This window comes from Rutidosis leptorrhynchoides, chromosome 3 (genome assembly GCF_046630445.1).
Source record: "Rutidosis leptorrhynchoides isolate AG116_Rl617_1_P2 chromosome 3, CSIRO_AGI_Rlap_v1, whole genome shotgun sequence".
Taxonomy (NCBI): domain Eukaryota; kingdom Viridiplantae; phylum Streptophyta; class Magnoliopsida; order Asterales; family Asteraceae; genus Rutidosis; species Rutidosis leptorrhynchoides.
The window spans coordinates 44,330,523-44,402,611 of record NC_092335.1 but is presented as its reverse complement, the minus strand read 5'-3'; the positions used below and the strand labels follow the sequence as shown (position 1 = coordinate 44,402,611).

The 72,089-nt window shown below is 32.3% G+C and overlaps 5 protein-coding genes across 6 annotated transcripts; 4 read left to right on the top strand and 1 right to left on the bottom strand.

The window, feature by feature from the left end:
- Window positions 1-38,453: 38,453 nt before the first annotated feature.
- LOC139899927 (uncharacterized) lies at window positions 38,454-39,080 on the top strand. The gene has a single exon (XM_071882752.1). The coding sequence runs from the start codon at window positions 38,454-38,456 to the stop codon at window positions 39,078-39,080; it is 627 nt and encodes a 208-aa protein (XP_071738853.1).
- Window positions 39,081-50,277: 11,197 nt separating this feature from the next.
- LOC139896038 (beta-hexosaminidase 3) lies at window positions 50,278-54,023 on the top strand. The gene is made up of 15 exons (XM_071878617.1): window positions 50,278-50,463; window positions 50,839-51,183; window positions 51,279-51,353; window positions 51,455-51,490; window positions 51,597-51,708; window positions 51,803-51,873; window positions 52,011-52,141; window positions 52,225-52,290; window positions 52,369-52,469; window positions 52,574-52,633; window positions 52,781-52,814; window positions 52,947-53,045; window positions 53,145-53,204; window positions 53,285-53,535; window positions 53,626-54,023. The coding sequence occupies exons 2-15, from the start codon at window positions 50,863-50,865 to the stop codon at window positions 53,790-53,792; spliced, it is 1,584 nt and encodes a 527-aa protein (XP_071734718.1). The 5' UTR covers window positions 50,278-50,463; window positions 50,839-50,862; the 3' UTR covers window positions 53,793-54,023.
- Window positions 54,024-57,532: 3,509 nt separating this feature from the next.
- Window positions 57,533-61,106, top strand: LOC139896037 (protease Do-like 10, mitochondrial). Its single transcript, XM_071878616.1, has 8 exons — window positions 57,533-57,961; window positions 58,237-58,482; window positions 58,576-58,771; window positions 58,845-59,104; window positions 59,180-59,307; window positions 59,427-59,630; window positions 59,927-59,977; window positions 60,706-61,106. Exons 1-8 carry the CDS (start codon window positions 57,550-57,552, stop codon window positions 60,922-60,924), a joined length of 1,716 nt encoding a protein of 571 aa, XP_071734717.1. The 5' UTR covers window positions 57,533-57,549; the 3' UTR covers window positions 60,925-61,106.
- Window positions 61,107-62,478: 1,372 nt separating this feature from the next.
- Window positions 62,479-64,615, top strand: LOC139896036 (uncharacterized). 2 transcript variants are annotated; one of them, XM_071878613.1, is made up of 6 exons: window positions 62,479-62,791; window positions 63,335-63,438; window positions 63,546-63,689; window positions 63,849-63,922; window positions 64,009-64,146; window positions 64,361-64,615. In XM_071878613.1, exons 2-5 carry the CDS (start codon window positions 63,361-63,363, stop codon window positions 64,142-64,144), a joined length of 432 nt encoding a protein of 143 aa, XP_071734714.1. In that variant the 5' UTR covers window positions 62,479-62,791; window positions 63,335-63,360; the 3' UTR covers window positions 64,145-64,146; window positions 64,361-64,615. The 2 variants fall into 2 exon arrangements, with proteins under 2 accessions (XP_071734714.1, XP_071734715.1); XM_071878614.1 differs by lacking the exon at window positions 62,479-62,791 and having other exon boundaries at window positions 62,853-63,438.
- Window positions 64,616-65,831: 1,216 nt separating this feature from the next.
- LOC139896035 (uncharacterized) lies at window positions 65,832-69,381 on the bottom strand. Its single transcript, XM_071878612.1, has 8 exons — window positions 69,214-69,381; window positions 68,852-68,875; window positions 67,675-67,780; window positions 67,472-67,540; window positions 66,878-67,371; window positions 66,507-66,768; window positions 66,169-66,377; window positions 65,832-66,055 (listed from the first exon to the last, which is right to left on the bottom strand). Exons 1-8 carry the CDS (start codon window positions 69,216-69,218, stop codon window positions 65,989-65,991), a joined length of 1,236 nt encoding a protein of 411 aa, XP_071734713.1. The 5' UTR covers window positions 69,219-69,381; the 3' UTR covers window positions 65,832-65,988.
- Window positions 69,382-72,089: the final 2,708 nt, after the last annotated feature.

Here is a 72,089-nt window from a genome sequence, read left to right as displayed (position 1 = left end):
GATGATGATATGATATGATGATATATCAGTTATTTCGTTATTCATAAAGAAGTTTGATTTTAATTTAGTGCCTAAAAAAGTATTCTGATTTAAAAATGGTTGAAATTGGGGTAAAAATCGACATGTGGTATTTTTATTTTACTATTTATTGTAATAACATATTTCCATGTCATTTTTAATATTTTATGTATCTTCATGTCATATTTTATTTAAAATATAATATAATATAATATAATTTAATATAATATAATATATATATATATATATATATATATATATATATATATATATATATATATATATATAGTGGTAGGATCAAGAGGGAAATAACCAATCGGGGGGAAGCAAAAACTTTTTTTTCTTTCGTTTTTTGAAAAAAACTATGTTCAAGAACATTATAGATGAGATGAAAAATATGAACATTTAATAATGACACTGTAACGACCCTACTTTTTTCGTTATCTTTTGCCGTTAATTATTTAACGACCGTTAATTGTTATTCGTGACACGTCATTTCTAAGACCTATATTATTATTTTTGTAATAATATATTAATTATTATGTGTTATATGAATATTTGTATTCATATTTCAAGTTATACGTTTCTACGTGTCGCAGATTTCTGTCCGGCGAATCTTTTCGGTTTTCAAACCAACGGTCAAGATTTTGGGATTTTTAAATCCAATTTATTTTAAATATGATATTTTGATGTCATATGATTATATATAGTGTTTATATATTTTATTCGTCGCGTGTTTGTTATCTCTCCGAAAAATTAATCGCGTAGTAGCGTTTTCGCGTTTCGGGCTTCGTTCGCGCGATCGGGCCACAAGTATTCTTCTTTTTGGCCAAAGTGGTCCATGAGGGGCCCACCCCTCTAAAAATTTCGGCCAAAACCCCCTTATACCCCATTTTTATTTTATTTTTCAATTTTTCATTTCCATTTTATTCATTTCTTTTCTAAACCTAAAACTAGCAAGTATCTTTTTCTCTCATCTTTCTTCCTCTCTCTTTTTCTTTTTGAGGCCGCCACATTCATCATCAATATCATCATCATTCTTCATCAATTATTGCTTGGATTTTAGGGCTTTTAACATCAACGCGTTCCTCTCGTTCTCCTCTACACGTTGCTATCTCTTGATTCTTGATTAGGGTATAAACCCTAACCCTAGCTTTTTGATTTTTCTTATATTTTACTGATTTTGTATGTTATATTGATAGTATGATAATTGTATGTTATTGTATGGTTGATTGGATGCGTAGAATTACTCGTTTGCATATGTTTTCGGTTTGATTTAATTGGGACAGCAGCTTTTTCGTGTGTTTCTGACTTTGTAACTGATATAAAAGTTAAAATAAAGTATATAAATGAGTTCCTCTCATCAAGACATTAATTTTAGACTCCGGATTCATGTCGTTTCGATTCCCGGAGCCCTAGATATGCTTAATTTGATTTTTGGTAAAGATTGAAAGGTGTTATGGGCAAGAACAAGGTATGGTCCGACTTTGTGATCATCCTTGATGTCTTTAGGGTGTTTCATTTGGTTAGGACTGATGGTGGGACGAATTTTCATGTTCGGGTCACCTAAATCCGAGCCACGGTTCACCCGTTGTGCCTAAATCACTGTTTTGAGTAAATTGAATTCCCAAGTGTTGTCATGGCTGATATCCACGACCTAGGGACTGTTCTTGGAGTGTTCTTGAGTACATAATTGTGTCGGGTGGTTTGAGTAGGCGGAGATGCATATGTGGCTCGCCCGAAACCGACACCCGGGGCTCAAGATACGACCCGATGAACTTTTAAACTTAAAACTTATGGTTAATGATTAAACTTATGTTAAAATGAATGGCTTTCATTATTAATAAATTACTTATGATAAAAGAAGTAATTATTATTATTTAAGACTTATGATATAAATATTTATTATATCATTTAATTATTAATTATGATTTAATTAACATTTTAATTAAACTTATGATTAATAATACTTTTATTATTAAAGGAAAATACTTATGATAAGTATTAAATTTATTTTTGAGAAATTATTACAAGACTTATAACAAAGATTAAATAATTATTTAATTATTATAAGACTTAATTATTATTTAATTATGATTTAATTATTAAATACTTATGATTTAATAATTTTAATTAGAAACTTATGATATAATTAATAATTCATTATTAATTTATAATACTTATGATATAAATTAAAATTCATTATTAATTAATAAAACTTATATTATGATTAATATTTAATTAATTAAATACTTATGTTATACTAATTATAACACTTCAACTTATATTAACTTTAATAATTCATTTTATTTAATTAAACTTATGTTATGACATAACTTTACACTTTTGACTTTAATAAACATTATAACCTATGTTATTATTATAACTTACACTTTTCAAATTAATGTTGACTATGTTGACCAAGTTTGACTTTTGAGTTGACTTTCGGTTGACTTTGACTTTCAGTTGACTTCTGTTGACTTTCTAAATAAGGAAACTTTCCTAACTTCAAAACTTTCTAAAAATAGAAGTTTCTAAATTTGGAAACTTTCCAAAGATAGAAACTTTCCAAAAATAGAAACTTTCCTAAAATAGAAACTTTCCTAAAATAGAAACTTTCCAAAAATAGAAACTTTCCTAAAATAGAAACTTTCCAAAAATAGAAACTTTCCTAAAATAGAAACTTTCCTAAAATAGAAACTTTCCAAAAATGGAAACCTGCTAAAAATAGAAACTTTCTAAAAATAGAAAGTGTGTGTCCTTATGCTGTTCCAATCAAACCGATGCTTGCTGAGTAATGTTCTATGTCTACTTGCAACATGTACAATAGCTATCATACTAAGACTTGACCTAAGTTAGTTATTTATTTCGACCTGCTTTATTTATAGGTCGGCGTTGTGATCTTTCTTGGTCACTTTACTTTACTTGCTGTTCGCTTATTTGTGAGATTTCTTCAGTTGCTATTTAAGGTGAGTTATAGTCCCATTTTTCTATTTAAATCTTTTGGGATGAGAATACATGCAATTTATTTTATATTTTGGACAAGTGGAAGTTGGTTTAAATTATTCATTGTGAGTTGAACAAAAATATTCCCTAGTCTGGTAACTGTAATCACTGGTTTCTACTGGTGAACGCGAATCCTATGGATAGATCTATCGGGTTTGACAACCCCATTTCGAGCTAGTCGCGCTAGCAATTTGTTATCGGAATGTTTAGTACTTCGTATTTAGTTGTAGATACACTTGTTCGGTGTATATTATTTATTGTGTTTGGCAAGGGTAAATAAAGGGTTAAGTGGTTACCAGGTGGCTCACGGAAAATGGAATAATGTTTTATTATATGTTTTCTAGCATATAATTTTGAGGTTCAAAAAGGAGTTTTTATGTTTTCAAACATAAATTTTTATTGTTTAAATTAAATATTGTTTGCAATATTAAACCTATAATTCACTCAACATTTTTGTTGACAGTTACTCGCATGTTTTATTCTCAGGTTCATGATTGAATGCTTCCGCTGTGCTTAGAGAGTCTGCATATTTACGATGGCAGCTTTTGTTAAACATTAACTTGCATTCTATTTTTGTTACATTAAATAGTGGTTGTTTGTTGACTTTGTTTTGGGTCAACTTTTGGTTAAAGTATTATTGTATGGTTTTTCTAAACTTATACATTTTAGTAGATCTCCTTTATAGGAAATCATTTTTAAATAAAGAATGCAAGGTTGTTTTATTAAATTCATATAGAGTTTCGATCAAGCTGTGGGACCAAGTGACGGAGCCGTTAAGTGTTTTGACGGAGTCGTCACAGTTGGTATCAGAGCTCTGGTTGTAGGGAATTAGGCTGCATTGATGTCGTTACCCAAGTCAATAGGGTGCATTAGTGAGTCTAGTCTACAGCCCGACCTATAAAATATTATTATATGTGATTATTTGTATCGTATTGGTATGTATATTGTTATCATTCATACATCTCTATTATGTTTTGAATCTGGGAGGAACTCCCATTCTGATTTAAACGTATTCTTCGACTCATGCGAACTTATCCTTATAAGAACACCTCGGGTAGTGAAACCGAGGGATGTCATTCTGGACTTCTTCCGACATTTCTGTGTCATCTATTATGGTTATGTATATGACGTTTGAGTTATATTACCCGAGATGTCATTCTTGACTTCTAAAGGCTCGACATTTCAATGTCAGCTATTATGTTTAGGTATATAACATTCTTGTTATATTACATGCCTTTGTGCCGTTGTGCCTATGTGCTTTGGTCTTTGAACCGGAAAAAGTCATTCTTGACTTTTAGAGATTCTTGGTACTTCGAAGACATTTCTATGTCATCGTTACTGCTATTCATTACCTTGGATGTTTTGTCTCTTGTGCTATCCTTAGCACATTGTTTAAGAAATCGTTTTAGAGAAATTGTGTGGAAATTCGAGGTTGATCGTGTGTCCTGACCTCATGTAGTGCTATTGGAATGGAACTATGAATTAGTAAAATATAATGGCGTCAGGCCAACGTGATTATATTATGTTAATTTATAAAGAAGTCCCAATATTGTGACACGAGGAATAGAAAGCGAGCCAAAGAAAATTTTTACACTACTCATTCAGAAATTCCGATGTATTACATGGGTAGGGAAGATACTCATTTTCTTAATTGTTGAGATACGGGAAACTCATTTTATCCCATGCCTTTATCATTCATAACTCGCTTGTTAGCAACAGCTTCGCTCGGGAACAGTTTTGGCCCAAGGACTTCTGTCCTGATAATAGTCAAAATAACATTTAACTCATTGGTTTTCATGACCTCGTAACATTTGTTGGTCAAATGTCGCACGACGATTCAATTCATTTACTCGATCTTTCACGATCTTACTTCAACTTGTAACCTCTGAAATACAGATACTCTATTTATCATCGGGAGTTGTACACATTTGTTTAATTGGGCGGTTCTCACGGATTTATGGGTGAATAGAAGTAATAAAATATTTTGTCATGTATACAATTTATAAAATCGTATATGTACGTATAGATTCAAATGAATAAGTTTACCTTAACTTATTTTGATTAGTACATACTAAATTATGCCTTCAAAATTATTTTAAAACCACACTTTTATTGAGTTGTTTAATTAAGTCAGATTATTTTATATAAAATGGTACACATTGTACATACTTCTAAATTACTAAGAATTTCATTCCGTTTATGTTGTCACATCAAACGTTTAAAGCTTTTTCAAAACCCCTTTTGATTGATCTTATCAAATTTTCACATTACTCTACAAGGTGTTTGGATCACGGTTCTTCTTATTCTCCGTTTAAGGATGAAACTTACCATTAAGTTCGTTGATAGAAACTCTTACACCACTTCGGATTCCAGTTTTATAAAAATTGTTGGAAAGTCCTTGCGCTCATAAAATTTTCCCTCTTATGGTTGGACATGGCCGAAACACGGACCGATAAATCAATTTTTTTGGGGTACACTCGGTGGTCACCCTATTGTAGAAAAGGCGCTATGTGGGTTTCTACCCCAACTGTTGTTATAGTGGGTATCATGGATATATATTTCACTAGACCGTTTGAGGAGTTTCTACTCTCAATATTCGCTGTCAACCACAACACCCTCGTAAACATCAATCCTAGGATTCAATACTTTGAGGTGCACGAAATTATTTTTGGAGATTCATCTCACCTGGAGGCGGCCATTATTTATAACCCATGATTCGCGTTCTTTTCATCCGCACATAAATTTAAGAATATGGATGAATCCTAGATTTCCTTGCTCATTGTACAAGGAAGTACACTCTCGTTGAAATATCACACCTTTCGTACGTCTTCCTTTCGGAAATGTAATGAAAATTTACTTTGAAATCCATGATCCTCGTTATCTCCTTTGAGAGAATTGCCTTAAATATCTATGCCACTTATGTGACTACTCCATATATTTCTTCCTTCATTGTTGCAACTATATTTCATTCATCCCAGTTCGTCCCCTTGGGGAGCTTCTGTTTTGTTTGTTAAGAAGAAGAGTGGATCGTTCCGATGGTGTATTGATTATCGTGAATTGAACAAGCTTACTGTTAAAACTGTTACCCTCTTCCGAGAATCGATGATCTATTCGATCAGCTTCAAGGTTCGTCTGTTTATTCTAAGATTGATCTTCGTTCCGGCTATCATCAGTTGCGTGTTAAAGAATCTGATGTTCTGAAAACTGCTTTTCGCACCCGTTATGGTCACTTTGAATTTCTTGTTATGCCGTTCAGATTGACAAATGCACCTGCTGTGTTCATGGACCTCATGAACCGTGTGTGTAGACCCTATCTGGATAAATTCGTTATTGTTTTCATCGACAACATCCTTATTTATTCTAAGAATGATGAAGAGCACGAAGAACATTTGAAGTTAGTGCTTGATTTATTGAGAAAAGAAGAGTTGTACGCTAAGTTCTCTAAGTGTGCTTTCTAGTTAAGAGAAGTTCAATTCCTTGGACATATTGTTAGTGAACAGGGAATACAAGTTGATCCTGCTAAAATTAAGGTGATTGAAAGGTGGGAAATTTCGAAAACTCCTACTCAGATTCGTCAGTTTCTAGGGTTGGCAGGTTACTATAGAAGGTTCATTCAAGATTTCTCTCGTATAGCGAAACCTCTGACTGCTTTAACGCACAAGGGGAAGAAGTATCAGTGGAAGGATGAACAAGAGACTGCTTTTCAGATTTATAAGAAGAATTTGACTACTGCTCCGATATTGTCACTACCTGATGATAATGATGATTTTGTTGTTTATTATGATGCTTCGCGTCAAGGCTTTGGTTGTGTTTTGATGCAACGAAAGAAAGTCATCGCTTATGCGTCACGTCAGTTGAAGATCCATGAACAGAATTATACAACCCATGATTTAGAATTTGGAGCTGTTGTGTTTGCGCTTAAGAATTGGATACATTACTTATATAGAGGCAAATGTACTGTGTACACTAATCACAAAAGTCTTCAACATATCCTTGATCAGAAACAGTCGAATATGAAGCAACGAAGATGGATTGAGACGTTGAACGATTATGATTGTGAACTTTTATATCATCCGAGGAAGGCTAATGTTGTGGCCGATACATTAAGTCGTAAAGAGAGGACTGAACCTCATAGGTTTAGGGCCTTAAATATGACCATTCGAACAAACCTTGCAAGGCAGATTCTTGCAGCTCAATAAGAAGCCTTGAAGGAGGAGAATTTTGTAACGGGAAGGTTCGAGGCTTGAGTAAACAGTTAGAGGTACGAACCGATGGTACTCGGTATTTTACGGGACGCCTTTGGGTTTCGAAGTTTGGTGATCTGCGACAACTTGTTCTAGAGGAGGCTCATAAGTCTAGGTACTCTATTCATCCTGATTCAGGAAAGATGTATCATGATCTTAAGGAGCTGTATTGGTGGCCTCATTTGAAGGCTGATGTGGCTACGTATGTGGCTAAGTGTTTGACCTGTGCTAAGGTTAAAGCTGAACATCATAACAGTCAGGACTTTTGGTGCAACCTGAAATTCCCGAGTGGAAGTGGGAAGGTATTACTACGGATTTTATTACGAAACTACCGAGAGCTGTGGGTGGTTATGATACCATTTGGGTTATTGTTGACCGACTCATAAAGTTAGCTTATCTCTTTCCGATTAAGGAAACAGATTCGATGGAGAAGCTTACTCGTTTGTATTTGAAGGGAATTGTTTCAAGACAGGGTATTTCTGTATATACTATTCCAGACCGAGACAGTCGATTTACATAGAGGTTTTGGCAATCCTTACAGGAATCTTTGATAACAAAGTTTGGATATGAGCACCGCTTATCATCCACAGTCGGATGGTTAGAGTGAAAGGACCATTCAAACGTTAGAAGACATGTTACGAGCGTGTCTTATTGATTTTAGTAATGGGTGGGATAGATATTTGCCGCTAGCTGAATTTTTTTTTATAACAACAGTTATCATGCAAGTATTAAGGCCGCACCATTTGAAGCTCTGTACGGTAGAAAATGTAGGTCTCCTATTTGTTGGAATGAGGTTAGGGATGCTCAACTCACAGGTCCAGAAATTATTCACGAACCTACTGAGAAGATTGTACAGATTAAAGAAAGATTGAGAACCGCCAGAAGTAGGAAAAAGAGTTACGCTGATAAGAGAAGGAACGATATCGAATTTCAGGTCGGTAATCGTGTTAGGTTGAAGGTATCACCTTGGAAAGGAGTGGTGCGTTTTGGTAAAAGGGGAAAGTTAAATCCTCGTTTTGTTGGACCGTTTGAGATTATTGAGAGAGTTGGACCCGTGGCTTATCGTTTGAAATTGCCACAAGAACTCAGTGCTGTTCATGACGTTTATCATGTATCGAATTTGAAGAAGTGTTTGGCCGACGCCGATAAGACTATTCCTCTGGAGGAACTTCGTGTTGATAAGCAACTACATTTTATTGAGGAACCTGTCGAAATTATGAACCGAGAGGTTAAGACTCTCAAGCAGAGCAAAATTCCTATTGTTCGAGTTCGATGGAACGCCAGACGCGGTCTCGAGTTCACTTGGGAGCATGAAGACTAGATGAGGCAGAAGTACCCGCATTTGTTCTCAGATGCTGAGTCAACCCCTGCACCTGCTTAAATTTCGGGACGAAATTTCCGTAACGGGAAGGTACTGTAACGACCCTACTTTTTCCGTTATCTTTTGCCGTTAATTATTTAACGACCGTTAATTGTTATTCGTGACACGTCATTTCTAAGACATATATTATTATTTTTGTAATAATATATTAATTATTATGTGTTATATGAATATTTGTATTCATATTTCAAGTTATACGTTTCTACGTGTCGCAGATTTCTGTCCGGCGAATCTTTTCGGTTTTCAAACCAACGGTCAAGATTTTGGGATTTTTAAATCCAATTTATTTTAAATATGATATTTTGATGTCATATGATTATATATAGTGTTTATATATTTTATTCGTCGCGTGTTTGTTATCTCTCCGAAAAATTAATCGCGTAGTAGCGTTTTCGCGTTTCGGGCTTCGTTCGCGCGATCGGGCCACAAGTATTCTTCTTTTTGGCCAAAGTGGTCCATGAGGGGCCCACCCCTCTAAAAATTTCGGCCAAAACCCCCTTATACCCCATTTTTATTTTATTTTTCAATTTTTCATTTCCATTTTATTCCTCATTTCTTTTCTAAACCTAAAACTAGCAAGTATCTTTTTCTCTCATCTTTCTTCCTCTCTCTTTTTCTTTTTGAGGCCGCCACATTCATCATCAATATCATCATCATTCTTCATCAATTATTGCTTGGATTTTAGGGCTTTTAACATCAACGCGTTCCTCTCGTTCTCCTCTACACGTTGCTATCTCTTGATTCTTGATTAGGGTATAAACCCTAACCCTAGCTTTTTGATTTTTCTTATATTTTACTGATTTTGTATGTTATATTGATAGTATGATAATTGTATGTTATTGTATGGTTGATTGGATGCGTAGAATTACTCGTTTGCATATGTTTTCGGTTTGATTTAATTGGGACAGCAGCTTTTTCGTGTGTTTCTGACTTTGTAACTGATATAAAAGTTAAAATAAAGTATATAAATGAGTTCCTCTCATCAAGACATTAATTTTAGACTCCGGATTCATGTCGTTTCGATTCCCGGAGCCCTAGATATGCTTAATTTGATTTTTGGTAAAGATTGAAAGGTGTTATGGGCAAGAACAAGGTATGGTCCGACTTTGTGATCATCCTTGGTGTCTTTAGGGTGTGTCATTTGGTTAGGACTGATGGTGGGACGAATTTTCATGTTCGGGTCACCTAAATCCGAGCCACGGTTCACCCGTTGTGCCTAAATCACTGTTTTGAGTAAATTGAATTCCCAAGTGTTGTCATGGCTGATATCCACGACCTAGGGACTGTTCTTGGAGTGTTCTTGAGTACATAATTGTGTCGGGTGGTTTGAGTAGGCGGAGATGCATATGTGGCTCGCCCGAAAACGACACCCGGGGCTCAAGATACGACCCGATGAACTTTTAAACTTAAAACTTATGGTTAATGATTAAACTTATGTTAAAATAAATGGCTTTCATTATTAATAAATTACTTATGATAAAAGAAGTAATTATTATTATTTAAGACTTATGATATAAATATTTATTATATCATTTAATTATTAATTATGATTTAATTAACATTTTAATTAAACTTATGATTAATAATACTTTTATTATTAAAGGAAAATACTTATGATAAGTATTAAATTTATTTTTGAGAAATTATTATAAGACTTATAACAAAGATTAAATAATTATTTAATTATTATAAGACTTAATTATTATTTAATTATGATTTAATTATTAAATACTTATGATTTAATAATTTTAATTAGAAACTTATGATATAATTAATAATTCATTATTAATTTATAATACTTATGATATGAATTAAAATTCATTATTAATTAATAAAACTTATATTATGATTAATATTTAATTAATTAAATATTTATGTTATACTAATTATAACACTTCAACTTATATTAACTTTAATAATTCATTTTATTTAATTAAACTTATGTAATGACATAACTTTACACTTTTGACTTTAATAAAACATTATAACCTATGTTATTATTATAACTTACACTTTTCAAATTAATGTTGACTATGTTGACCAAGTTTGACTTTTGAGTTGACTTTCGGTTGACTTTGACTTTCAGTTGACTTCTGTTGACTTTCTAAATAAGGAAACTTTCCTAACTTCAAAACTTTCTAAAAATAGAAGTTTCTAAATTTGGAAACTTTCCAAAGATAGAAACTTTCCAAAAATAGAAACTTTCCTAAAATAGAAACTTTCCTAAAATAGAAACTTTCCAAAAATAGAAACTTTCCTAAAATAGAAACTTTCCAAAAATAGAAACTTTCCTAAAATAGAAACTTTCCTAAAATAGAAACTTTCCAAAAATGGAAACCTGCTAAAAATAGAAACTTTCTAAAAATAGAAAGTGTGTGTCCTTATGCTGTTCCAATCAAACCGATGCTTGCTGAGTAATGTTCTATGTCTACTTGCAACATGTACAATAGCTATCATACTAAGACTTGACCTAAGTTAGTTATTTATTTCGACCTGCTTTATTTATAGGTCGGCGTTGTGATCTTTCTTGGTCACTTTACTTTACTTGCTGTTCGCTTGTTTGTGAGATTTCTTCAGTTGCTATTTAAGGTGAGTTATAGTCCCATTTTTCTATTTAAATCTTTTGGGATGAGAATACATGCAATTTATTTTATATTTTGGACAAGTGAAAGTTGGTTTAAATTATTCATTGTGAGTTGAACAAAAATATTCCCTAGTCTGGTAACTGTAATCACTGGTTTCTACTGGTGAACGCGAATCCTATGGATAGATCTATCGGGTTTGACAACCCCATTTCGAGCTAGTCGCGCTAGCAATTTGTTATCAGAATGTTTAGTACTTCGTATTTAGTTGTAGATACACTTGTTCGGTGTATATTATTTATTGTGTTTGGCAAGGGTAAATAAAGGGTTAAGTGGTTACCAGGTGGCTCACGGAAAATGGAATAATGTTTTATTATATGTTTTCTAGCATATAATTTTGAGGTTCAAAAAGGAGTTTTTATGTTTTCAAACATAAATTTTTATTGTTTAAATTAAATATTGTTTGCAATATTAAACCTATAATTCACTCAACATTTTTGTTGACAGTTACTCGCATGTTTTATTCTCAGGTTCATGATTAAATGCTTCCGCTGTGCTTAGAGAGTCTGCATATTTACGATGGCAGCTTTTGTTAAACATTAACTTGCATTCTATTTTTGTTACATTAAATAGTGGTTGTTTGTTGACTTTGTTTTGGGTCAACTTTTGGTTAAAGTATTATTGTATGGTTTTTCTAAACTTATACATTTTAGTAGATCTCCTTTATAGGAAATCATTTTTAAATAAAGAATGCAAGGTTGTTTTATTAAATTCATATAGAGTTTCGATCAAGCTGTGGGACCAAGTGACGGAGCCGTTAAGTGTTTTGACGGAGTCGTCACAGACACTTTGTGATAAATGTTTTTATTTTGGCGGGAAAACGCTCGAAGAAGTAATATATAACAATTATCATGTTTTTCGAGCGTATGCTGAGGTTTAGATATTAGGGTTTAGATATTAGGGTTCATAGGGTTTAGATATTAGGGTTTAGAAATTTAGGGTTTAGGGTTTAGATTTAGGGTTTAGATTTAAGATTTAGATTGAGTTTTTAACACGAACGGTTTAGAGTTAGGGTTTAAGGTTTAGGGTTTGGTGTTTTGGGTTTATAGAATAAACCCAAAATACCAAGCCCTAAACCCTAAATCGTGCTAAATTTTACTTCACAAAACATGAAAAAAAAAAAAAAACTTTCATATTCTTCACGAACAATATTATCTTGAATGTTATTTTTGTCGATCGTTTTCCCGCCTAAATAATAACATTCATCACGAAGTGTCTTTTCTAAATGTTCATATTTTCGTGTGATCTTGATGCCGGAAAAAAAAATCCAAAAAAAATGGAAAAAAAAAATTTGCTTCCCCTGATTGGTTACTTCCCCATTGATCATGCCCTTATATATATATATATATATATATATATATATATATATATATATATATATATATATATATATATATATATATATATATATATATATATATATATATATATATATCTTCTAGTAATTATAGATTAAATTTGTATTTGTATTATTTTCAAACATGAATCGAATCGCTAGTGAACTTTCATCACGGTCCATTGACTTTAACAACCACCGCCATCATTTAATTTGTAATATGCAGTATATAATTTTTATGAGTACTCCATTTGAGGCACGCATGGATTTGGTATCAGAGTTGGTTCGATCAATTCATATTCCATTTTTTCATCATGAGCAGAATGCAACCATCGAACCCTAACACCCAATTTATTGTTACTTGCAGAATTGGAATAACCACCAGATCTGTAAATGAAACCCATCAGACTTGTAAACGAATAACCATCGAACCCTACAGTGTTCATCGCAATTTCGTTCGATCTAAATGTCAGATCTGTAAACGAAACCCATCACTTGTTGAACGGAAATCAAGACCGACCATTGGAGATGTTGCAGGTCCGATGAAGTTTGAAGATGACGATGATTTAAGATGATGATGATTTAAGATGATGATGATGATGATAATGATGATGATGAAGATTGGTTTAAGATGTCGATGATGATGCTTTAAGATAATGAGGATGACTAATTTAAGATGAGTATTTAAGATGGCGATGATGACTTAAAATGATGATGACGACGATCTAACCATAAAAAAGCTCAATTTAGATTTATCGTTAAGTTATTATTATTTTGATTGAATGGAATTGATGAATGATGACGACGAATTCACGATGGAACCAGTTAAGATGAGTATACATTATTATTTTATTATTATTTTATTTTACTGGGAAGATGTTAAAATTAGATTAAAAATAATTAATGATGTGGTAATGAAAGTTTCACACTTCTAATATACAAGTCATCAAAAAAAATAAAATAAAAATGCCACATGTCATCTTTTATCCCGATTGCAACCATTTTTAAATCCGATTACCTTTTTACGCACTAAATTGAAATCAAACTACTTTTTGGGCAATGAAAAACCGATATACCCTTTATTGTAAAAAAAACTGACCTTTATATTACCTTTCTAGGCAATTTGTCATAGTTTCTATTAAAATCCTATAATGACATTATTAGAGTAATTTTTTTGTTGAAAAAATTCAAAAAATAAAAGAAAAAAATCTAAACATGATGGGTGATGTCATTAATCTAAATAATTTTGAATTAAAATTAAATCTTATTAATTAATTATTTTGAATTGAGTACGAGAATGTATAAAAGCTAGGCAGAAGGAAACCAATTCTAAATTTATATATTAATTTACACTTTTAAAATAAAATGACAACCAATATTATCTCTTATGATTGAATTGAGATTGTTTAATATGCATTTTAGGTGTTTAATGAAATGTACGATTTTCTTAGTCGAACTCTATGGTTCCACGGGTCATTAAATTAAATGACTTTAGCATTTACGTTCACTTAATACCTAAAACATATCATTAAACTATTTCATTTAAACAAACTCGTGGTTCTACGGGTCATTTCAATAGTTATTTTTATTTTCCTTACTGTGGAGTAGAGAATATTTTATTATTATTATTATTATTATTATTATTATTATTATTATTATTATTATTATTATTATTATTATTATTACTTTTATATTATTATTACTTTTATATTATTATTATTATTAATTATTATTTTTAATATTAATTATTAATTTTAATATCATTAACTATTGTAAATTCTTTTTATTATGACTACAAATTTTTACTTTAAAAATTAAATATTTATAAATGTTCAATCTTATTTACATTATATGTCTAATAATGAAGTTGATTGTCATCTTTCTATATTTGAATGATTGACATATATGATTGTTAGGTAATATAAATTTAGAAAAAATTACGCCGTTGGTACTTGTAGTTTGTTTACATTTTCATCATAAATTATTAACTTTGTTTTTTGCGTCGTTGGTACCTCTACTTTGCTTAAGTTTCGTGGTTGACACCCCATAGTAACGTCCGTCAATTGCTAATGGTTAACCCCTCACATGTGCCACGCATGTGAGGGCAATTGAGTCCTTTTATCTATTTGGTTCATATAAAAACACAAAACTTACACTCCACAAGATCAGTTCATTAAAAACCATATTCCCCCAATTGAGGTAACATTATTTCTAATATATAGTTTCTATTATATTACTAAAATGATGATGTCACTATTAGGCTAATTCCTTTGTTAAGAAAAAATCAAAAAGAAAAAGAAAAAAAATCTAAGCATAGTGGATGATGTCATTAATCTAAATAATTGTAAATTAAAATTAAATTTTATTAATTAATTATTATTATTAAATGTTATTAATAATTATTTTAATTAATAACATTAAATAATTTTAAATTATTTTAATTAATTATTTTGAATTAAGTACGAGAAGGTATAAAAGTTAGTCAAAATGAAACCAATTCTACATTTATATTTTAATTTACACTTTTAAAAAATGACAACCAATATTATCTCTTATGATTGAATGTGGATTGTTAAATATGCATTTTAGGTGTTTGATGAAATGTTCAGCTAACGAGTTTCTTAGTCGGACTATGTGGTTCCACGGGTCATTAAACTAAATAACTTTAGCATTTACGTTCACTTAATATCTATCATTAAACTGTTTCGTTTAGACAACCCGTGGTTCCACGGGTCATTTCACTAGTTTTTAATTAAATTAAATCACTTTACTTTATAAATTAAAAAAAAAAAAAAAACAACAACATACTTCTTTTATCATATGTTGTCGTTAGTTCTTTTATCATATGTTCTTCATCAGATATGGTCTCATCACCATGGCGTATCATCATCATCATCATCTGATTACTACTCTGATGAGATCAAACATCGATTCATATTTGTGTATTGTTCATCTGTTCACTATCATTCGCCGGAATTCAACCACCATCACCATCATTCGCCGGAATTCAAACACCATCACCGCCACTCGCCGGAGTTTAAACAACATCACCACCACTCGCCGGATTCGATCTGGAATCAATAACGGTAAGTATCAATTTGTTCAAATCTAAACACCAACACCAAGAAACGATCGATGGTGGTGGTGGTGGTGGTTACTTGGATGAAATCAACAGCGGTTATAAATGACGGTGGCGGTGGTTACTCCGATAAAATCAACAACGGTAGTAAAGCAGGAGTTGAATGTTGATGATGATGTATGTTGTTAAGTGACGATGATGACTATCAAAAATAGTGGTTCTAACGTTCTGATATCCAAGAGGTTAATTAGGAACCTCCCCTGTTTTATTGATAGTGTTTAACTTTATGTTCTTCAGGCTATAGACCAGAAGTACTGAATTTTAATATGGACATTTGTTTTTAGAAAGTTTTTAAAGTAGAATGCTTTATAAGATACTGCAAGTGATGCTTTAATATTAAGATACAAGACTTCTATAAACGTTTATAAAAGTAGAGCATGACTTTTAGAAGATTAATTTAGTTGATTGGTTCTTGTTATTATTAGTCTCAAAACATAAATAAAAATTCTGCCAATTTGAATATGGGGTATTTTCTTGTGATAAAAGTTCTGGACTTTGTGGTGTAGAAACTGGTTTTGAAAATACATACACGCCATAATGAGTCATACTTTGGCTTAAAGAGCGGTAGCTATATGGTTTATAAATTGAAAAAATTATAAATTATTGAAAGGACAATATTACCCTCACATGCGTGGCACATGTGAGATGTTAACCTTAAAAACTTAACAGACGTTACCATGGGGTACCCATCACGAAACTGAAGCAAAACATAGGTACCAACGCTGCAAAAAAAAAGAGTTAAGGTTTTGTGATGAAAATGTAAACAAACCATAGGTACCAACGGCGTAATTTTTTCATAAATTTATACTCCTTTGTTTCCAATAGTTAGACATTTTAACATGACAATTGAAAGAACCCGTCCTAATCCATCCGGACAAAGTCCATATCGATTACAAACGATTCACAATAGTTGGTTACATCGCGTGGTACTTGACCTCTATATGATACATTTTACAAACATTGCATTCGTTTTTAAAAGACAACTTGCTTTATATCGAAAATTGATGACATGCAATTCATTTCATAATATATTCAACTATAATTGTCTAAATAATAATCTTGATGAACCCGACGACTCGAATGCAACAACTTTTGAAATATGTCATGAATGACTCCAAGTAATATCTTTTAAATGAGCAATTGCACAGCGGAAGACTTCTTTTATACCTGAGAATAAACATGCTTTCAAGTGTCAACCAAAAGGTTGGTGAGTTCATTAGTTTATCATAAATAATCAATTCATAAATTTAATAGACCACAAGATTTCATATTTCCATTTCTCATAAACATACGTCCCATGCATAGAGACAAAATATCATTCTTATGGATTGAACACCTGGTAATCGACATTCACAATATGCATATAAGAATATCCCCATCATTCCGGGATCCTCCTTCGGACATGATATAAATTTCGAAGTACTAAAGCATCCGGTACTTTGGATGGGGCTTGTTGGGCCCGATAGATCTATCTTTAGAGTTCGCGTCAATTAGGGTGTCTGTTCCCTAATTCTTAGATTACCAGACTTAATAAAAAGGGGCATATTCGATTTTGATAATTCAACCATAGAATGTAGTTTCACGTACTTGTGTCTATTTTGTAAATCAGTTATAAAAGCAGCGCATGTATTCTCAGTCCCAAAATATATATTGCAAAAGCATTTAAAAAGGGAGTAAATGAAACTCACGCATATAAATATTGTAAAACAGTTAATAAAGCATTTGCATGTATTCTCAGCCCAAAAATGTAATGAATAAAAAGGGATTAAATGAACTCACCATAATGTATTTTGTAGTAAAAATACATATGACGTCATTTAACAAGAGTAGGGTTGACCTCGGATTCATGAACCTATATCATTCATATATGTATTAAAATATATATTTGTAATCGGATAAATCTATATATTATTATTAGTGTCTTAATTGTTATTTTAATTAGGTTTTTCATTGATAATCTTATTAATTATATTTATTAATATTTATTATAAAGTATTAATATAGTTATGTTATGTGTAGTTGATAAGGCTAAAAAGGAACATATATTTCATAGCAATATCCCTCCTAAATAATAGGTTTTCATATGTAATTGTATTATATTTTCATTGTAATTGTTTAAATAAATAAGTGCGAAGACAAAAGGCGAAAACGAAGATTTGAAGACACAAACGTCCAAAAAGCTCAAATGTTCAAGATACAATTCAAAAGGTTCAATTTATTGATGAAAAACGTCTAAAAATGACAAGAGTACAAGTTACAAAACGCAAAGTACAAGATATTAAATTGTACGCAAGGACGTTCGAAAATCCGGAACCGGGACATGAGTCAACTATCAACGCCCGACGCAACGGACCAAAAATTACAAGTCAACTATGCACAAGAATATAATATAATATTTAAATAATTATATAAATTATTTATATATTATATATATTTAAAAATTATGTCGACAAGCTATGAGACAAATGATCCTGAGCTGGATTTTCAAACTCCGCGACTCGCGGAGTTTGAAGGCTAAAAACTCCACGACTCGCGGAGCTGTCAGAAATCAAAACTCCTATAAAAGGTCACGAATTCTGCGAGTAAAAAATATATAATAATAATAATACTCCATAGTATAATATAAATAAATATATATATGTATATATAGTATAGATTAGTGTTATATTAGATTAGTTTGGGTTATGTAAAAGTTATTTTTACGGGTTTTTAAAGTCGGAGCTCTGTCCGTGTAACACTACGCGATAAATAATCAATGTAAGCTATGTTCTCCTTTTTAAATTAATGTCTCGTACTTAAGTTATTATTATGCTTATTTGAGCCAAAGTAATCATGATGTTGGACTAAATATTAAAGACGGGGTAATTGGGTTTTGTACCATAATTGGGGTTTGGACAAAAGAACGACACTTGTGGAAATTAGACTATGGGCTATTAATGGGCTTTATATTAAATTAACGATACCTCGTTAATTTAATATAAAGGTTATGATTTGAAGTATCTATATATAACCACATACGCTTAATCGGACACGATGGGCGGGATATTTATAAGTACGAATTATTGTTCATTTGACCGGACACGGGGATGGATTAATAGTCAATGGACTCATTAAAACAGGGGTGGATTACATTCAAGGGTAATTGGTGTAATTGTTAACAAAGTATTAAAACCTTGGTTTACACACAGTCGATAACCTGGTGTATTCATTAAGCAAAGTATTAAGACCTTGTTACAGTTCGAATCCCCGGTTAGTTGGAATATTTGACTTCGGGTATAAGGTTAAATTTGCCGAGCAGTTTATAATTATGACCGATGAACTATTATGGACAAAAACCAGATAGGTTTCAAATACATCCAGGACAAAGGACAATTAACCCAGGACAATAAATTAAAATCAAAACGTCAAACATCATGGTTACGGAAGTTTAAATAAGCATAATATATTTTATTTCATTTTTCCTCGTACTTTTATTTATTGTCATTTTAATTATTGTTATTTATTTTATATTGTTATTTAAATATCGTCATTTACTATACGCTTCGCTTAAAATATAAATCGACAAACCGGTCATTAAACGGTAAACCCCCTTTTATATATTATTATATATAATTATATATATTTTGTACAAATATAGTTGTTTAAAAATATAGTGTGCAATAAGCCCGCTCCCTGTGGAACGAACCGGACTTACTAAAAACTATACTACTCTACGATTAGGTACACTGCCTATAGTGTTGTAGCAAGGTTTAGGTATATCCCATTTGTAAATAAATAATTAAAAGTTGTGTAATTTGTAACGTATTTCGTAGTAAAATATAGTACTATCACGTACCCCCACGCTACCACATCAAGTTTTTGGCGCCGCTGCCGGGGACTTGGCGAAACGCTATATTTTTAATATATATTTGTATAAATATATTTTTAGAAAAACAATATCAAAATATATATATATATATATATATATATATATATATATATATATATATATATATATATATATATATATATATATATATATATATATATATATATATATATATATATAAATCTAGTTTTACGATTTTTATTTATAAAATTATAAAGTAGTTCTATTTTTATTTTAGTTTTTAAATATAAGTTTTTATTATATAAATATTTAGATTTTAAAACAGAAAAATAAAATAAAAATAAAAAAAAAACACGTCGAATTAAAAACTGTACCAGAGTTGAATTTTGGAACCCCGCGACTCGCGGGGTTTGCTGCTTGAAATACCGCGACTCGCGGAGACACTCTAACACACGTGACAGAACCCTAATTTCACATTAATTACGGATTTTATTATTATTATTATTAATAAACCCTAATTAGTTTATTTATTATAATTAATTTAAGTTTTTTTTTAATTAAATTGTATTTTAAATTTTAATTAGTTTTATTATATGTAAAATTAATAGTTTTAATAAATAAATAATATAAAAATAATATTTTTATAAAAATTGTACTTTTTACAACTTTTTGTATATTTTTATATTTTGTCCCTTTTTAATCGTTTTAGCGTAATATTTGTATTTTTAGCTCATATTTAGTTTTAAACTTAGTTTTTGCCATATTTATTTTTACTTCTAGATTTTTAGGCTTTGCCGTAAAATCCCTTAAGTGCTTTTTCTTTAGACTAAGATTTAGGTGCTTTAGAATTTTGCGACGCCGTTTTTATATTTTAGTATCTTTTTAAGTTATTACCATTTGGGATATAGTTTTTCTTTTAAGCTTTAATATTTTTAGACGCAACTTTTAATTCTTAGTTTTTAATTCCTTTTTAAGTTACGACGCGCTATTTTCTTATTTTTATTTTTCGACGTTTTTCGACGCGCATTCTTTTTCTTTCTTATTTCTCGACGCTTTAGTTTTTAGGACTTAGAAATTTTCTCTATTTCTTATCTAATATCTCAAACAGAAAGAAAAATTATTTAAGTGGTTAAATTAATGGACGTTGACAATTTTCTGCTTCGTAGTAATAGTTGGATTTGTTAGTGGCTGAGTTGTGAGCTTCCGATTTAAAGGGTTCTGGCTCCCTGCTGCATCTTTTGGCTATTCGAAACGTGGGCAAAAGCAGAAAAGTCTATTAATTGGACAACTTATATAAGTTTTTCTATTTTTATAACTAATAGGATAATTAGTAAATGCACCACATTGTAGCTAAAATTTGGCCATCGCAATAAAATGAAAATTTTTGAAAACAAGGCTATGGAAACTCTTTTTGATATCCAAAATCAATTAAATCAATACTCTCAAACGAGTGTTGATGACAATTCGTTCGGTCAATCTTGGATCACGAATGACGAAACAATAACTGGTTGTGAAATCTGTGGAGATTATCACTCAACATGGGAATGTTATTATTACGTTCCTATGAAAAATTACGCACCCACGGAACCTGAATGGAATGATTATGAAGAATACAATTCAAATTGGGATTATTCCCAAGAATATATCCAAACTCAACAACCAGTAGACGAGGAAAATTACGTGTCTGAAAATTTATTAGACAATATGAAAATCAAACTCGAAGAACTCAATGCTCAAAATGAATAAATGAGAGAGTTTGTAAACCGGCAAGCTGAAACTCTATCAGACTACACACCTGTTGATCTGAGGAGTCGTGTGCAAGAAAATCTCATATCATCGAATTTTGATGAATTCGAGAGCTCCGAAATCACCAACTATCCCGATGATACTTTTTATTCAGTCTTACCAATTTCACAACATATCGACACATTAGCCTCTACCGACGAAATCATCGATCCATCAATGGATAAAGAAGAAGTAAGGGTAACAAATTGGTACTCTTGGGAATACGATAACGTTGAAAATTTTACCCCCAAGGCCAAACCGAACATCACCATTCCACAACCTTCCAACCCAATATTCTCAATAGACGAGTCATCCACCGGAAATGAACTACGAGCTGTAATAGATAATGACACCTCGAATTTCACCCAATTGGGTAATAGAGGTGAAAACTTTGACGTCGAGAATAAAAGGAAGGAAACGTTAGAAATTGTCCACCCTATAATATGTATGTCGGTGTATATCGATCCATTTGACCAAGAACCAGAAAAGAGACATATCCATTTACTAAAAGCTACACTTAAAAAAGAATTAAGTAGTGACAATCGGGCGAGTCTAAACTTTAAACCCATTGATATATTATACACCACCCGAGATGTAAATAACTGGCTCACTACTCTAATTCGTGGAACTTATTCTACCGACTTCACATGTCGTCAGCTAAGTGTGGGGAAGTTTAACCCCACTTAATGTTAAATTAGGGGTTCGGGTTAGTGCATAACTCGTTAACAAAAATGCATGATAAGTTAGGATAAAAGACGTTTTTTCAAATATTAGTAAACAGTTCAGAAAAGCAACCGTTTTTGAAGAAAAACATGTGTGATAAAACAAGAAGGAATGAACGATGAGGTGCACCATCTATCATCCTGCAATTTTATGGTATCTTTAACTACTTTCCACACTAATCACCCTCATGAATTTATAATTAGAGTCTGATTTCATGCAAATGAGGGCATTGCATGATCTTAAGTGTAGGGAAAGGTTATAAATTCTCTCGGATCTATTCTTGGCTTATTTTCTAAATTTTGTGAAAATTTAAAAAAAAAAAAAAAAAAAAATTTCAACTAAATGAATTCAAAATCATGTTTATACATATTTATGAACGGTGAAAACTAGGTGTTAATACCGAAATTATCGTTACCTCGGAAAGGACATAAATTGAGAAACACCCTAAAACGATTGAATTCATTTAAAATAGAATAAAGGAGAATAAAAAGGCAAAGAAAGAAACTAAGTGTGGAGAGAATGTACCAAGTTATTTAATTAAAAACTATATATCACATGTTTCTGTAAAGTTATTGCAGGTGCTTTTGTTTTGGACTAAATTAACTGTTTTACCCGATTTACTGTAATATATTTGAAAGAAAAGATGGATCTACACGATGAATCAATTCCATCATTAAAAGGAAGTAAAGTCTTCCGAAAAAGACACGCGCTTCTTGATTTAGGTCATGAAGTTGTCGTCCAGACCAGCTGTAGGTTGACGAAAAATCTAGAAAAGTCATCTCTAAAATCAGCAGAAAATCCACGGACCTCAGCATCAAACAGGGTCGCCAAGTGGTCAGATTTATCCTAACCATGAGAAGGATTTATCTCGTACAATGGGGGGGGGTACCGTGCAAATTAGCTTGATAAGACTAATGAATCAGATCCCCAGAAAGGATAATCTCCTTAAAGATCAAAAATCAGCTTTTAAACCTGATATTACTCAATCCTTGAGATTGACCTTAAAGATTGAGAATTACAAACTCATGGAATTCAATGATATCTAAACTCGAGCTTGAACGAGAAAATATTTTGATCAAAAATAAAACCGATTTGTTTTCTGAAAACCCATTTTCAATGCGTTCATTACCTTTGAACGTAAAATCCTAGGAATTCACCTGGAATTCATTAGGTCACCTGAACCAAATCGGGTGTCAACCGTAAGAACGGTGGTTGCATAGCATGGTCGGAGACAGGACCTTGTGCCAGACCGAAAAATCATAGGATGATCTTTACTATTGCTCCTACAAAGGATAGTAATAGCATCCGACACGTTTATAGACCATAATTAAAAGCAAGTCATGGGACATTGCCTTAACAGTTTCTTGTTCATCGCTTTCCTTTACAACCGGACGGTAGTTTACCGAAAGGTAATATACGGAGCAAGTATACTGGACGTGTTGCTTTCCCAATACAAGGTTAGCAAGTGGGTAACACAAAACCACAAGTGTTGAGCTAAAATTTTCAAATCTGAAACCCACACAACCCACAAAAATAATTTGCAAACACCGGTGAAGGGTTATTCCGGAAAACTTATCTAGGGTAAAAACTAGATTGAATTTTCAAAAGATCAAATGTTTTCATAAAGATCCAATTTCCTTACGGATCTAAATTTTCATAGTCATGTGGGACTGTAAACCGCCTTTCAAATGTGCACTTTGCTTTAGAAACCGAAAGTAAATCGGCTATTTGATTGCAAGTGTCGTTGACCTAAACCCGAGGCAACTGTGGATGACACACCCACCTTTAACCATGGTTCTATCGTTACTATCATTGTTTATACCACCATATCAAAATCACTGATGTACAAAGTGTGATGAATAAAAAAGTGATTCATGTATGTTTTTATTTCAAATTCTGTATTGCTTGAGGACAAGCAACGCTCAAGTGTGGGGATGTTTGATAAGGCTAAAAAGGAACATATATTTCATAGCAATATCCCTCCTAAATAATAGGTTTTCATATGTAATTGTATTATATTTTCATTGTAATTGTTTAAATAAATAAGTGCGAAGACAAAAGGCGAAAACGAAGATTTGAAGACACAAACGTCCAAAAAGCTCAAATGTTCAAGATACAATTCAAAAGGTTCAATTTATTGATGAAAAACGTCTAAAAATGACAAGAGTACAAGTTACAAAACGCAAAGTACAAGATATTAAATTGTACGCAAGGACGTTCGAAAATCCGGAACCGGGACATGAGTCAACTATCAACGCCCGACGCAACGGACCAAAAATTACAAGTCAACTATGCACAAGAATATAATATAATATTTAAATAATTATATAAATTATTTATATATTATATATATTTAAAAATTATGTCGACAAGCTATGAGACAAATGATCCTGAGCTGGATTTTCAAACTCCGCGACTCGCGGAGTTTGAAGGCTAAAAACTCCACGACTCGCGGAGCTGTCAGAAATCAAAACTCCTATAAAAGGTCACGAATTCTGCGAGTAAAAAATATATAATAATAATAATACTCCCTAGTATAATATAAATAAATATATATATGTATATATAGTATAGATTAGTGTTATATTAGATTAGTTTGGGTTATGTAAAAGTTATTTTTACGGGGTTTTAAAGTCGGAGCTCTGTCCGTGTAACACTACGCGATAAATAATCAATGTAAGCTATGTTCTCCTTTTTAAATTAATGTCTCGTACTTAAGTTATTATTATGCTTATTTGAGCCAAAGTAATCATGATGTTGGACTAAATATTAAAGACGGGGTAATTGGGTTTTGCACCATAATTGGGGTTTGGACAAAAGAACGACACTTGTGGAAATTAGACTATGGGCTATTAATGGGCTTTATATTAAATTAACGATACCTCGTTAATTTAATATAAAGGTTATGATTTGAAGTATCTATATATAACCACATACGCTTAATCGGACACGATGGGCGGGATATTTATAAGTACGAATTATTGTTCATTTGACCAGACACGGGGATGGATTAATAGTCAATGGACTCATTAAAACAGGGGTGGATTACATTCAAGGGTAATTGGTGTAATTGTTAACAAAGTATTAAAACCTTGGTTTACACACAGTCGATAACCTGGTGTATTCATTAAGCAAAGTATTAAGACCTTGTTACAGTTCGAATCCCCAGTTAGTTGGAATATTTGACTTCGGGTATAAGGTTAAATTTGCCGAGCAGTTTATAATTATGACCGATGAACTATTATGGACAAAAACCAGATATGTTTCAAATACATCCAGGACAAAGGACAATTAACCCAGGACAATAAATTAAAATCAAAACGTCAAACATCATGGTTACGGAAGTTTAAATAAGCATAATATATTTTATTTCATTTTTCCTCGTACTTTTATTTATTGTCATTTTAATTATTGTTATTTATTTTATATTGTTATTTAAATATCGTCATTTACTATACGCTTCGCTTAAAATATAAATCGACAAACCGGTCATTAAACGGTAAACCCCCTTTTATATATTATTATATATAATTATATATATTTTGTACAAATATAGTTGTTTAAAAATATAGTGTGCAATAAGCCCGCTCCCTGTGGAACGAACCGGACTTACTAAAAACTATACTACTCTACGATTAGGTACACTGCCTATAGTGTTGTAGCAAGGTTTAGGTATATCTCATTTGTAAATAAATAATTAAAACTTGTGTAATTTGTAACGTATTTCGTAGTAAAATATAGTACTATCACGTACCCCCACGCTACCACATCAGTAGTAAATATAGTTTTATATAACTAATAGTCATTTGATAAAATGATATTGGTAATAATAATAAATAAAAGTTGTTTTATTTTACAATAATAATAATAATAGTTATTATGATAACAATATTGATAATATAAAAATAATAATATTAATGTAAAAAAATAATAATAATAGTGATAGTAATAATAATAATTTTGATAAAAATGATAATTTCTCTAATAATGATAATAATAATAATAGTAAAAATGATACTTTTAATATAGATGATAGTTTTTACTAAAAATGATACTAATAATAATAGTTATTAACGATAGTTTTAATAATACTATTAATAATAATAGCAATATTAATAACAATAATAATAATAATAATAATAATAATAATAATAATAATAATAATAATAATAATAATAATAATAATAATAATGATAATTCTAATAATAATAATGATAGTTCTAATAATAAAAATGATAATTTTTATATAAAAAAAATTAGTTTCAATAATAATACTACTTACATTAAAATTATAATAATAATAATAATACTTATAAAAATAAAAATAATAATAATAATAATAATAATAATAATAATAATAATAATAATAATAATAATAATAATAATCGTATGTATACCTAATAAAGATACGCGTTTGTTGTTTTTCCCCAAAACAGATCTAGGTTGCCAAAACCATTTGCAGAGAAGAAGAAGAAAAAAAAAATTTAAATCATCATCGCTTGATTAATTTTCTGATTATCGTCATCATCAACAAATCAATCGATGATAATTATCGATGAATAGCAGATCATTGATTTGTCATCATCCTTCTTCAAGTTAATTCGTTCTTCTTCTTCTTCATCATCAATCGATTATTTATTTGGCGATGTAGGTAAATGGTTCTTTACTATTGTTTTAATTTCTTCATATTACTATAAATTTTCATGTATTTTTTCTTAATTGAATCGGATACGAACAGTATCTGTAGTAGGGTTTTAAAGGATGATGATACATCGTGATATTTTAAAATAGGTGATGATGGTGAGTGGTTGGGAGGGTTGATTGAACGGAACCCTGATTAGAAGCACAAACGTATAGCAGTAAGATGAGATTAGCAGGTTCGATAATGGTTGTTTTTGTAGGGTGTTGTTTGAGTGGTGACATGTTCACAGAACTTCCTTCGTATGCACGGGTATGGTCTGTATTGATTCATCAAGAATAATAATCAATTTCTGATCTGTCAGCACAGGTATATAACCTTATATGATTTCTCTTACAATTACAATTAAGTTTGGCGTATGCCTCATCAGTTATGTCTACCTATTTTTTTTAGGGTTTTCTAACTGGTTTCACATGTTAAAAGATTATGGAAATTAGTTTGTAGACTATCTCATTTTGATTTGTTTGTGGTGTAAATATGGGTAAGATTGTTTGTGAGTGGAAACAAGTTGAATTGGTTTTGTCACTGCAATAACTTATATATATATTTGTGGTATCATTTGTTGTATAGGTAATGGAAATAATTGTAATATTCGTGAACTACCTTTAAGGAGGAATGGGTGGATGGCAGTTTGGTGAACCTGTTCGAACCAGAAACATTGGATAACCTAACAGCTTGATTAGACCGATGTAGCGGCCATTTTGTTGATGGTGTTGATAGGTGTTTTTGGGTCAGAAACAACATCCTGTGAGCTGCAGCAGTAGCTGAAGTGAGTGATGGGAACACGGGGTGTTCAATGGTATTAAGGTTGTATTTTGTAGGTGATGGTGCTTTGAGGTGAAAAAGATGGCGGATAAAGGGTGATTCGATGGTTGTCTGAAGATGTTGATAAAGTGGTGCTCGAATGGGTTTGGTTTGAAGATGGCAATGGTGGTGAGTTCAAAGTGATGCAGACTGCAGGGTGGCAGTGGTGTTGGTGAATGGATTCTTCGTTTCTTCATGGAATGGTATATGTGTTATGTATATATAAAATGGATAGATTTGTAAAGAAAATATTACTCATTTAATAATAGTGATACACAGTAGGTTTGGATTCATAATTCAAACCTCACGGATGAATTATTAGTAGTTTGTTATATGTTACTTTCAGTAGACAGGAAAATATTTCAAGATGGTGATATGTAATAATATTTGGATACTTTATTTGTTTTTATATTGATTGAAGATTTTCATGATATGTATATGCTTTTTAGTGTAATAATAGCAATAGCATAAATGTTAAATAATGAAAACAAAACATATTTTGTTGTTTGTCTTTGATCGAGTACCATCATCTAAATGGATGTATTGATTTTTATATGGTGTGATATGAGAATCAAGTTGGAATAAAAAAATGATAAATTCAAACTTTACTAAAAGAAACTTGTGAAACCATTACTAGTTGTCATTTTATGATGATTAACATTAATCAAAGATTAGAAGTACTCACATACAAAACGCATTAGAACACCCCACAATCGTGTGGTTAATCATATTATTTATATTTTCAACATTCACTTATATTATTAGTTAAAAGTTAGAAACAATCAAATATAGTATTATGTATATATAATATTGGACAAGGTAGTAGTAGTATGAAGTAGTGGTTTTTCCTCATGTATCATTGAGGAAAAAATATTGAAAGGAAACAAAAGACTTTTAGTAAGAGTGGTGTGATGTGTCTGATTAATCACGGATGAAAAATGAATTTAACAAGTGGGTTATGTTGTGTGCATGAACGGAAACATATAATAGGTTATATATAAAGATTCACTTTCAGTAATAACTTAATGATATTATTTTATTCTTTCACATTTTCATTATATATATATATATATATATATATATATATATATATATATATATATATATATATATATATATATATATATATATATATATATGAAGATTTATTTTAATTACTTTATATCTTATTTCACATATCTAACTTTAATGTTTAAATTATATTTTATAATTTCAAATTAATATACATATATTTACATTTACATACACATACTTATTTACAAATAATTGTTCGTGAATTGTCGAGAATGGTCGAAGGTCATTTTAATATATGAAACAGTTCAAACTTTTTGAGACTTAACCTTACAGACTTTGCTTATCATATCGAAATCAAATAAGATTCAGGTTTAAATTTGGTCAGAAATTCTCGGGTCATCACAGTACCTACCCGTTAAAGAAATTTCGTCCTGAAATTTGAGTGAGGTCGTCATGGCTAACAATAAATATGTTTCCCTAACGAATATGAGTTGATAAATAGAATTTTATCATTATTGAATAATATGGATAAAATAATTCGATTATTCGAGGAGTACGAATGAAGCTATCATAAAATAGTGAAATGAGTAAATGCAGGTTCGACTTAACCGGTGACGTAGTCACGGTTGATTTCCGGAGATCAAGGGATTTAGAGGAAATCTTCGTAATCTAAAAGATTTGATTCTTCGGCGAATAAGAAATTAAGATCTCTATAATTAAATGTGGTTATCAGTCTTGATTGCTCTGTCGGATATTTTCACTATAAATCAACTTCCTATGTTCCATTACTTTAACCATTTCAATATTTTCTTTCTTAATTCATACATCCAAAAGATTGTGAAAATGCTTAATCTAGTTCTAATCCTTGATATTTTCCTAATTATCATTTCTGTCATCCTTCTTTTCAATCTTTCACCAGAAAATCTGTTTACTTCTACTACTACCTTGTGGTGATACTATTCCTAATTATAATGTGTCTTTATATTACTATTCGTATTAATATCCACGGTTTGAAATTCCTGGGTTGTTATTGGGTTTTATATCTTCCCTTATATTTTGATGTCACTGCTCTTGTCTCCTATAATCATGGTCATCCATAGTTAATGCTCTCTCCTATTTGCTGCGATTTATACTCCCTTTCTACTTCGGAGCTTCATGCTTTTGTTTTCTTTTCGCAATTAATGGTCCAGACTTCATAGGTATGGAGTTTCGAATTATCATAATATACAAGGTAGAAAGGAAAAAGTAGTAGCACGATTTGATTTGTTAAATTACCAGAATTACTGAGGATAGAGCTATTAAGAATATATTTTCTTGATTTGTTCAGAGGTTAAGTAGAATGAATGGGTCATGTAACATGACACGTGATGACGTTATGATTCTGTGAATCATCACGTCCCATTAGAACTCAGCATGACTTACTGTAATATAATCACGTTGATCAAGTGTCATTATATTATACTAACTCATGCATCAGTTCCCAACATTACTTCAATAACATTCTTTATTTAAGCTCGAAAGTTTGCAGAATATAGAAACTAACAGTTTCTATATGATGTAATACTGATAGCACGAAGAGATTAATGATTTCAGATAAGAATAGTTATAAAAATATCTCCAGAAATATGGAGGATATTTATAATGAAAGATACGATAATATCTCGGAATATCTAAGATCAGAGGATGATAGAAACTATTATCTGCAAGGGTTTAGAGTAAGGAGCAAGACATTCACTAAAGACTTTAGCAGACATTGAATCATTTGGATTCTTTGAAGTCAAACTTATTCTTTGTGATTTGTCCACGGCTTTCTTCCTAGTTTAGCATAATCTGCTTTTCGGTACTAAATTTTCTATTGAATGTTTCCAATATAATGATACACAGGAAGCACGAGGAGGTATATAATTTCGGACGAGAATATTTATGAAAATATCCTCAGAGATATCGAAGATATTGATGATGATATTTTGAAATTTCTAAGTTCGATGGTTGATGGAGAAAGATTTTCCGCAAGATTTTAACATGACTTCGGGGCAAGATATTCTCTAAAGATTTCAACGGATCCAGAATTACCTGAATCCTTTGAATATAGGGTTTGGTCCTTGTATTTGTCCTTGGTCTCTTTCATGGGTAGCTCAATCTATTTTTCAATACTCAATTTTCTATCGAGCGTTCCTAACACTCCTTTCTTTATCATCAAACTTTTGGTCGTTTAGACCATCTACCATTTTTCTGTTTCCTCTGCATTTAATGCTATGATATCTGAATCATCGATTATTATTCCGAGGTGGTTTCAGGAAAATTGTGTTTTTAGATGATTAAACGCTGATGGTAATATGGTGGAATATGAAAGGTTCTCTGGTAACAATAAAAGAGCACGCGTATATATCAACGTTATAATAAGGTTGTTTCGTACGAAAAGTCGAAGTTGTCTTGCTGGAGCTGTGACAAAACTGGCTATCTCGAACAGCAGATGCAAAGTTATTTTCGGTAATAATAACGCTAAAGAAATTAGCACAGCTACGTGTTAAACGTTTACTCAGGTTTCGAGTGTTTTCAGGTGCATAACTATATGCATCAATCTTTTCTCCCGTAAATGAAGTGCGATTGGTTCATCCTCTCGATTGAGGTATTTTCAAGAATCATGAAAAGTTTGAACGCAGAATGTAATCGTGAAGATACAAATGATGTTTAAGACGAAATCAAGTGGCAACTTGAAGAATTATTTAGTTTCATATGTTATAATCAATATTTTAATTCATTTTAATTGTTCAATGTTATTAGTCCACATTCGATAGTCCACAGTTGACAGTCCAATAATTCATATATAGTTTAATATATAATATTCGAATTAATTAATACGTGTCGTGACCCGTATACGTCTCAGACTCGATCACAACTCAAACTATATATATTATTGTAGAATCAACCTCAACCCTGTATAGAGAACTCGATCATTACTGCATATAGAGTGTCTATGGTGATTCCAAATAATATATATAGATGCGTCGATATGATATGTAAAAACCTTGTATACGTGTCCCGATATTTAAAGTGCGTAAAATAAATAACAGAAAATTAAATAACGATAAATAAAATTGCGATAAATTAAAATGTAATCAGTTAGCTAGGAACACTTAGCTAGGATTTTTTTTTTTTTTTGCGTGGATTCTTAACAAAATTTTCTCATAGTTAATTTGTTCGTTTCTAACAAATTTTATTCCGTCAAATGTTTTCTTCATTATGCCACTTGTTGGATTCTGATAGATCAAAATCCAAATATGAAATTGAATTTGGATGAAAATAGTTGTTCTTTGGTGAACGGATACGTATATGCGTGAATTTGAGCAGTGTTGTTAATGACTGCTGAATCTGAATTGAAGAATGTACAGTGTAACTTATTAATGTAAAATCTGAATATTCCTCGGATATTACCTACCCGTTAAAAAATATTTTCACCATTAACAGTTTGTACAAAAGAATTTTTAATCGCAATCTTTATGAAAATATACTTACATATATATTTTCTTCAGATGTAACCATGGATTTAATGAGTGAATATGATATTAAACTCTTTTGATTTACCGTTTGAACAAGTATATATAATCTCTAAAACATTAGAGTTTACATAATCATCATGTCGAACGAAGATAAATGATGTAGAACGTCATGTGGAACGATGATTATACTCGAGGTACAGAATGAGATGTCGAAGCTGGTGATGCGGATGTTGTTGTTGGTGGTACTAGTGCTGTTGGTGCTAAAGTTGGTGATGTGACTGGTGTTGGTGATACTGCTGATTCTTGCAAACTATGTACCGTGCTCTCTAAAGTTAACACTCGAGCTCGGAGTTCTTTAACTTCTTCTACTAACCCTGGTTGGTTATCAGTGTGGGGTAGAGGCTGGATATCTTCTCTAGTTCCGTTAATGGTAGTCTCAAGACGAAAAATTCTGGCAAAAAGGGTATAAACGGTGTTGCGAACAGGTTCACCGGTGAGAGGGTCGAGTACTCCAAGGTTAGGTGGTAGATTAGGTTCATGATATGGAGTACCTTCTTCCCTATTCCATAGGGTGAGTATGTCGCGAACCCACCCCCATTTTCTCCAGTAATCACGGTAGTTGATTGGTTGGTGTGCTCCTGTCACGCTGTCTTTGGAGTCAGAGGAACTTGGTCGATTCGTAGAGGCCATCTTACGCGATCTCAGGGAAGATTTTTGGCGTAAAGAGTTTAGTGACAGCAATTGATAGTTGGATGGCATTCTCAATGCATAATTTGCATAGATATATATAGTACCAGGATCCCTTAAATTAAGGAGAAATTTACGAGAGATATCAGGCAAGGTCTACAGCAACAGATACGCTAAGATATGAATTTTTGTCTATACACTATTCGTGCAGTCAATGCAGTAAAACGTGTCTAGACTAAGAATAATGAGTAAGTGATTTCCTAAGAATGATAAGCAAATGATTTTTGACAAAAATGATAAGCAAAACTTTTGACATGCAGACACGGTCGAAGTCCAGACTCACTAATGCATCCTAACAACTATCAGTTAGATATACTAATGCAAGACCTGGTTCGCTAAGACCACCGCTCTGATACCAACTGAAAGGACCCGTCCTAATCCATCCGGACAAAGTCCATATCGATTACAAACGATTCACAATAGTTGGTTACATCGCGAGGTACTTGACCTCTATATGATACATTTTACAAACATTGCATTCGTTTTTAAAAGACAACTTGCTTTATATCGAAAATTGATGACATGCAATTCATTTCATAATATATTCAACTATAATTGTCTAAATAATAATCTTTATGAACCCGACGACTCGAATGCAACAACTTTTGAAATATGTCATGAATGACTCCAAGTAATATCTTTTAAATGAGCAATTGCACAGCGGAAGACTTCTTTTATACCTGAGAATAAACATGCTTTCAAGTGTCAACCAAAAGGTTGGTGAGTTCATTAGTTTATCATAAATAATCAATTCATAAATTTAATAGACCACAAGATTTCATATTTCCATTTCTCATAAACATACGTCCCATGCATAGAGACAAAATATCATTCATATGGATTGAACACCTGGTAACCGACATTCACAATATGCATATAAGAATATCCCCATCATTCCGGGATCCTCCTTCGGACATGATATAAATTTCGAAGTACTAAAGCATCCGGTACTTTGGATGGGGCTTGTTGGGCCCGATAGATCTATCTTTAGAGTTCGCGTCAATTAGGGTGTCTGTTCCCTAATTCTTAGATTACCAGACTTAATAAAAAGGGGCATATTCGATTTTGATAATTCAACCATAGAATGTAGTTTCACGTACTTGTGTCTATTTTGTAAATCAGTTATAAAAGCAACGCATGTATTCTCAGTCCCAAAATATATATTGCAAAAGCATTTAAAAAGGGAGTAAATGAAACTCACGTATATAAATATTGTAAAACAGTTAATAAAGCATTTGCATGTATTCTCAGTCCCAAAAATGTAAAGAGTAAAAGGGAGCAAATGAAACTCACGCATATAAATATTGTAGAACAGTTAATAAAGCATTTGCATGTATTCTCAGCCCAAAAATATAATGAATAAAAAGGGATTAAATGAACTCACCATAATGTATTTTGTAGTAAAAATACATATGACGTCATTTAACAAGAGTAGGGTTGACCTCGGATTCATGAACCTATATCATTCATATATGTATTAAAATATATATTTGTAATCGGATAAATCTATATATTATTATTAGTGTCTTAATTGTTATTTTAATTAGGTTTTTCATTGATAATCTTATTAATTATATTTATTAATATTTATTATAAAGTATTAATATAGTTATGTTATGTGTAGTAAATACAGTTTTATATAACTAATAGTCATTTGATAAAATGATATTGGTAATAATAATAAATAAAAGTTGTTTTATTTTACAATTATAATAATAATAATAGTTATTATGATAATAATATTGATAATATAAAAATAATAATATTAATGTAAAAAAAATAATAATAATAGTGATAGTAATAATAATAATTTTGATAAAAATGATAATTTCTCTAATAATGATAATAATAATAGTAAAAATGATACTTTTAATATAGATGATAGTTTTTACTAAAAATGATACTAATAATAATAGTTATTAACGATAGTTTTAATAATACTAATAATAATAATAGCAATAGCAATAACAATAATAATAATAATAATAATAATAATAATGATAATTCTAATAATAATAATAATGATAGTTCTAATAATAAAAATGATAATTTTTATATAAAAAAAATTAGTTTCAATAATAATACTACTTACATTAAAATTAATAATAATAATAATAATACTTATAAAAATAAAAATAATAAAAATAATAATAATAATAATAATAATAATAATAATAATAATAATAATAATCGTATGTATACCTAATAAAGATACGCGTTTGTTGTTTTTCCCCAAAACAGATCTAGGTTGCCAAAACCATTTGCAGAGAAGAAGAAGAAAAAAAAATTTAAATCATCATCGCTTGATTAATTTTCTGATTATCGTCATCATCAACAAATCAATCGATGATAATTATCGATGAATAGCAGATCATTGATTTGTCATCATCCTTCTTCAAGTTAATTCGTTCTTCTTCTTCTTCATCATCAATCGATTATTTATTTGGCGATGTAGGTAAATGGTTCTTTACTATTGTTTTAATTTCTTCATATTACTATAAATTTTCATGTATTTTTTCTTAATTGAATCGGATACGAACAGTATCTGTAGTAGGGTTTTAAAGGATGATGATACATCGTGATATTTTAAAATAGGTGATGATGGTGAGTGGTTGGGAGGGTTGATTGAACGGAACCCTGATTAGAAGCACAAACGTATAGCAGTAAGATGAGATTAGCAGGTTCGATAATGGTTGTTTTTGTAGGGTGTTGTTTGAGTGGTGACATGTTCACAGAACTTCCTTCGTATGCACGGGTATGGTCTGTATTGATTCATCAAGAATAATAATCAATTTCTGATCTGTCAGCACAGGTATATAACCTTATATGATCTCTCTTACAATTACAATTATGGTTATGTCTACCTATTTTTTTAGGGTTTTCTAACTGGTTTCACATGTTAAAAGATTATGGAAATTAGTTTGTAGACTATCTCATTTTGATTTGTTTGTGGTGTAAATATGGGTAAGATTGTTTGTGAGTGGAAACAATTTGAATTGGTTTTGTCACTGCAATAACTTATATATATTTGTGGTATCATTTGTTGTATAGGTAATGGAAATAATTGTAATATTCGTGAACTACCTTTAAGGAGGAATGGGTGGATGGCAGTTTGGTGAACCTGTTCGAACCAGAAACATTGGATAACCTAACAGCTTGATTAGACCGATGTAGCAGCCATTTTGTTGATGGTGTTGATAGGTGTTTTTGGGTCAGAAACAACATCCTGTGAGCTGCAGCAGTAGCTGAAGTGAGTGATGGGAACACGGGGTGTTCAATGGTATTAAGGTTGTATTTTGTAGGTGATGGTGCTTTGAGGTGAAAAAGATGGCGGATAAAGGGTGATTCGATGGTTGTCTGAAGATGTTGATAAAGTGGTGCTCGAATGGGTTTGGTTTGAAGATGGCAATGGTGGTGAGTTCAAAGTGATGCAGGCTGCAGGGTGGCAGTGGTGTTGGTGAATGGGTTCTTCGTTTCTTCATGGAATGGTATATGTGTTATGTATATATAAAATGGATAGATTTGTAAAGAAAATATTACTCATTTAATAATAGTGATACACAGTAGGTTTGGATTCATAATTCAAACCTCACGGATGAATTATTAGTAGTTTGTTATATGTTACTTTCAGTAGACAGGAAAATATTTCAAGATGGTGATATGTAATAATATTTGGATACTTTATTTGTTTTTATATTGATTGAAGATTTTCATGATATGTATATGTTTTTTAGTGTAATAATAGCAATAGCATAAATGTTAAATAATGAAAACAAAACATATTTTGTTGTTTGTCTTTGATCGAGTACCATCATCTAAATGGATGTATCGATTTTTATATGGTGTGATATGAGAATCAAGTTGGAATAAAAAAATGATAAATTCAAACTTTACTAAAAGAAACTTGTGAAACCATTACTAGTTGTCATTTTATGATGATTAACATTAATCAAAGATTAGAAGTACTCACATACAAAACGCATTAGAACACCCCACAATCGTGTGGTTAATCATATTATTTATATTTTCAACATTCACTTATATTATTAGTTAAAAGTTAGAAACAATCAAATATATTATTATGTATATATAATATTGGACAAGGTAGTAGTAGTATGAAGTAGTGGTTTTTCCTCATGTATCATTGAGGAAAAAATATTGAAAGGAAACAAAAGACTTTTAGTAAGAGTGGTGTGATGTGTCTGATTAATCAAGGATGAAAAATGAATTTAACAAGTGGGTTATGTTGTGTGCATGAACGGAAACATATAATAGGTTATATATAAAGATTCACTTTCAGTAATAACTTAATGATATTGTTTTATTCTTTCACATTTTCATTTATATATATATATATATATATATATATATATATATATATATATATATATATATATATATATATATATATATATATATATATATATATATATATATATGAAGATTTATTTTAATTACTTTATATCTTATTTCACATATCTAACTTTAATGTTTAAATTATATTTTATAATTTCAAATTAATATACATATATTTACATTTACATACACATACTTATTTACAAATAATTGTTCGTGAATTGTCGAGAATGGTCGAAGGTCATTTTAATATATGAAACAGTTCAAACTTTTTTAGACTTAACCTTACAGACTTTGCTTATCATATCGAAATCAAATAAGATTCAGGTTTAAATTTGGTCGGAAATTCCCGGGTCATCACAACAATTATGCGCCGTAACATTAATTTTTAATTAAGTACTCAAATGTTAGCAACTAGATCCAGATCGGCCCGCACGATGGGACGGAGCTTTTCGGATTGCTATTCATGTTTAACATAGCGTTATGTATTTATAGAGTTAAGAACGTGTTGCTACGGGTGTGTTTGGATACGTGTGGGTAGTACCTAGTATACCTAATGGTATGCGCGTTTTTAATGCCGATAAAATTGCGTTAAAAGGGGGGGTAGGTGGTGGAAACATCGATATGATGTAGTTAGTTTGTGTTGTTTATTATACGTGTATAAATGTGTATGAAAGATAGCCTGAAATATTTAGCGTTTTTTTTTATTTTAAAAATGACTGTTTCACGTATAGTTAGTTGCATATACGGTCCATTAAAAATTTGGGTGAAATTTTTAATAAACTAATAATTTTACAGTATTTACCCCTGAAGAGTTGTCACATTTAAGATTGTTTGGGTTTTTTTTAAGTTTGTGTTTGTCGTCTGGAAAACGTGAGAAGCCCAAAACGACACAAATTCGCACGCTTTTTAGAGGTCACGGTGTCCGCGGTCTATCCTCGCCGTCCACCTTAAACCGATGCCGTAATCGACGGTCAGTCAACCCGGGACGGCGTCGATTCCATCGTCGATTTTCATCATCGAGCCAGTGACGGTGGTGAAACTAGTCGTTGCACTGTTTGAAATTCAAAAACTAGTGGTTTTAACGGGTAGTTTTCCTTTTTTCCCTTCTTTCTTATAAATACAATATTTTTCTCATTTTACTCACACAACCATATCTTTTTTATCACTTTCACTCTACAATATTTAAATTATCACTTTAATATTTATTTTTATATTATTAATTACAAAATGTCGTCTTCTTCGAATTCTTCACACGACTCGTTCACAAACTATACACTAAACCTAGTTGATGATGACTTTTCTTCTGAAGATGATGTAAACTCACGTCGTTATATACGTCGTAATCATTATGAAGCACATGAACGTTTGATGGACGATTATTTTGACGAGGGTTGCAAATATACGGATGATAATTTCAAACGACGATTTAGAATGTGGCGACGTGTTTTTCTTAGAATTATGAAGGATATTCTAAGGTACTCTGCAAATCCATTGACGTATTATTTTAGATGGTTTTATCGAAGACAAGATTCACGCGGTATGTGGAGTATTAGTACGCATTTAAATATCACAGTCGCACTACGTCAGCTAGCATACGGTTATACACCTGATGCTTTGGATGAGTATCTGCAAATGTCTCAACGAGTTGGCCGGGAATCTCTACACAACTTTGGTAAGTGTATCATTGATTTGTACGCGAATGTCTACTTAAGAGAGCCTACTTTGCATGACATTCAACGTTTGTATGAAGGTCATGAAAGTATTCACGATTTTCATGGCATGATGGGTAGTATAGATTGTATGCACTGGACTTGGAAAAAATGTCCAGTTGCGTGGAGAGACCAATATATGTGAGGCGATCACAGTCACCCAACTATTATGCATGAAGCCATCTCCTCGTATGATAATTGGATTTGCCATGCGGTTGCCTAAGTAGTTTAATAGTTAACGCTCGTTAAATCGGTCCTAAGTAGTTTACCGCTATACTATTTCTCTTATTTTCGTGCTCCCTTGAGTGTAATTAATTGTATAAAGAGTATTTGGCGTAATTTTGTTTTGGGTGGTTCGAGTGATGATTCTAAACAGGTTTGGGTCAAATGGGATGAGTCTCGTTAACCATACGGCGAAGGAGGTCTCAATACCGGGTTTCTTCGGGGTAAAAATCTTGCACAGTTAAGGAAATGATTTTGGCAGGTTAAATCCGAACCTAATTCACTTTGGTTTACAATTATTAAAAGCATTCATGGTACTAATGGGCTACTCTCATCTTTGGGTCTTAGTTGCCCGCAAGGAAAGAGTGGCGTTTGGTTAAATATTTTACATGCACGTTGTGCAATTGAGAAGTTGGGGCTGAACTTTGCCTCTTGGTTTTCAAAGTCGATTGGTGATGGTGTTAACACTCAATTTTGGGAGGATATGTGGCTGTCAAATGTGCCTCTAAAAGAAAGATTCAAGCGGTTATACTATCTTGAATCGGAGCAGAACGTTTTAGTTCGAGACATAGTGCAATGGGCTGGGAAAACATGCGTTCAAACCGGGAGCTGGAATCGAGTCATCTTGGGCAGAACACATGCGGAAGTTGAACATTTAATTACTAACTTGAACATATATATTAAGCAGGACAGGGACAACGACACATGGATCTGGAATCTTGCCTCAAATGGAGTGTTCACAGCAAAAAATTGGCGAGACTTATTGACGAGTGAAATGTCCCGTTCATATTGATTATAAACGTTCCATATTAATTGATTTCGTCGCGAGGTTTTGACCTCTATATGAGACGTTTTTCCAAAGACCGCATTCATTTTTAAAACAACCATAACCTTTATTTTATCTATAAAGGTTTAAAAAGCATTACGTAGATTATCAAATAATGATAATCTAAAATATACCGTTTACACACGACCATTACATAATGGTTTACAATAAGAATATATTACATCAAAAATAAGTTTCTTGAATGCAGTTTTTACATAATATCATACAAGCATGGACTCCAAATCTTGTCCTTATTTTAGTATGCAACAGCGGAAGCTCTTAATAATCACCTGAGAATAAACATGCTTAAAACGTCAGCAAAAATGTTGGTGAGTTATAGGTTTAACCTATATATTATCAAATCATAATAATAGACCACAAGATTTCATATTTCAATATACATCCCATACATAGAGATAAAAATCATTCATATGGTGAACACCTGGTAACCAAAATTAACAAGATGCGTATAAGAATATCCCCTATCATTCCGGGAAATCCTTCGGACATGATAAAAACGAATTCGAAGCACTAAAGCATCCGGTACTTTGGATGGGGTTCGTTAGGCCCAATAGATCTATCTTTAGGATTCGCGTCAATTAGTAGATCGGTTTACTAATTCTTAGGTTACCAAGCAAAAGGGGCATACTCGGCTTCGATCATTCACCCATATAATGTAGTTTCATTTACTTGTGTCTATTTCGTAAAATATTTATAAAACTGCATGTATTCTCATCCCAAAATATTAGATTTTAAAAGTGGGACTATAACTCACTTTCACAGATTTTTACTTTGCTGAAAAATAAGACTTGGCCACTGGTCGATTCACGAACCTATAACAAATATGTACATATATATCAAAGTATGTTCAAAATATATTTACAACACTTTTAATACATTTTGATGTTTTAAGTTTATTAAGTCAGTTGTCCTCGTTAGTAACCTACAACTAGTTGTCCATAGTTAAATGTACAGAAATAAATTGATATATATTATCTTGAATCAATCCACGACACAGTGTATACACGTTTCAGGCTAGATCACAACTCAAAGCATATATATTTTTGGAATCAACCTCAACCCTGTATAGCTAACTCCAACATTATTGCATATAGAGTGTCTATGGTTGTTCCAAATAATATATATAGATGGGTCGATATGATATGTCAAAACATTTGCATACGTGTCTATGGTATCCCAAGATTACATAATATATTAGAATACATGTATAATACAATATAAGTTAGCTAGGATATGATTTGTATAGAATTGTTACAATATTTCCCGTAGCTACAACAATAAAAAAATATCCAATCTTGTTTTACCCACAACTTCTTCGTTTTAAATCCGTTTTGAGTGAATCAAATTGCTATGGTTTCATATTGAACTCTATTTTATGAATCTAAACAGAAAAAGTATAGGTTTATAGTTGGAAATATAAGTTACAAGTCATTTTTGTAAGAGGTAGTCATTTCAGTCGAAAGAACGACGTCTTGATGACCATTTTGAAAAACATACTTTCACTTTGAGTTTAACCATGATTTTTGGATATAGTTTCATGTTCATAAGAAAAATCATTTTCCCAGAAGAACAACTTTTAAATCAAAGTTTATCATAGTTTTTAATTATCAAACCCAAAACAGCCCGCGGTGTTACTACGACGGCGTATGTCCGGTTTTACGGTGTTTTTTGTGTTTTCAGGTTTTAAATCATTAAGTTAGCATATCATATAGATATAGAACATGTGTTTAGTTTATTTTAAAATTCAAGTTAGAAGGATTAACTTTTGTTTGCGAACAAGTTTAGAATTAACTAAACTATGTTCTAGTGATTTCAAGTTTAAACCTTCGATTAAGGTAGTTATATATATATGAATCGAATGATGTTATGAACATCATTACTACCTAAGGTTTTGTGGATAAACCTACTGGAAATGAGAAAAATAGATCTAGCTTCAAAGGATCCTTGGATGGCTTGAAAGTTCTTGAAGCAGAATCATGACACGAAAACAAGTTCAAGTAAGATTTTCACTCGAAATAAGATTGTTATAGTTATAGAAATTGAATCAAAGTTTGAATATGAGTATTACCTTGTATTAGAAAGATATCTTACTGTAAATAAGAAAGATTTCTTGAGGTTGGATGATCACTTTACAAGATTGGAAGTAAGCTAGCAAACTTGGAAGTATTCTTGATTTTATGAAACTAGAACTTATAGAATTTATGAAGAACACTTAGAACTTGAAGATAGAACTTGAGATGGATCAATTAGATGAAGAAAATTGAAGAATGAAAGTGTTTGTAGGTGTTTTTGGTCGTTGGTATATGGATTAGATATAAAGGATGTGTAATTTTATTTACATGTAAATAAGTCATGAATGATTACTAATATTTTTGTAATTTTATGAGATATTTAATGCTAGTTGCCAAATGATGGTTCCCACATGTGTTAGGTGACTCACATGGGCTGCTAAGAGCTGATCATTGGAGTGTATATACCAATAGTACATACATCTAAAAGCTGTGTATTGTACGAGTACGAATACGGGTGCATACGAGTAGAATTGTTGATGAAACTGAACGAGGATGTAATTGTAATCATTTTTGTTAAGTAGAAGTATTTTGATAAGTGTCTTGAAGTCTTTAAAAAGTGTATGAATACATATTAAAACACTACATGTATATACATTTTAACTGAGTCGTTAAGTCATCGTTAGTCATTACATGTAAATGTTGATTTGAAACCTTTAAGTTAACGATCATGTTAAATGTTGTTAACCCAATATTTATTATATCTAATGAGATGTTAAATTATTACATTATCATGATCTTATGATATATTAATATATCTTAGTATGATATATATACAGTTAAATGTTGTTACAACGATAATCGTTACATATATGTCTCGTTTCGAAATCATTAAGTTAGTAGTCTTGTTTTTACATATGTAGTTCATTGTTAATACACTTAATGACATGTTTACTTATCATTTATCATGATTAAATATAGTGTATCAATATCTTAATATGATTCATATGTATTTAGTAAGACGTTGTTATAACGATAATCGTTATATATACCGTTTCGAGTTTCTTAATTCAATAAACTCAATTTTATGTATATAACTCATTGTTAAAATACCTAATGAGATACTTACTTATCATAATATCATGTTAACTATATATATAATCATATATATGTCATCATTTAGTTTTTACAAGTTTTAACGTTCTTGAATTACCGGTCAACTTGGGTGGTCAATTGTCTATATGAAACCTATTTCAATTAATCAAGTCTTAACAAGTTTGATTGCTTAACATGTTGGAAACACTTAATCATGTAAATAACAAATTCATTTAATATATATAAACATGGAAAAGTTCGGGTCACTACAGTGAGCATGTAATAATTGGCAACACTTCGCGTCAAGAAACTCTCAAAAATTATCTGGTGCCTACAAAAGTGGAGCTATTCATATGGAGAGTGTTGAAACGAAGGATCCCAGTCCGTATCGAACTTGATAAAAAAAAGTATAGACATTGACTTCGTTAGATGCCCTTTATGTGATGATGATGTGAAAACAACTGACCACATAATGATCTTTTGTCGGCACTCGATGGATATATGGGAGAAGGTTTACAAGTGGTGGGGTTTGGGGCGGTTACAAACCTAAATATAAAAGAAGTTTTTCGAGGAAGGTGTAATCGTGCCTTATCCCCCTTGAGCTCGAGTATTTGGCTAGCATTGGAATGAATGTAAGCCTATGTTATATGGAGAAACCGAAATCAAAAAGCTTTCAGTAATTCTGCTTGGAACAATGCGAAGGCTTTGATAAAAATTTTTAAAAATACAATCATATTGTTTGGATGAAATAATTATTCTTTAAAATCATATCACAATTTCCAACAATCAAATAAAGAAACAATTCGCTCCAAAGTAAGTGCACATAGTTAGGTATTGGGTAACCAAATTTGGCATTGGCCAACCAAAAGTTGATCGTCACCATCCCATATATGACGGTTCTCTCTCTTTCCTCCATCTTATTTCTTGCTTTTGTCCACAAACTCTGTAAATAAGAACAAGAATAACACAACAATAATTATAAATATAAATAATAAATAATAAATAAATACAAATATAAATATAAATAAATGTAGTAAAATAGTATTAGTATGGAGTAATTAATACGGAGTAATAATTAAAGGAAAAGAAACGGAAGAAAAACAGAAAGAAAAAAGAAAGAAACGCCACCAACTGCCCTGTTTACAAAGGCGATACGTAATATAAGTAATAATTACATACACACCAATTACACAATAATAATTACATTCTTGTTATAATTCAGTAGGCTTATAACTACCTTTAGTGGTTTGATTCTTGATGTTATAATTCAGTAGGCTTATAACTACCTTTAGTGGTTTGATTCTTGATGTTATAATTCAGTAGGCTTATAACTACCTTTAGTGATTTGATTCTTGATTTAGAATACTAATAATGAAGTGTAAGAACAAAGATGATAATGGAGAGAAAGAAAGAAACACTTTGTAAGTGTGAGAAATGGTGCAAGTTTAATGCTTGCATTCATGAGTATTTATAGCCTAAAATCTCAATATAAAAATACATACTTTGTGTACCAAAATTGACTATATGTATACACCAAAATTGACTATCCATATCTATATTATTATTATTATTATAACACTCCCCCTTGGATAGCAATTTTATTTTGTTGAAGATCAACTATAAATTACTGCCTCGTTAAAAACCTTGCTAAAGAAAACCCAGTGGGAAAAAAACTTTAGCTAAGGGAAAAAGAGTGCAGCATGGAGTTGACTCCCCCTCAAGTAGACATCGCTTCAGCTGTTACATCTTTTGAACATGTCTCATGCCAATGTTATGAACGTGTGTTCTGAAAATAGCAGTTGGAAGTGCTTTCGTGAAAAGATCAGCAGAGTTTTTGCTAGATTGCACATATCTCATTTCAATCTGGTTGTCCTTAATGAGATTTTGAGTGTATGAGAAGAATCTAGGTGGTATGTGTTTTGTTCGGTCACTTTTGATATACCCTTCTTTCATCTGTGCTATGCAAGCTGCATTATCTTCAAAGATAGTTGTTGGACTTTTATCGCGTTCTAGTCCACAAGAATCAGTAATGAGTTGTGTCATTGATCTCAACCAAAAACATTCTCGAGTAGCTTCATGTAATGCAATCACTTCGGCATGATTTGACGATGTAGCAACAAGTGTTTGTTTTTGAGAACGCCATGATATTGCAGTACCTCCATTTAGGAATACATATCCAGTTTGAGATTTAGCTTTATGTGGATCAGATAAATAACCTGCATCTGCATAACCAACCAAATCTTGTTTTGATTCGTTAGAATAAAATAATCCTAAATCAGTAGTTCCTCGAAGGTATCGAAATATGTGTTTGATCCCATTCCAGTGTCTTTTGGTAGGAGCAGAGCTGAACCTTGCCAACAAATTAACTGCAAAAGAAATGTCAGGTCTTGTACAATTTGTAAGATACATAAGAGCTCCAATTGCACTAAGATATGGTACTTCTGGTCCAAGAATGTCTTCTTGATCTTCACATGGACGAAATAGATCAGCTTCAACATTGAGTGATCTAACAACCATAGGAGTACTTAATGGTTTTGCCTTGTCCATATTGAAACGTTTCAAAATCTTTTCAGTATATGTTGTTTGATGTACAAGTAAACCATTAGGCATATGCTCAATTTGTAAACCAAGGCAATACTTGGTTTTTCCGAGATCTTTCATTTCAAATTCTTTCTTTAGAAGTTGAATGGCTTCATGGATCTCTTTATTTGTACCTATGATGTTAAGATCATCAACATAAACAGCTATGATCACATATCCGGATGTTGTTTTCTTAATGAAAACACAAGGGCAAGTAAGATTATTTGTATACCCTTTGCTTATCAAGTAATCACTTAATCGGTTATACCACATACGTCCCGATTGTTTTAACCCATATAAAGATCTTTGTAATTTAATCGAATACATTTCTTTGGGTTTTGCATTTGATGCTTCTGGTACCTTAAATCCTTCAGGTATCTTCATATATATATCACTATCAAGTGATCCATATAGATAAGCAGTCACAACATCCATGAGATGCATTTCTAAATTTTTAGAAACTGCCAGACTGATTAAGTACCTAAAAGTAATTGCATCCATAACAGGAGAATAAGTTTCTTCATAATCAATTCCCGGTCTTTGAGAAAAACCTTGAGCTACAAGTCTAGCTTTATACCTTGTAACTTCATTTTTCTCATTTCTTTTTCGGACAAAAATCCATCTGTATCCTACAGGTTTCACATCTTTAGGAGTGAGAATGATGGATCCGAAAACTTTTCTTTTATTGAGTGATTCTAATTCAGCTCGTATTGCTTCTTTCCATTGAGCCCAATCATGTCTATTTTGACATTCAACCATAGATGTTGGTTCTGGATCATCATCATTATTCATGATGTCATATGCAACATTAAATGAAAATTTCTCATCAAGATTTTTCATTTCATTTCGGTTCCATAATATTTTTGAATATGCATAATTGATTGCAATTTCTGTATTGACATCATCAATCTCCTCTGCAGTAGGAGTACTGATTTGTGGTTCTTCTTGAACACTTTCTTTTACTTCATTATCAGCTGATTTTCTTTTTCGAGGATTTTTATCCTTTGAACCGATTGGTCTTCCACGTTTCTGACGTGGCAAAGATTCATGAGTGACGTTATTGCCAGCTTTTGGAATTTCAATTCGAGCTGGAGTATTTACTGCTGGTATATATGATTTTGTCACCGTTTTTGTATCTGTAAATGCATCAGGCAATTGATTTGCAAGTTCTTGTATATGCATTATCTTTTGAACTTCTGTCTCGCATTCTTTTGTGCGAGGATCAAGATACTTTAATTGAGGTTCACACCATGAAACATCATTTTCTTTATTTTTCATTTCTCCCCCTAATCTAGGGAACAATGTTTCATTAAAATGACAATCAGCAAAACGTGCTGTAAAAACGTCACCTGTCATAGGTTCAATATACCTTAATATTGAAGATGTTTCATATCCAACATATATTCCCAACCTCCTTTGAGGACCCATTTTTGTACGTTGTGGTGTCGCAATTGGAACATACACTGCACAACCAAATGTTCTAAGATGGGAAATATTTGGCTCTTGACCAAAAGCAAGTTGTAGGGGGGAATATTTATGACTTGCACTTGGTCTGATGCGAATCAATGCAGCAGCATGTAAAATTGCATGACCCCATATAGATACAGGGAGTTTTGTTCTCATTATCAATGGTCTAGCGATTAACTGTAAACGTTTAATCAATGACTCGGCTAAACCATTTTGTGTATGCACATGAGCAACAGAATGTTCAACAACAATTCCTATAGACATGCAATAGTCATTAAATGCTTGAGATGTAAATTCACCAGCATTATCAAGTCTCACCCTTTTAATGGTGTAATCAGGAAAATGAGCTCTCAATTTAATAATTTGGGCAAGAAATTTTGCAAATGCCACATTACGGCTTGATAACAGACAAACATGAGACCATCTGCTAGATGCGTCTATTAGAACCATGAAATATCTAAATGGTCCACATGGTGGATGAATTGGTCCACATATATCACCTTGAATTCTTTCAAGAAACATTGGTGATTCTTTCTCAACTTTAAGTGGTGAGGGTCTAGTTATCAATTTTCCAAGAGAGCAAGATGTACATGGAACCATTGTATCATGATGGATTTTTCTATCCTTTAGTGGATGTCCATGAGTACATTCAATAATCCTTTTCATCATTGTTGATCCTGGATGGCCTAATCTGTTATGCCATAAACTGAATACACCAGGATCAATATATTTTTCGTTAACTATCATATGTATTTCTGGTACATTTATATGTGTATAATGTAATCCAGAACTAAGTCTTGGCAGTTTTTCAACCACATGACTCTTGTCAGTGATACTTAAATATTTCTCATTTTCTGTTGTCACTGACTGATAATCATACCCGTTAAGGTATATGTCGGAGAAACTCAATAAATTTCTGCTTGATTTGGGAGAAAATAAGGCATCATTTATTAAAAATTTTGTACCATTTGGTAGTATGAAATTTGCCTTTCCTATCCCTTTTATCAAGTTAGCAGGTCCTGATATTGTATGTATAGTTCCTTCCGTTGGTTTTAGATCAATAAAATATTTCTCGGATTTAAGTATAGTGTGTGTAGTTCCACTGTCTGCTATACAGAGATCTCCACCACTTGATTGATGTTGTATTCCAGCAAAATTCATATTGAACTTCATATATAAGAAATAAATAGTGAGTACATTAATATTACACAATATTTTAAACGCAAATAGATAGTACTGAAACATTTAGCAAACATAATGACAAAGACAGACGATATTAAATCGTTTATTTTTCAAAAGACACACAACTTAAACATTCAAGAAATCTTCATATAAATCAGATGGTTTCTCAGTGACTGTTGGATCAATATTATCCACAAAATTTACTTCCTTTTCTTTACCTTTCAGCGAATCCTGATACATCTTAACAAGATGTTTAGATGTTCGGCAAGTATTAGCCCAGTGGCCCATTCTACCACATCTGTAGCAAGATTCTTCAGAATTTTTAGAAGAATTTTCTTCAACATCTTGTTTAATGGGCTTGTTTTGTAGTTGATATTTATATTTTCGTGGATTACTATTTCTTTGACCACCACGGCCACGACCACGACCACGTCCACGCCCATTACCATTACCATAAGGATGGTTTCTACCATAGTTATGGCTTTTGGCATGATGATGGTGATGGTTATTATAACCACGACCTTGCCCGCGTCCTTGTCCCTGTTTATAATTATTTGCAGTATTTGCTTCAGGGATTGCAAGTGTACCAGTAGGACGGGATTGCTGATTTTTCATTAATAGCTCATCATTTTGCTCTGCAACTAAGAGATATGAATTAAGTTCAGGATATGTTTTGAACTTTAGCATTCTCAAATTTCTTTGCACTGTGATGTTTGCAGCATTCATTGTGGAGAAAGTTTTCTCCATCATGTCTGCATCACTAATTTCATGTCCACAGAATTTAAGTTGTGAACATGTATTATACAGAGCTGAGCTGTATTCATTTACTTTCTTAAAGTCTTGGAACCTTAATGTTCTCCATTGTTCCATTGCAGCTGGAAGTAAAATTTCTCTTTGATTATTGAATCTGCTTTTGAGACCTTCCCATAAAACATGGGGATCTTCTACAGTCACATAATTATTTTGTAAGCATTCATCAATATGTTGATGAATAAAGCAACATGCCGTAGCTTGTTCTTTTTCAGAACAAGTGTTGTTTTCATTTATGGTTTCAAGAATGCCCATTGATTTAAGATGCATTTTTACTTTTATAACCCATGGCATGTAGTTGTTTCCAGTTGATTCTAAAGGAGTAAATTTAAGCTTTTCCAGATTCGACATTTTCTATTATCAAAAATTAAAACAAACATCATGATAAATTAGAGTCAATTTATATTCATAAGTATATAAACATTAAACATAAATTTAATATAACATAAATGATAAGTAGGTGACAGTGTCGACCATGTGTAAGCAATCATAAATAAATGTTATATAACAAAAATATAAATATTAGTAAACATAAATGAAAAATTTGGCGACAGTGTCGACCATATATTTTTTCAGGTGGTATAACCGACCTATATCATTCTGGTGGTATAACCGACCATATATCATTTTGGTGGTATAACCGACCATATATCATTTTGGTGGTATAACCGACCATATATCATTTTGGTGGCAGAGCCAACCATATTTAGTATTAAGATTATCGTGCTGATAACGTGTTATAATTCAGTAGGCTTATAACTACCTTTAGTGGTTTGATTCTTGATGTTATAATTCAGTAGGCTTATAACTACCTTTAGTGGTTTGATTCTTGATGTTATAATTCAGTAGGCTTATAACTACCTTTAGTGATTTGATTCTTGATTTAGAATACTAATAATGAAGTGTAAGAACAAAGATGATAATGGAGAGAAAGAAAGAAACACTTTGTAAGTGTGAGAAATGGTGCAAGTTTAATGCTTGCATTCATGAGTATTTATAGCCTAAAATCTCAATATAAAAATACATACTTTGTGTACCAAAATTGACTATATGTATACACCAAAATTGACTATCCATATCTATATTATTATTATTATTATAACAATTCTTGTTTTTTATCTTTGTTTTTTTATCTTCTTGTATAATTACATAAATAAAAATAAATAAATGATTAATAATATTATATCAAAAATGGATAATGAATGCAGTTGAACATGGGCGGACTTACATACAGATCCAGATATCTATATCTTCTCCCTCCCCTTCTCTCTCTCGCCCACATACATCACAAGGTTATCATTCTCTTTTTGTGACAGGTGCGTGTTATATTCTAATGTTTTATTTATATATTATTCACATTTATGCTTTCTGTTTTTTGTAATCTTCATTTTGAGTTATATATCATGTTCCAGTTTTTATTATACATTTAAACGGTTAAGCCATATGAAATTTAACAGGAGGTTTTGTATATATATGCATTTTCTTTTGGTGGAGTTTTTTTTTTCTTTCTTTTTTTGAGTTATATGCTAGTAGATATTTCTTTTACTGTAGTAATAATGTTTTGATATTGGATACATGATAAGTTTTTTTTTTTTTGTTTTTTTTTTTGTTTTTTTTTTAAATATATTTTATAAAACTGTACTTGAAATGTTTTGTACCAAAATAATGATTTTTTGGATGTATGTATGTAGGTAGACTGCTAATTAGAGGGAAGAATGATATGGCAAACTATCTGTCTAGGCCTTATGTTTCAAGTAATTTTGGTGTTTAGTGATAAAGATATGCAAAATCTCAACTTATGGCCGATGCCCGAATCAGTAAAATACGGAAACCAATCGCTTTATCTAAGTAAAGATTTTCATCTCACGACTGAAGGAAGCCAATATAAGGATGAATCAGGGATCTTGAAAGATGGATTCACTCGATTAATCAATGTTGTCACCGGAAACAACGTTATAGAATACGATCACATAAAAGTTGATGAGTCTCACCTTTTACATGGAATCCATGTAGTCATCCTTTCGAAAAGCGATGAGGTATGCTATTATTAGTTGAAGTTAAGAATTGGTTGGTAATTTGTAGTTGTTTTCTTGATTTGATTCGGTTAGTGATATGGTTATGTTATGTCCAGCTGCAATACGATATAGACGAGTCTTACAAGCTAAGTATTCATCCAAATGGAAATCCTATTTATGCATATATTGAGGTTGGTATCAATGATAGTTTGACCAAGTTTGAATTTTTATTTTTTTGTAAATTTTAGTTCATGCATATAAAGGTATTTAATTTGAATAAATTATAATGCAGGCACCTACTGTTTATGGAGCTCTACATGCCCTGCAGGTTACTTATTAACTGTTATGTTACCTGCTTTTTCGAATTTTATGTTGAAATCTATGATGATATAATGATCTTGCACTGATATTTTTTTTATATGATTATATGATAGACATTCAGCCAATTGTGCCATTTTAATATTAAAGCAAGAAATATAATAGTTAGTCAGGCACCATGGACCATTATTGATCGACCCCGTTTCCCCTACCGTGGCCTCTTAATTGGTGAGAATTCATATGCCTAAGTCATTTGCATCATCTTTGGGGGTTATTATTACTCATTAATAATATAGTCATTCTGATAAATGGCAACGTGCAGATACATCCCGACATTATCAGCCATTGCGAATGATAAAGAAAGTTATCGATTCAATGGCTTATGCGAAGCTGGTATGTATTAAGTTATAGCCAATCATAATCATGCTATAACACTGTATGTGGTTATTGGTGTGTGGTCATTTTGGGCAACAAGTTTGACTTTAGTGTTTGACTCGGAATTAAAAAGTTTTTTATTTGGTTGGATGCAGAATGTGTTGCACTGGCACATTGTAGATAGAGAATCTTTTCCTTTGGAGATAACTTCATTTCCAAAACTGTGGAATGGTGCGTATTCTTTAACAGAACGCTATACAACGGCTGTTGCAGCTGAAATTGTGAGGCAAGTAATTATCTTTCGTTTTTTACATTACTGAAACAGTCTATTTCTCTGATACGCGTTTCTTTATTTTGTCATATTTTCAGTTATGCTAAAAGAAGGGGGATTAATGTGCTTGCTGAGCTTGATGTTCCTGGACATGCCAAATCCTGGTATCCTTCAAACTCCGTATATAGTTTTCCTCAGCCGAAGAAGGTCTGAAATACTTATGATATACAATAAAAATGCAGGGGAATTGGTTATCCTGCATTATGGCCATCAAAGACATGTCAGGAGCCGCTTGATGTCAGCAATGATTTCACGTTCAAATTGATAGACGGGGTTCTTACAGGTGCATCTCGTGTACATACTTTAAGTCGTATTTCTGGTTAAAACTGGGAAACATAGAGTAGCCATAGCCATATTAATAATCATGAACACTTTTTGTTGTTTCAGATTTCAGTAAGATCTTCAAGTACAGATTTGTCCATTTGGGAGGTGATGAAGTTGACACTAGTAAGTTACTAATTCCCATTCTGTGTAACTGTTTGCATTCTATAAAGTGAAAATATATCTGATCTGTATCATGTATGAATTTGCACACTTGTTCTTGCCCTCATCTTCATAGCTATATGATTTAACGATATAAAATAAAAATTACAGGTTGCTGGAGCTCTACTCCTCGTATTAAAAAATGGTAAACATTTTACAATCTCTCTGAACTATATATAGTCATTTTTGTTGTTGTTATACTTATAGAACTTACTTTCTTGTGATGATAATAAAAATACACATGAAAAATATGTTGCTCAATTTTTTTGTACGGCAGGTTAGAACAGAAGGGTCTAAATGAATCTCAAGCTTACGAATATTTCGTATTAAAGGCTCAAAAGATAGCTGCTTCTCATGGTTATGAAGTTATAAACTGGTATGTTATTGTTATATACTTGTATATAAATGTTCTTTACTGTCCACTTTTCTCAAATCAGTGAACAAACTTGCATCCTAATCTTGCAACTTTTTACAGGGAGGAAACTTTTAACCATTTTGGTAGTAAGTTGGACAGAAAAACAGTGGTCCATAACTGGTTAGTACTCTAATTTGCAAAAATTATATAAAAGAATATTTTGAGGTAATATTTATTGTTTGCATTCGATCTATAAATAGGCTTGGGGGTGGTGTTGCAGAGCAAGTAGTTGCAGCTGGTTTGAGGTGCATTGTAAGTAACCAAGACAAGTGGTATCTCGATCACTTGGATGCCAATTGGCAAGGATTTTATACTAATGAACCACTTACAAATATTACAAAACCCGAGCAACAAAAACTAGTTCTTGGTGGTGAAGTATGTATGTGGGGTGAAACTGTTGATGGTTCTGATATTGAACAAACCATATGGCCACGTGCTGCAGCTGCCGCAGGTTCTTAATTTTTGTTTCACGTCACAATTCGTTTATTTTTAGATATAAAATATTTAATATTTAATATTTGTTTTATTTATCTGATTTAAGAGAGGTTGTGGACTCGTGCTGACAAGCTTCCCAAAGATCCGAATGAGGTTGCTTTACGGTTAGCAAATTTTAGGTGCTTACTAAATCAAAGAGGAGTTGCAGCTGCACCAGTGTATGGGCTAGGACGTGAAGCGCCTTTAGGGGCAGGCTCATGCTATGTTCAGTAAATTATATTAAGATTATTAAGATGGATTTCTCGATTATTATATAAAATAATATTGGCAATTCTTTCGATAATCGCTAATAAAATCGTTAGTTGTGCTGTGAAAGTTAAGTTATAGAGTTTGAAAAAAGGGGGGTTGTAAAAGATGTACCTATCATGACAATGAAATTATAATCCAATTTTATTGTCTATAACTGATTTATGATTCAATTCGTGTTCGTGGATGGGAGATAGTATGCAGAGTCAAATAACTTGAGGAAACAGTGAATCACAGTTGTTTTCATATTTATAAACTACATAAATTGCATTCGAATTCCTTTGTCCCTTCTACATATTTGAAGCAGCATGAAAAGTTTTGGTGCAAATTCGATCAATATTTGAATTTTAGCTATATAGAGTGAACTACTGAAGTGTGTAATTCCATAATACAGATGATATCTTATTCTTATAAATATAAGATAAGAATAAGATATTATCATTTCTTCATTCTTTGACAATGTGAGGATACAATGGTCGTGAGGAAGGAGGAAAAGGCGTTCACTATGCCGAAGTCGAATGATTATTCGTGTACCAAGTCGAGTTGTATATCATCGTTTATGATTTTCAACTTCCCGGATACGTGGTCTCGAGTCGATTGTTGGAGTGTTTTAGAGAAGTACGGCGCTCTTAATGACGTGTATTTAGCTCGTAAGAGACTATCGAGTGGACAACGCTTTGGATATGTAAGATACGATGACATTGGCGATATTGAATGCTTCATCAGAGTATTAAACACCATTCAAATAAATGGTAGACGGATTCGTGCGTTCAGGGCATTGGAGAGAAAACATGGTGTGGCAAATCGTTCAGGGTGTTATGATAATAAAAGCTCCCCGGAGGCTGCTAGAAACATGGACTTCCCGACTGCTCCTTGGAACCGTGTTCCATCTAAACCATCCAAATGGGAAGGAAGTACCTTTGTTGATACACTAACAGGTGAAGATAAGAACTCCAAGAAGTTTCTGTTTCAGACGAGTGATCGTATCGAAATAAAGGTAGGGGATATGTGTCTCGAGTTTAATCTTCCTGTTTCTGTGAACAATCACAACCTCGTGTTTAGCTATAGTAAAGAACGGTTATCGTGGACCTTGGTTGAAGTGAATAACAAACAGCTTGATGTCGCTGATATCGATGGTTTGAGAAAGGGTATCGAGTCTGGTACTAAAGACAAGGGTATACCGTTCCAAACCTTTTCTGGTGAGGCCAAAGACAATGTTGTGAACATTGAATCGACAACCAGTGATAAAGAAAAAGCTCATTCTGGTTCGTCGGTTTTTTCTCCGGCAGAAGATGTCGAAGAAGGTGCGATAATTATGGATATTTCTACTCACGACATTGAGATTACTACAAGTATCGGTGACCTTCAGGCAAAGGTTCCCACACCGGAGGTGGATTCCAACGTTGATCGGGAGGCAAAGGGATCCCAGAGAGACGTTTCAATTCCGTCGGATGATCCTACTGTTTCCCATGGGTTATCCGGCGGCGTACAGTCGAATAACTCCATCAATTGCCAAAAAGAAAAACCTACGCTGGTCAAGAATTTAGAGTCATCTGATGTTAAAACATGTGAGAAGATTCATGTTTCGTCGTCGTTATTTACTCCGGCGAAGGATGAGAACGGCGGTAGAGAGTCTCCGATCAACGGATTTGAGGGTAGTTCGATGGTTGCGGATGCCCATGAGTCTCCAGGCATCGATTCATGTGCATCTTTCTCGTGTTCCAAAGATGGGCGCTCCCTTCCCGAGGCTGACGTGGGAAATAGTAAAAGCGTCACGCATGCTTGTGAGAATTCAAATTCAAAGTATAAAGTTGGGAAAAGTGAATTTTTAAATGCATGCATGCGTAACTTTTCAGCTGGGTGTAACTTTAACAATGTTAGTAATCATGTCAATTCACTACGTGATATTGCATCAAAGCATGGTCCACAAAAATCAAATGATGTTTTCTATTCACCTAGGCCATTTGTTGGACCATCATATGGGCCAAATGATTTGGGCTCCTCGTTTTCTATTGGGCTAAACACAGAGTTGTCTGTGGATGAATGTATTGGGCCAAGCCTAAAAAATGCGAATTATAGTAGTTTAAACATCTCTAGTTCAACATCTACCGTGGTAGCTCGTTTTCGTATTAAAGAGAGAAAAGCTCATCCATTAATTAAAAGTCATTTCATTAATCATGTTTGGGGAAGGAAAAATATGAAGCGTAACCGACGTCGGGATAAATTTCGATGGTGTGAAAGATATATTATTGATGATATGATGAATGATTCGGAAGAGGAAGATGATGAAGTTGATTGTTGCTCATGTTCCTCATCCTGCTCATCCTCGGGCTCAGAAACATAGATTTAAAAACTAGTCGTGGTGTTTCATCATTTCTGGGTCGTGTATGTATGTGGTTCTCGTGTATGGGTTCGTGTATGGTCTTTTGTGTGGTTCCTTAGTAGTTGGGCTAGGGGTTTGCGTCTTTCCTTTAGTGTTTTCGTGCTAGTGTGTTCGAGTTTTTTTAGTTTGTGTGTGGTCTCGTGTCTTGTCTAGCTTCTTGCTAGTTTGTTCGTTTATTTTTATATATATTTAATACATTCTTGCCTTTCAAAAAAAAAAAAAAAAAAAAAAGATATTTATAAGTATGAAGTGGCTAGATATGAGAAAGAGTAGTATACTAGTATGTAATTTCTTGGGTGATAGAATTTGAATGAATTCCTATATAAGTTTTTGTGTAGTCGATAGAAATGCCATTAATATTTTTGATTTGTGATATTTTAGTTACCCTTGTGTGCGTATAATAATCGTCATCATGATACATTCCAAGCTTTATTGACGCCTGTTATGTTAGGCCATTCAAGAGACCATGTAATCGACTGGGTTTATTTGGTTGATAAGGATTATTCGATTGCGGATGGGATTTGGCTTACTTTATCTTCTAACGTGGGAGATGGTCAGATTCGGCCAATGTAATTGGAACTCGACCATTCCGTCAAAGATTGTTATCTTTCATTAGCTAGAAATATAAAAGGCATCTCGGTTAAAAATGTTTTATAGCGGAGAGATTTGGGAGTATTATTGGCTCGGAACTATAGGGATGATTTGGGATGCGAGGTATAAGGTTGCGTTTGATAATACGTCTACATGTGGGGCTTTTTTGTTGGATACGAATCAAAATCAAAGTATTTTAATGGATCGTTGCTTCGAAAATATGCGAGCCGCTTCAATTTTATATAAGGTCTTTGCAACATCGACTTTTAATTCATGGAGGCTAAATGTGTTATTTGCTCCTTTCTTTGTTTTCTGATCATTTGTAATGATCCAATTGGGGTTTTATATGTGCTTGTTTGTGATCTGTGAGAAAGTGCATATAAGTCCGATGATCTGTTTATACTTCGATTTTTCACATCTTCGTGAAAAATTCATATTAGTTTAATTTAATTTCTTGTTTAGTAATGATAAAACTGTTTAGTAACTAGTAATGATCTCGTTATAACTATAAGTAATTTGTAATCATAAATACTACGTAAAAAAATCCTTTTAAATAAATGTGTGGTATCTTTTTATTATTTAGTTAATATTTTATTTTATATATTTTTGTATTTTTCTTTTTCTTTTTCTTTTTCTTTTTCTTTTTAGAAATGTATACGGAGTAATATAATTTGACCTACGAAATATTATACCCAACCCCCTTTTGAGCCCAGACTTAATTGTTTGGGAGCTACAAACAACTCTTTTGATATGCTCCGACCAATCAGCCGCGCTCTTCGGCAGTTCACACCGTCTTCGTGTCAAAACCACCATGTCCGGCGGCGGTCCTCCGTCAACTCTCACCATGCTCTCCATCACCACAATAACAACAATACAACGACTCATGTATCGCACTCACATCCAAACATACCAACAAGTTATTCTTCTTATCAATCTATTTTATCAAATTCAAAATTAATAAATAATCAATGTAGATACGTCACCACTGCTGCCGTTGATCAGCTGACTTATGGCCGAACTACGGCTATTGCAGATACAATTGACGCATATTCAGCTATAGAATTAGCTCTTGATTCCGTTGTTAAAATATTTACTGTCTCTAGTAGCCCTAATTATTTTCTTCCGTGGCAAAATAAGTCCCAGCGTGAATCCATGGGTTCAGGTTTGTTATAAAGTTACCAACTTTTTTGTTTATATCTATATCTATTACTTGTAATGTGAATTTATTGTATTGTATATGAATATACTGAACACATTATGATGATACACTTATGTTCAAGATTTGTTGTTATATATTCATTTTATTCATTGATTATTGGATGTTTTGATTAGTATACTAGTTTCTTATGTCTTAATTGCTAGTTTATGTTTTACATCTTTAAGTATTTGTCATGGTAATTTCAACTGAAACCGTATTTTATCGAAAAAAATGTGTAGGATTTGTAATATCTGGCAAGAGGATTGTGACAAATGCTCATGTAGTGGCTGATTATACATTTGTGCTAGTTAGAAAGCATGGTTCTCCTACCAAGTATAGAGCAGAAGTTAAAGCTGTTGGTCATGAATGTGACCTTGCTATACTTGTTGTCGAAAATGATGAATTTTGGGAAGGTATGAAGTTTTTAGAGCTTGGAGATATCCCATTTATGCAAGAAGCTGTTGCTGTTGTTGGTTATCCTCAAGGTAAAATACATTTAATTCGATGTTTTGAAATGAATGTTAGTATTCCATCATAATATTGTAACTAAAGTAATTAACTTCAAACTTTATTTTCAGGTGGTGATAATATTTCTGTTACAAAAGGAGTAGTCTCAAGAGTTGAACCAACACAATATGTCCATGGAGCCACTCAGCTTTTAGCAATACAAATAGACGCAGCCATAAATCCAGGAAATAGCGGCGGGCCCGCAATCATGGGTGATAAGGTTGCTGGAGTTGCATTCCAAAACCTCTCTGGGGCCGAAAACATAGGGTGAGTAACCCAGTTAGCAAAATAAGGTCTTGTTTTTTGTTTATGAATCTATGATGATTAAGTCAGCTTGCAGATACATAATTCCTGTGCCGGTGATAAAACATTTTGTTGACGGTGTTGAAGCTAGTGGAAATTATTCCGGTTTCTGTTCTCTGGGGTTGTCATGTCAACCTACGGAAAATGTTCAACTTCGTGAATACTTCGGCATGCGTCCAGATATGACTGGGGTGCTTGTCAGCAAAATAAATCCACTTTCCAATGCGTATAGCATCTTAAAGAAAGACGATATTGTCCTTGCATTTGATGGTGTTCCTATAGCTAATGATGGGACAGGTGACACTTAACTTTTCATTCCTTATCGGCTTTTAATATATTCAATGTCTCATTTTATTCATTCAAACTGTTCAGTTCCTTTCCGGAATCGCGAGCGAATAACATTTGATCATCTGGTTTCAATGAAGAAACCAAATGAAACTGCTTTACTTAAAGTATTGAGAGATGGTGAGGTGCTTGAGCTGACAGTTACACTTCGTCCTGTAAGTTACTTAAGCATACTACATTATTATTTGTTACTTTTTAATCGAATTTCTAGTATTGTTTTATAAAAGTTTTTTATTTTAATAATGTGTTTGTGATTTTGTCCTCCAATTTGCAGTTGAAGCCTCTTGTACCTATCCATCAATTTGATAAGTCTCCTAGTTATTTTGTATTTGCTGGACTGGTGTTTATTCCATTGTGTCAACCGTACCTTCATGAATACGGAGAAGACTGGTACAATACCTCTCCACGGAAACTATGTGAACGAGCATTGAGGGAGCTACCTCAAAAGCCTGGTCAAGAGCTTGTTATTTTATCTCAGGTGCTTAGTCTTGCACTACTTTTACTTGTTCTTATACATTTTAGTATATAAGGAAGTATGATTGCAACAATTTCATTTTCGGATGTCTCAATTCCTCTTTTGTCAAAAAAAGTTTGGGTTTATAACTTGCGATCTTAAATAACTGAATCTGATGCATGACGTGGCGAATACATGTTCCAGAATACTCGACATCTTACTTGCAGTGTGATTTTAAGCCTGTTAATTTCCCCAGCTTAGATATCTTAAAGTTCTGCAATCTAATAGTCCGTTACTAATCACACATGTTGTATGGTTAGGTCTTGATGGATGATATCAATGTGGGATATGAGCGTCTTGCTGAATTACAGGTACTGTTACCTTTATTATGACATCAACCATATGCTTTAATGTTCTAAAAGTTCATCCATATGTCCAAGGTTGAAGAACTCAGAACGAACTCTGTCGGAAATCTTTGGGGAGTTCTTGGCAACTCGGGGAGAATTCGGATGTTGACTTACGTTGACTTTTTAGTTTTTTAATATAAATATATATGTTGTAATATAAATTCTAATAGACTTTGTCTAATTTGCCGAGTTTTTGCCCAAGTTTCTGAGTTTTTGCCCAAGTTTCTGAGTTTTTGACCGAGTTGTTGAATTTTGACCGAGTTGGCCGAGTTTTACAACACTATATATGCTTTACATTTTTAACCTAGCATCTCATTTGATTTTTTTCTTATGTCTAATGTCTATATTGCATATTTGCCTCCATAAGACGTTCACAATTATTTCTTAGAATATACCAAGCTAAAATTTACCTATAAATTGTCGTTATCAGAAGTGAATTTGCAGTATTTGTATTAGCCACAAGAAAGATGATGCTGTTTAGTTTTATATACTTCTATCGTAAAATAGTGTTTATATTTGAGAATTCGTAAAATATGTCGGGTTAAAACATGTGTCAAAATTAGTTTTATATTTCTTTGACTAATGCAGTTTTCGTATATGAAATCATCTGTTCAAAAATTCAATGTAATAGTGGGAGTACCACTGATGCTATCTTTGACATATTTTTATAATTCTTTGGCTGTTGTGAACAGGTTAAGAAGGTAAATGGCGTTGAGATTAACAACCTGAAACATATGTGCCAACTAGTCCAAGATTGCAAAGTAGAGAAATTGAGGTTGGATTTGGATGATGAGAGAGTAATAGTTTTAAATTATGAAAAGGCAAGAACAGCCACTTCTCATATCTTGAAGCGGCATAGGATACCTTCTGCCATATCCGCTGACTTATTAACCCCAGATAACAATTCTTGAGCGACTGCTTCAGCTGAATTTTTCGCACTGTTTAGCTTTAATTCTTTTAGACTGGAACAATCTTGGTATGATGTAATAACCCGTTTATATTTCCCACCTGAGAGAATAGCATGCGGTTGATACCTTTCTTTTCAGAATGTGTACTGTAATGATGTTATATTTATGAATGATACCACAATTTTGCCGAATCATCATTGAGAATGCAAAGATATATTACTGGTAAACCTTTTTATTTATAAGCCTATTTATGTAAAGCTATAAGCTTGGCTCTAAAATAGCTTTTCAAAGATAATAAGCTTAAAGTCTAGCTAGTGATAAATCTATGTACTTTTTTGATAATTTTATTAAAATTATAAGTTGAGAGTTTGTATTGTATAAATAAGTCTCTAAGTTGTAGCTCACTAAGTTGTAGTTCACGGAAATTGAACTTAGATTATAGTCACAACTCTCGACCAATATAAACTATTTGTTGAGGTATACTATATAACCACCAAACTATGTCCGAGGTATATTATAATTTTTATTTAAATTTTAAATTCACAACTTTATTTTAATACTCTACAGTTATGTCACATTTACCTTATATTCTAAACCCGAGAGGTTTTGTTAGTTATTACTGTTTCATTTGTCCATCATTTGTCCTCGATTGTAATTTATTTTGTACTGTTACTAATAATAATACTCCATGTGTTGCATTTTTCTCGTTCAAAAAAGCCAAAACTATATGTCACGAGGACCTTGCATCAAAGATTGAAAGAACAAAAGAACCTAAACTAAGAGAAAACAGACCGAGCTAGCCTCGCAATAAGAACGCAAGGAAACAAAACTAACGACTATCTATAATCAAGTCAAGCCGAACGAAACAAAATTCGACAACCTAAACAAACACTAACTAACAAGACCAAAACAATGCCAAACAAATAAAAAAAAGAAGAGCAAACTAGCACAAAACTAATTGAGTAGTAAGTCAAACAAAGCAATAACGATTAAACGACGCTCAATTTCTCAACCGCAATGAAAGCCTATTTTTCTTTCCGATCCAGATCTTAGAAGTTTCCCATCCACCGAACAGACCCGAACCAAACCGACTTACCGGTTAGAGAGGAATAAACGAAAACCTTGGGTCGACTAGAAGTTTTAGGAATATCCACATCCCAAAATAAAAATAGTGCAAGTGGCACGGAGGAGTAATAAAGTATCATAGCAAGCTCATCTTCTCAGTTTCACTGTAGCAAATAACTTTCGATTTCAATTTCAATTTCAATTTTCAAGCCTCCAATCTCTCGATTCATTGATGTAAGTTCCGTATACATTTTCGTCGTTCTCATTCTGTTGATCTTCAATTCTAGTGAAATTCTAAGCATCGGTACTCTCTATTTTGTGTATATACGTAAAAATCCGTATGTATATGCTCTGTTCGTAAGTATAATGATGATGTAACTCGCGGAATCGGTTAATTTCAATTCGTAGCATCTTCTTCTATTTCGCTAAAGTATATTTATGTAGTTGTTTATATGTAGATTGATTTAATGCTAGTATATATTTCTTCTGCTGTAAATTCGAAACGAATACAATCAAATGCTGAACGAAAATCCTACAGCTTATTGAGTGAATCGAAAAGTTATATGAAATTTCATTCGAGATGTAAATGCTTGGTGTTTAGGGCAGAATTTGGTGTAGATTTAAGTGTATGTATCTATACTAGCCTATAGGTAGAAGATTCACCAAATAGGATACCAGATTGCTTGAATTATTCAATTTGTCTAAGTAAACATATGTAATGTAATGATGCTAAATTGTTATACAGTGTTATATGTCATAGTGTTCATGGAACTCGAGAGATACTGATTCATTTGGCAGGCGATTTGTAAGTGCATACTTTACTAATGTTAGATTTGTCCTCAATGAGTTAGGGTTTCTGAATATTCTATAACTAGTTTCCTTAACTTAAAGTCTAATTATATGATTCTGGTGAGGAATTTGTGTGTGTCAAATATATTTGAGCAAATAGCAACTGGCAAGATGAATAGTAATGTTGCCTTTTGTTGGTATATAGTAGTCATAGAATTGGCCTATAGGATAAATTCAGTACTTCTTGTGGATGAATCAAATACAGTGAGGTCTCAATCAATAATGTGAATCTTTTTTTCACTTTAGCATATTAAATGTTAGTTAGTTACAAAAATTGAAGAAAAACCATACCATTCAGTTTTGATTCACCATGTATGCAGTTAATCAGTTATTTATTTGGTTCATGAATTGACGAATATGTTCTATCCTACTATAGCATCTGTGCATTTCTTTACCAATTACACACTTAACATAGTTGCTAGTAAATTTGGATCCAATGTAGTAATACAGACTTTGAGAACGCTGCTTATTTGTGTATGCATACTCCGTGTGTGACCAGTCCAGTATTTGGCAATTGCATTTTAAATGGAAACTGAAAGGAGTGGATCCATGAAGAAACGTACAGCTGAAAGGACTGAAGCCATAAATAAACGTACCAAATTTGTATGTCTTTTTGGATCCTAAATTGATAATTTCTACTATTTGCCAAGCATAAGAAGATAAAATAATTGTTCTTGGGGTACCAATTCTTTATGATAATTAATAATCAGGTTGAAGAGAAGGAACCAATGCCTGAAGATGGAGCAATAGTAGAAGTTGCAGAAGAAGATACTGAAACAAATGGTCCTGTATCTGAACAGATGGAGGTTTATATGAGTCAAATTCATGAAAAGATTGATAACTTCACCCAGCAGGTAAGCATAACGGAGATTAATCATCTTCTAAAGTGTTAATCTAATCTAATATAGGCCATAAAGTTGTAATTCACTACATCTTTATATTTTTATGTATGCATTGAGTTCATCTCTAGATCCACCAGTTTGATGACCTATTAAATTGCTTTGATTCTGAAGGTGTCTGAACTTCTTGAATCTGGGAAATCTTTTCTTAAGGACTTGACTACTGAATTTGAAGAACGGGTGATAGCGTGAGTTCTGAGATGGAACATGTAGTTAGAGTAAATTCAAGAATTCAAGGTTTTTTAATACTTACAATGAAACTTGATGCCCACAGAATACACAAGGATCAGATGGAGAAATGGCAAGAAGAAATCAAGGAACTTCGCGACATTGATGCTTCAAATGAGGAAATCAATGCCCTCTTGCAAAATGCCCAGCTTTTACTTTCCCGTGTTCATAATGATCCTTGAAGGTAGAAATCTGGCATCAATCTACTAATTGTCTTAAATTTGTCTCACTAAAATGCGATTGGTATTTAATTACTTGTCAAATTTATATATATATTTTTTTAAAAGTTTATTACTATATTACATCCATTTGTTCCTGTTGCTCTCCAAGCCTCTTGTCTCTTTCATCGTTTCTGCTAAATTTATGAATCTGAACATTTGCTCTTATCAATTTAACAGATCAGCAAGAAAGATTAGTTGAAGGAGTCGTCACTACTGAGTACATTCTACAAGCATAGTTTTCTTTAATATGTTGAGATTATAGTATGAACCTTTGATACAAAAATCACAAACTGTTCCAGAAAACTCCTCAGGATTACTAGCACTGACCATAGGTTCTGTATGCAACATCTCTAATACATTCTCCAATGAAAGGTTGAACAACCTGAATGCATGTGCTTTTGAGATTGATTTTGCCATGATAATGTAGATTCATGTTCATATCTTTGATAATGTTTCTGTTCATGGTTTATGATCCTCTTCTCTTTTCAGGATTCTTTAAGTCCCAGGCACTATATGATGTTTTATGCATTTAGTTTTGACAGTTTTGACATATACAGTAATTGTCACCTGCAATCAATGCACCTCCCATTATGACCTGCACCTTCCATCAATGACCGATGGATTTTTTTTTTTGTTCACTTTTGGGCCCGAGTGATCCAACTTCCCTGTGTCATGCATGGTGTACCTCATGGTCACAAGGGGGCAATTCGCTTTGCTGAAACTAAGATGTGCCAACAGATTTCCTACTAGGGATACGTCTTAGGCCAAGCTTCATTGAGGTTTAATAGTTCTTTTTATTCAATCTATGAATACATCACTTCTTGCCATATGCCATCACCAATTGGTACCTATCAAACAAAATTCCAAGAAAACCATTAAAAGATGTAGGTCCAAAGTTTCTTTAGACCATGTGAAGGGGGCACTCATGGATTCCATTCAATTCGCTTTACTACCTCTCTTTACCCTGCCATCTGCCGGGAATGGGCAGTGTTGTTGCATGTAACAAATCAAACGTATAGAGTAGCAAGTTTTTGTAGCGATGAGACATAGCATACTAATGGTAACATGCTCATCGGCCATTTAATAGCCTGGTCTGTTTATCGTCGTTAATGTTAACGAATTTGTATGACTTGGAATACAACTTTATTATATAAATTTCACAACAGGGGTGCGCAAGTAACATCTGGCTGACAACATATGATAGGCTTTGTGAAATTTGAAAGGTGTGCATGCTAGATGGATAGACAAGTTAGACCACCAAGAAAGTAACAAGGTGGGCCAAATGAACCAGTACGCAGATCAAGTCAATATTAGCTCGTGAATATGCAGCCTCAGTATTACTAAGGGTATCTAGAAACCACCAAAACCTGTTAATTCATTCGTTAGCAGCCAGATTTTTAATTTCAATATTACAAGATATTATATTCAATAAGAGATCTTGGACCTCCTAAATTAGTAGTTTAGTACCCAACCAACACCACCCGATTCCAAACATTGGGTTCACAGTTGCAATATTCTTTTACAAAATCAGTACCAGTTGGGAACTGTTAAATCGTTGCATGGTTGCACCCTCATTATCAAAGATGGACATAAATAAACTACATCTCAGGCAGAAGATTTTAAAAACATAATTGTTTGCTCAATAAGATTAGTCAACCAACACAATTTATTAAAAATAATCGAAAACCACGAATTTGTTGACAAATGATAGCATTTAAAAGTTGAAACATGTTTAAAGTACACACGAAACATCTCAAGTTTTCACACTGTTAAAGAGAAAAGATAGACAAGTAGGACGGAGACATCTATTCCTCCTCTTCTGCTTCCTCAAGCCATTTCACAAACGGCTCCAATGCCTTCACAAAGCTTTGCCTACAGCATCCAACACTACCACATTAAATGACTACAAATGGATGATTAACTTTAATAGTGAATGTGCAGCAATTTATTAAACAAAAAACAAAAAATCATCAACAGGTACATACCTTCCTTTAGGGTTGACTCCTTTACGGAACCAGTGATGGATAGTGTCTTCAGCAAGAACATCTTGGTCATAAAGTGATCTTACAATTTCAGGGAACAACTTCATCAGTTTTGTATCTTCATAACATTGAACTTGAACCTTGTAAAGCAGTTCTAGCTCAAGCTTTCCACTTGTACAGAAGGTGTTCAATAACTTGGCCCATGTTTTCACCTGCACGTTTTTCCAGAAAAAAAACCACTTCAAAACTCATATGCATCACACCAATTACAAAAAAGCTCGCTCTCTGTATCAAACAAGCAAGAGTGTTAACATCATGCATAAATCATAGGGTATAATTACCTGACGGAGAGCCAAATTAGCATTCTGTTGTTGGTTCTTCCCTGACCATTGAACAGAATCCATCAAAACATCCCATAGGATCCTGACAACCTCAATTTCAGGTAATTTAGCGTCCTTAACATGTTGTTTGACTGTTTCTATCACTTCTGAAATATCAATTTCCTCTGATATTTGAGTTGTTAGAGCAGATTTCATTTCCTTCACCTTCACTTCAAATATCTTCTTGTCATTGTATTCAACCAAAGGCGCCATCCCTGCTTTACTGCAGTTTTCATATGCCAAATAACCTCTCAGCCATATATATCATAAACACAACTAACAAATATCAAACTCAAAATAAAAGTGTGTAGATAACTCAAAAGAAGACTTACGTGAAATGCTCAGAGAAAGCTTCAGCAGACCGTTTTCCAGAAGGAAAGAAATCAAGCAGATTGTCCTCCATTTTTCCACGTTTCAAGATGGAGATAAGGTCATCAAGGCTATTATCAATCAAATATTCTTTGAAAAAGTCGGTTATAAAAGTAAGAACAAGTCCTTTTCCAACTAGGTTATCCTTAAGAAGCGGTTGAAAAACTGTCTCTGGTGGCAGACCAGACAGTTTCTGGGAAAAGGCAAGTGCTGTGAAAATAGCAAGCTTAATTCGTTCATTTTCCTCAAAGAACTCAAGGGACTGAAGAAATCGACGCATAACATTTTCAAGATTCTTGATCAGAAATGGCCTTCGCCTCAATATTTTCTGTATGTAGATCACAGATGGTAAAATTTGTTCACGCTTAGCCTCACAGTCTAAAATTGAGTAAGTATGACGCTCCCCTTCATCAGGCTTTGTTGTTCCAGGTTGAGTACGGCCTCCAGTAAAAACAACCTGAAACAGTACATTCAATAATAAAGAACAAACATCGATCTTACAAACAATCAAAACAAGACATACATCTGCATGTGCCTTATATAATAAAGATTATCACCTCGAAAAAGGTGTCACCATATCTGCTGAAATTAAGGTCTGTTGATTCAATGCACTTAGCAATTAGTTCCTGTAGGTAAGAAAAAAGTTCAAAAATGTGTATATGTTAACATTGTATAGATGAGTATAACTGCCTGGAAATGAGACTGAAATAACAGAACATATAATAATAAATTGTAGCTGTTTAAGTTAAGCTAAATGTACCAGATCACCAGCATTATCTAGATAAATCTGGACCACTGCATCCGCAAATGCTGCAGGGTCCAAAGGGGCTGCGATATTCCGTTTGCGGGTCTTGATCCGCTGACCACTGTAAGTAAAAATTAATATGGTCAAAAGATTAGGCCACTTTTTTCAACACGGGTAAGTTATGCATTCTATGACATACACATGAGCATACAAACAATGTTGGGAGTAAAAACTAGAAACATGTAATCTTTATAAAACCATTAGACCTACCAACCTCACAATAAGACTGTATATTTGTATGTTTGCATTTTAGCGATTGCACCCAAACTGTTGACTGTATTATGATAAAAGTAAATAAAATACTTATCTGGACGCTTTGATCTTAGAAAAATCACATATTCGGTGTAAGATCTCATTTTTTGCTGAAAATTATAAATCCATTTCATCATGGTCCAAATATTTATACTTCTTATCATAAACTTATCTCCAGTAAATCACGAGAAACTTAACAAATCAGAATAGCAAGTCAAGATAAGATAAGAATACTCACCATTTTATTCCTCTAACAAATCAAAATATAAAAGATTGCATTATGTTCAAATTATATTTTAATTATACAACATATAAAACATAAAGAGAGATAGTGTCAACCAAAAATTGACCCAGCCAGTATATTCAAACAACAACAACAACAACAGTACCCAATACCACTTGAGTGGTGTATGGGGGAGGTGAGATGTAGACAATCCTTCCCTTATCCGAGAATAAAAACAAGTCATTTCTCCACCCAGAAAAGTAGAGAAAGTCATCCCTCTCTTTATTCGGCGGATAAAGAGATTGCTTCCGAGTGGACCTCCGGCCTTTTTTTATTTATTTATAAAAATAGTAAAAAAAAAAAAAAAAAAAAAAAAAAAAATATATATATATATATATATATTGAGACGCCATGAAAATGATAGAATCAAAATTTCATGGGTTTAAAAGTCTCCCTGAAAATCAATTTAGGCTCTAAGCGGCTAAATAAACTTGCTAAAAAACTAAGATCCAAACAGTAGGACCACCTGAGGGATGTTAGGAGCATTTAAAAAGGGTCAAAATCGCATTAAACACTTAACAAAAATAAAATAAATAAATTAATTAATTAATTTACACAGGTATACGTATACATATTGCATTAAAAGACAAAACTTACCCGAGAGTGGGCTTCTCCTTCGAGCTGCAAAAAAAGCAAATCCAAATATTAGACAAGATCCACCGGAAGAAATCAATAACACAATAACATAAATACACATTAAACCGCATAAATCAAAATTAATTTATGTACTGAATCTACAAAACGATAACGTTTCATTTCCAGCTATAAGCAACGACAAGATATCAAAAAAAATCTTATATTCTATTAAGCGATATGAATCACAAGAACCGAATACCAGATCTGAAACCCTAAAAAAGGGGAGAAAAGATTCATAGAAAACCGAATTCAATCGATTAAACATATAAATATAAAATAAATATTATATATATGAAACGAGATAAGAAAAATAATAAGAATACCTCATAAACCAAGTCGGAGTTTAATCGAAGATTGGCGAGTCTCTGCTACGACTCACGGCGGTTATGAATCGGAAAAACAAACAGAAAAGAGAAATTAAAGATATAGAGACGGGAAGAAAGAAGAGAGAGAAAGATGGTTTTGTGAGATATTTATTTTGGGGAAGGGTTACACTTTATTTATTTTTATATTTTATTTTGTAGTGCGAAGTGCGAATTTGTGATGTGAACCCAATTTTTTTTATGTAATTTTGAGTACTTTTTTTTTTTTAGTACATGGTTGGTTATGTATTGTCGTTCTCTCTTAAAATTACGGAGTACTTAATTAGTTAAATTAAATTGTTATAAATCTAATCTAATGTAATGCTTACCCTGATTTTTTGTATTCTAAATTTATTCGATTGTTAATATTTTATATTTAACATTTAGATGCTTATATTTAATTTATTTAAATTTTCATTATTTGTTTTACCTTTATGCTATTCAACGTTCGATGATTTATATGTGTATGATTTGATTGATAGATTGTTAGTCAAACCCCTTTAACTTTTACTGTATTACGGAGTACTTTTTAACAAGATTATGAAAATTTGTCGATTGAAATCATTTGTTCAAATGGATTAACTAAGGATTTTCTACCGTTAACGTGTATAAAATATATATATTTATATAAGAAAAACTTATCAATAAAAAGTCAATAATAATTTTACTCATTTACTATTATGTATGTTAGTAACAGCTGTTAGAATTGTAGGTAGAATTTTTTTTAATTTAACATCATTCTCGATCAAGACATACTTTTTCACCATTACTGAGTGCCACATTACGCAACGTCAACGTCATATACGGATGACAATGAATTGAATATGTATCGGGTGATGCCGTATTTATATACATATTCATTTAGTTTTTGTTCAGCCATATTCATATCCATTTAATTTCAGTTTATCCATCCATATCCATATGCAATAAATTAAGCGAGTTAATAGATTTCAAAAAATGTTATAATATTTCCTACATGCGATGAAATTCAAAACGTAATATAACGAAAACAAATATAGCATGACATAATTAAAATCTATTCACAAAAATGTGTAATATTTATCGAAGATAAAACACAATTTGTTGAATTTACTATCAAACATAAGATGAAAAATGAAATATGTATTATGTATGTTTATTTTGTTAGATATACGTGTTTCATTAAAAGAATATCATAGTTATTTCATTATAAGGTTGTAACGACCCGCCAAAATCCCTATTGACGCAGTACGTTATTCACCGGTTTCATTGCGAGGTATTGACTTCTATATGATACGTTTTGTAAACATTGCATTCTTTTGAAAAGGCGCACCATAAATGAATATCTAAATCCAAGGTTTTCGACATCTGATGATTTCTACATATAGACAATCACCGTAAATAATAGTTTACAATAATACATCCGTTGACAATGCAGTCAAAATAAGATACATGGTGATGATTTTGTGAATGCAAAGTTTTCTCGAATAAAGCATGTATGACTCCATGCACATAACTTGTATAACGTATAAGCAAACAGCGGAAGACTTCTAGGGACCTCAGAATAAACATGCTAAAAGTGTCAACACAAAAGTTGGTGAGTTCATAGTTTTAATATTGCGCATACTCTGTATATAAAGGTGGATCACAAGATTTCAGTTGTTTCATCCAGAAACGTTTATCAAAATATTCTACGAAATTGAGCACCCTGGTAACTAAACTTTAACGTTATAATAAGTACCCCTGTTTTAACATACATGCAACCAACATGTACAATACACGCAATCCAACGTGTACTAAACTCAAATAGCATACGTCTGTTTTATAGTTTAGGCTTGGGTTTCTATACCTGGAACAGACGGGGATGTCAAGCCCTATGGATCCATATATAACTACTCGCGCCCACCAGTTCTTATAACCAGCAGTTACTAGTTACCAAAGCTAAGGGATTTTGTGATGACCCAGAAATTTCTGACCAAATTTAAACTTTATCTTTAAATGATTTAACGTTTCCGACACGATAAGCAAAGTCTGTAAAACCGAATCTCAAAATTTTTGAACTATTCAAGTACCCTTCGGTTGTTCTCAACGATTCGCGAACCATTACATGTAAATAGATACATATATATACTATAACTTGAAAACGTAATAAAGTTTTAATTGTTTAATACCGTACATTAAACTTATTGGTTTAAATATTTATTTGAATATATATGATAAGTTAGAATATTAATTGTATGAATAACTTGCGACGTATATTTAAAACGTGTTTATGAATGTTGAAAATATATATTAACTTGGTCATAAAACGATTTGTTATTATATATATATATCAACAAATAGCGAGACAATGATTTATAGAAGTAAATGACCAAAACACTCGAAAGTTTAAGATACACTTTAAATGATATAGTTTATTGATAATTTAAGACTATATTTTGACAAAGGTACGAGTCACAAAACGTAAATTGCGAGTTTTCTAAGCGTACAAAAATGCGTTCGAGAAACCGGAACCGGGACATAAGTCGAGTGACAACGTACGGGTCATCGGAACGAAAATTACAAGTCAACTATGCACATGAATTTAATATAATATATAATTAATTATTTAAATTATATATATTATATATATTATATAATAATATATCGACAAACAAGAAAACAAAAACATTTTGAGCTGGATCAGGCGGCCATGCGATCGCATGGCAAATACACTAAAAACCCATGCGATCGCATGGGCATCAGATTTCAAAAAGTTGCCTATAAAAGTCCAGTTTCTGCTCGAGTTCTTACACATATATTACTCCATGTGTAATATTATTATTATTTATTATTTATATTAATTATTATTATTATTA

Excerpts from the sequence above, each read along its gene's own strand:
- LOC139899927 (XM_071882752.1), top strand. The coding sequence starts at position 38,454 with ATGTCGTCTTCTTCGAATTCTTCACACGACTCGTTCACAAACTATACA.
- LOC139896038 (XM_071878617.1), top strand. The coding sequence starts at position 50,863 with ATGATATGGCAAACTATCTGTCTAGGCCTTATGTTTCAAGTAATTTTG. Across the intron at positions 51,874-52,010 it reads CAATGGCTTATGCGAAGCTG|AATGTGTTGCACTGGCACAT; the intron begins GTATGTATTAAG and ends GGTTGGATGCAG. Across the intron at positions 53,536-53,625 it reads ACGTGCTGCAGCTGCCGCAG|AGAGGTTGTGGACTCGTGCT; the intron begins GTTCTTAATTTT and ends ATCTGATTTAAG.
- LOC139896037 (XM_071878616.1), top strand. The coding sequence starts at position 57,550 with ATGCTCCGACCAATCAGCCGCGCTCTTCGGCAGTTCACACCGTCTTCG. Across the intron at positions 59,631-59,926 it reads AGCTTGTTATTTTATCTCAG|GTCTTGATGGATGATATCAA; the intron begins GTGCTTAGTCTT and ends TTGTATGGTTAG. Across the intron at positions 59,978-60,705 it reads AGCGTCTTGCTGAATTACAG|GTTAAGAAGGTAAATGGCGT; the intron begins GTACTGTTACCT and ends TGTTGTGAACAG.
- LOC139896036 (XM_071878613.1), top strand. The coding sequence starts at position 63,361 with ATGGAAACTGAAAGGAGTGGATCCATGAAGAAACGTACAGCTGAAAGG. Across the intron at positions 63,439-63,545 it reads TAAATAAACGTACCAAATTT|GTTGAAGAGAAGGAACCAAT; the intron begins GTATGTCTTTTT and ends ATTAATAATCAG. Across the intron at positions 63,690-63,848 it reads TTGATAACTTCACCCAGCAG|GTGTCTGAACTTCTTGAATC; the intron begins GTAAGCATAACG and ends TTGATTCTGAAG.
- LOC139896035 (XM_071878612.1), bottom strand. Across the intron at positions 67,781-68,851 it reads AAGGAGAAGCCCACTCTCGG|TGGTCAGCGGATCAAGACCC; the intron begins GTAAGTTTTGTC and ends TTTTACTTACAG. Across the intron at positions 66,056-66,168 it reads GGAGTCAACCCTAAAGGAAG|GCAAAGCTTTGTGAAGGCAT; the intron begins GTATGTACCTGT and ends TGGATGCTGTAG.